This window comes from Camelus ferus, chromosome 21, assembly GCF_009834535.1.
Source record: "Camelus ferus isolate YT-003-E chromosome 21, BCGSAC_Cfer_1.0, whole genome shotgun sequence".
Lineage (NCBI taxonomy): Eukaryota > Metazoa > Chordata > Mammalia > Artiodactyla > Camelidae > Camelus > Camelus ferus.
The window spans coordinates 21,408,713-21,477,594 of NC_045716.1; the positions used below are offsets into that span (position 1 = coordinate 21,408,713).

The following is a 68,882-nucleotide window of genomic DNA, read 5'->3' on the forward strand; positions in this document are numbered from 1 at the left end:
GTGGAGGGTGTGTTCAAAGGGGGCCAGATGTGGCCCGTGTGATGTGGGCTGCTGCTGGCACGGGCACCGTGGGGACAGGACATGCAACCCCTGCCAGGAAGGATTAGTCAGAAGTAGGGCGGGGTCAGGGGAGAGGGACAGCTAGTCCAAGACCCCCAAGGCAGCAAATAGGAGCTTTTAGGGAGGGTATAAGGGCTCAGGGCCTGCAAGGGCGGGTTAGCTAGGGGCATGAGCTGCCCTCCCCACCACCGCCCCCACCCCCCTCCAGGTTCCCATCCATTTCCCTTTCTATATGCACAACGGAGATCCTGACACCCCTTCCCAGGGCACAAGATGTGCTGAGGGCTCAGCACACCAGAGGGGTTCTCTTCCTTACCCACCTCCTCCTGGTGAGGTCTCTGCTCTGCAGGGCTTCTCCCTGGGGGTCGGTGGGTTCTCACCCTTGGCCACAGGCCCTCTGGAAATTGGGGTGCAGAAATGGGAGGGAAGGGCACAAAGAAGAAGCTGCTGGGGCAGAGAGGAGGTTCCCAGAGCCCAGGCTCCCTGGTGCTGATGGAGGTTCTTGAGGGTCGAAGGGTTGGCCAGAGTGGCTGGAGGCCCCATGGGTCCACCCTGAAATGGAGGTAGATGGAGGGCCATCACTGGGAAATGACACTGGAGGCGAGCCTGAAGCCCCAGCCCAGAAGGCAGGAGCCGGCCCAGAGGGAGAAGCGGTAGGAGATCCTAGGAAACAGCAGACCTGAAGGGTGGGCCAGGGCGCAGCCCTGTAGAAACAGACCGAGGGACCCTTGGAGAACCAGGTCCAAGCTGGCAACGGAAAGAGTGTTTGTTGCTTTCCAAACTCCCATTGGAAAGTTTGAAAAATACACATGGAAACATGACTCACTACCCCCTCCCCATGGCCCCCCTTTCCTGGTTTTTGTGATTTTTCTCCCAAGAGTTAATTCAAATCACATTCTCACAGAGACCAAGTTTAATGAGGGAGGGCAAGGAGCAGGCTGAAGGAGGCAGAGAGGCGCCACAGGAGGGGTCTGGAAATAGACATGAGTGCTGGGGCCGGGGCTGGGGCAGACAAGAGCGTGGTGATTCGTCCACCGTGGAGTACGCGGAGTAGGGAGAATTCAGCTTAGATGCTCAAGTGAAAGCTGGAAGCAGAATTCATTCACACTACCACCCCAGAAACCGCTCTATGGCCTGTTGCCCTGTGTAGCCCAAGCCCAGAGCGCATGCCTTCCGGCTTCCTCCTGGACTCCGTTCCCAGGGCTGCAACTGAGACCAGAGTCCTGTGGTGCTAGGAGTGGAGGCAGAGCTCCCTGAACTCAGTGCCTCTGCTGCTCTCTTCCCCAAAACGTGTGTCCCTGGAGCTGGCACGTGGGCACCCCTCTCCCTTCAGGCTGGGAGGATCCAGACAGGCCTCCACCAACAGTGTCTCTAGGCCAGCAATTCCCAGCCTGTCCACAAGAGGCCAGGGAAAGGGGAAGCCTGGCTCTGGGCCAAAGGTGAGGGGCCCTGCCACTCCTGAGAGTTCTTGGAAAGGCCTCCAAGGATTCCCAGGTCAGGGGTGATTCCTGAGCTTCCATACTTGTCATCCTTTCTTGGATGTTCCAGCTGGAGTTCATGTCTCCCCAACACCCCAGCCCCACTCTGCTCCTCCTTCCTCAGCCCTACCTGCTCTGTCTCTCCTGACCAAGTCCTGTAGATCCAGAATCTCTTCACTCTGCGCACTGCCTCCAGCTCCCTGGTTCTGATCACCATCAGCCTCCCCTGAGTAGTGGCAGGAGCCTCTGGGCTAGTCTCCTTGCTTCCACCTTTGCCTCTGATCCAATCTTTTCTCCTTCCTAAACCACAGCCATCTTTCCAAACTGTAAACTTCGGCGTGTTTCCGCAAGACCTCAAACTAACAGTGCATCCTCACTGTATTCAGGATGAAGTTCAAATTCTTTGAGCTGCCGTGTAAAGCCCTCTGATCCCGCCTCTACTTGTACCCCCAGCCTCATGGCTGGCCCTCTAGACTCCAGCAATCTCGATCTCTCGTTTCTTCTAAGCTAACCTTCCTGGACTTGGCACATGCTCTGCCCTCTGACCAACACTTCCTCTTCCTCCAGGCTCAGCTAAAAGTGTCACTAGATCTAGTTAAGTGTCCTGCTAAGCCCCCAACATCTCTTGTCACATGAAATTGACACTGTCTGCCTTCCCCAATTAGGGGAACTCCTTGAGGGAAGAGGCTGGATGGAGCACCCAGCACCCAGCATAGAGCTTGGGACAGAGAAGGTTCTCTATGCATATGTGAGCTGAGCATCTCAGCAGACCTCCCTTGGGAACCAGCACTCTCAAAAGGCTCAACTCCTCTTTTTCCCCCACACACCCCCCGCTCTTCACCAATGAATTCTAGCCTCACTTTCCTCCCACGTGCACCTCGCTGCCTCCCTCCACTGGTGCTCTACACTCTACATGTGCTCTGCTACCAGGCCTCTCTCCACACCCAGCCCCGGGGACGTAGTCACAATACCAGTAGTAACAACAGCTACTGTTTACAGAGCGTTCGCTATGAGGCAGGGCCTGTTCAAGGTTCTTTCCATTCATTGGCTCATTTGATTCCCAGCAGGAGCTAAAATAGATTGGCCGAAGAACCTACTTGTCTGCTGGTTCAGGCCCAATCTCTCTAGGAGCTTATAACTGTCGTCACCGTGTGTAAAGGAGATGGGTTATATGCTGGGCCCCTGAGAAATGTTTATTGAGGGAAGGAACAATAGAATTGCCCACTTTTAGAGCAGGTCCCACCCCTAGTGAAACATTATCTCCAGGCAGCCCTGGGAGGTGAGCAGGGCAAAGTCATTATTCTCATTTTATAGAAGAGGACTTAGTTCAAGTGAGTGGGGAGAGACCTGCTTCTGGCTGCACAAGTGGGAACAGGCTCTCATCCAAAAGGCAGCAGTCTGGGGCCATGCAGGGGGTCCAGGGGTGGGGGTGGGGTTTATTTGAGAGCTTTCAGGGGTCATGGCTGGGGGGAACCCTTGGATACCACAGATCCAGTGGTCTCAACCCTCACTGGGCATCAAAATCGCTTGGGGGAAGATTTCAAAACTGCCAAGGCCCCAGATCTTGGATTTTTTTAAATTATTCTTTTTTATTTTATTTATTTTTATATTTTGATTCAATAATTCATCTGCAGGGGGACCCTGGCAGTTTTCAGTAACCACTGTTTCAACCTATCATTTCATATGAAGAAGCTGAGGTTTAGAGTAAGAATTACAATACCAGCGAACGCTGAGTGTTCACAATGCCAGGCACTGTTCTCAATGGAGCAGGTGCGTCATTCACCCCATTCTCACCATGACCCTGCACGGGAGGGACTGTTATTTTCAGCTCATTTTATAGGTGAGAAAATGAAGCACGATGGGTCCAGGGCCACACAACCAACAAGTGGTGGAGCTGGGATTCAAATCCCAGAGAACTGGCTTCGAAGCCCACACTCTCAACCCCAAAGCTGCATAGGAGCCAGTGGTGGAGCCAGGCCCTGCCAGATGGCACACCACCTCTGGAAAGAAAGGAAGGTTGGAAAGCCAGCAAAGAGTGGGTAAATTGAGGTCAGAGAAGCCACAGTCCAGGTGGGAGGCCTGGAAGCTCGTGGCTCCCTCTCTCTCAGGGGCAGAAGGGGCTGCTGGTGAGGAGCTGGGCAGTGGGGCAACTTCCCCTGGGGGCCACCCTTCCACCTGCCTGCCTCCCTCCCCTCCTGATGGGGATCCCTGACCAGCCCCAGCTAAGCTGTCACCCTCCCTGTGCTAATTAATGGAGCCTCCTAATTGCTGATCACAAGGAGGCAATTAAGTCCAATTAGGGAGCAAGAGCTAATTAGTGCTCAGCTTCCCAGGCTCTGGGCACCCTGGGGTCTGCAGGAACCTGCTGCCCACCTCCTCCTACCCCCAGGGAAGAGAACCGCTGCTTGTAGTGAGCATGTCAAAAGTTGTATGGATTCCTTTCTCTCCTAAGGATCAAGGGTCAGGCACCTCCACTTATCCCCTACCTCTGTGCTCTGGGGCAGCTCTGTGTGCAGACCCACTAGATATGACTTGCCTTCCCTGACAACCAAGAACATTCATGTCACCTCATAATTCATAAGGATTTGCCCAGCATCCCATCCATCATCCCCGAAACCCTGGATGTAGGGGCTCATGTTATTCCTGGGGCTCAGAGAGGGTAAGTGATTTGCCTGAACTCACACAGTCCACTTTAACCCCAGCTCCTGTACCCCCTGACTTCCACGTGTGGTAAATCTTTCTGATGATCTCACCTCATCATTCCTAATGTAACACGGTAGACAGGTGGGGCTTGAATTGTGCACCTTCTTTCCATGTGCTGTACTATGTTAGATTATCACATTTAATCTGCTGTCCTCCCCCTGTTCCTCTGCCTGACTCTAATCCAAGAACCCAGTCCCAACTTCAGGAAGGTTCTTTCTGGGATCCCAGAACTTAGAGTCAGAAGACAGAGGCTCTAGCTCTCTCTTCCACTAATTCACTCTCTGACCTTGGAAACATTGCTTTCCTTCTATGGACCTTGGTTTCCTCATCTGCAAAACAACTGGACTGGACTGGAAGATTTCCAAGGCCCTTCCAACCTCCATCCCTTCTGTTGCAGGGGAAGAGATGGTGAAGAGCTAGGCTTCCTTCTTGCATGTCATCAGGGCCCAGGGATGGGACAGGAATACCCCTTTCACACTGAAATTCTGGGGTCCCCAGCACTAAACAAGAATAAAACTGTCCTGATAGCGACTGGAGGAGGCTGGGAATTCTCAGGCTCTAGCAAGGGCTGGGAGTGGGGAGTGTGGGAGGGTGGAAAACATGATGATCTCTCTCTCTAACACACACACACATGCTTCTGCCCCCAGGATCAGATACAGGGACAATGGTAGGGGATGTTGGATGGACAGTTATTAGGGCCTGCTTCCTGGGGTCTGGAGGACAGTGAGAAGCAGGCTGGATGCACAATGTCTGGCCCATTATCAGACCATATATTTGGCCAGCTTCCCTCCCTATCAGGGCTGAATTCACACAGGGCAGGGCAGGCAGGGAGGTTGGGGGAGATGGAGGGGTCCCTTCCCGTCTCCTCCTGGATCTTAGCTACACTCTTAACTTCCATGACCCTGTTCTTCTTTTTCTGCTTTCTGGGTCTTCACAAGGATGGTTAGAGTCAGACTTGCCTGGGTTCTAATCCTGGCTCCGCCACACATGTCCTACCTGTGTCACCCCTGGCCAGGGTAAAGTTTTCATCTTCTATAAAATGGGGTAACACTAAGTCCAGAGAGCCATTGTGAGCAATAAGCGAGATGTGCATGTACAGTGAGGAGCAGAGGGCTCATCTCCCCTCCTAGGATCTGAAAGAGCACAGGCCCAGGGGCTGTGGTTGGAGGAGCAGATGCTGAACACCAAGAAGGAGCCGTAGTGCATCCGGTCCCCAGCACCCAGGCCCTTTGCAGCTTTCCCTTTCCTGTGGTGAATCACTGTTCACGAGCTCTGGGGACCCAGGAGTCCCCAGCTTGCCACAAACACTACCATTGTCATAGAAACCAGGCCTCCCCTTCCTCTCTCGCTGATTGATTTCGCCACATTGTCCCCCACGCTGTGTCTGGTTCCTAGATCTCAGCTTTTGACTCACTGATTGAACTTCCTCTCATTTCAGGTCCCCAAGATACCATCAGCCTCCTCCCCATTTTATGGTCTGTGCCCACAGCCCCCCAGCCAGGCCCTTTTCCCCAGTGGCCTCCACTCCTTTCTCTGCTAAGTTAGACTAGAAAAACGTCTATCCAGGAGAGTCGATTAAGTGCCAGCCCCAACTGCCCTCATCAGTCCTCAGGACCCCGCCTCTCCCGCCCCGTTCAAACTCCTTGGCGCAGGGTTGTGAAACCAGCAAGGGCAAGGGAGGTGGCCACGGGCAGAGACTGACGGGCGCTGGCGCCACCTGCTGGCCCGGTGGGGACCGGCCCCACCTTCTCCTTATGGGTGGGCGTGTCCAGGCTAATCCTGAGTGGCAGGAGGCCCCCGCTGTGTCCTCTGGATGGTGACCGTCATCCAAATCGTTCGTGCATTCATTCATTCACAGATATTTACCATCTGTGTGCCCCAAATAACTCTTGTCCTCGTGGAACATGCAATAAAATTGCCTCAAAAGGCACAGCTCAGGATGCCAGGGGGCAGAGAACCAGGCACCTAACCCAGGCTGTGGCTTCCCTGAGGAAGAGGTGACTAAGCTAAGTCCTGAATGATAATCGCAAACACTTATTAAGGACTTTCTGCATACTAGACACTATGTTAGTACTTTACACACTGACTAGTCACTAATCACACTACAATCCCATGTGGTAATTGCTACCATTATCTTCATTTTATAGTTGGGGAAAACAGGTTCAGAGACATTAAGTAATTTGCATAGGGCTCACAGGTAGGTGGCAGCAGCACCTGCCCACCTGTAGCCCAGGTTTGGAGGACAGCCACCCTGTGGGCTCCTGCTTGAATAGCTGGGCAGAAAGGGAGAAGAAAGTATGTTCCAGGTGGAGGAAACTGCAGGCCTGGAAACCACTGGCCCCAGAGGAGGAGAGATGGGCAAAGGAGACTGAAAAGGAGTGCCCAGGGAGGTAGGAGAAAAGCCAGGGAGAAAATAGAGTTTGGAGAAGAAGGGAAGGACCAGCAGGGTCAGAGGTCAGAGGTCAAGCAAGGTAAAAATTGAGACTGGACTCAACCTCTGCTCTGAGGGAGCCCCAGTCAGTGTGGGAAGGTAGGGACCAGAAACACAGGGAGAGCAGGGTAGAGAGTCCTCTGCCCAGGTCTGACGTCAGGGCTTGGGCCAACCAACAGGCCTGAAGGAGTCTGGGAAGGCTGCCTGGGAGAGACATGTCTAGTTACCCACCTGGAAGGGTGTGGAAGTGCCTCTAGAAAACTGGCACTAAGGGGCACCAGGCAGCCTGGGTGTAGTATCCAAGTTCTGGAACTGGATTCAGCTGGGGAGCAGCCTGACCTCCCTCAGGCTCCTGAGAAGGGGCCTTGTGCAAGGATGCTGGAACCAGAAGGTATCCTGAAGGCCCTCTGGCCCAAGCCACCCCATTCTGTAGTCCTGAGCTGGAGGTGGCTTGTACCTGCTGGCCAGAGCTCATTGTTCACATTGAAATCAGCCACGGTGAGAGAATTTATACCATGGAAATTGGCAATTGCCATAAACAGGGCTCCACCCCACACCAAGTTATTAAATATGGGCAAGCACATCACTGTTCTAACCTCTCCTGCCCCCACTTTACAGAAGAGGAAACTGAGGCTCAAAGATAGAGAATGACTCATTCAGTATCACACGGTAATTTTCTTCCTCTCATTCATTCAGTTAATCATTTATGTAACAAATTTTTATTGAGCGTCTCCTCTGCCAGGCTTTGGGGAGACATCCCCTGTTTTGGGGGAGCTTGTGGTCTGGGGTAGCAGGCAGAACATGTACACTGGCTTTGATGGCACTATGGGCTAAGTACCAACAAAGGGGTAGGTCCCAGTGCCACAGCAGTCTCGGGAAGAGTACCAGAGTACATCAGCATGATCAGGAAGACCCCCCAGAAGACATGAGTCCTGAGCTCAGCTCTGAAGGATGAGTGGGAGACAGCCAAGGTGATGGAGGAGAGAGGGTCTGAGGCAGACAGAACAGCACCTGCAAAGGCCTAGGGGATGGAGAGGGCCTGGCAGGAGCACACGACCCATGTATACTTCTTTGCACTCTTAAGGTCCCAAGACTCCTTTTAGCAGCAATGACTGAGGGGAGGGATTTACATGCTTAGAGATCCCTTCTGAGCCATCAGTCAGAAGTCCTATCAGTGAATTAGCATCATTATTGAGTTCCTGCTGTGTAAGAGTTCCAGACTAGGTGCTTGAGAGGAGGAACCCAGTGGTAGTATATGCCAAGCATCATGCAAACAGCAGCCCCTTGGAGGGATGATGAGGGATGGCTGTGAGAGAGGGATCGGGGTGTGAAGAGGAGGGGAGAGGTGAAGCTGGGTGTGGAGGGTGGGAGATATGATGGAAAAGCAGAGGGAGAAGTTGAATACTGGGGGAGGGGTGGGGGTCAGGGGAAGAGTCTATTCAAGAGGGAATGGGTATGCCCAGCTTCCAAACCGCAAACACTGATTGAGCACCTACTGTGTGCCAGGCATAGGTGTGGGAATGCAGGAGTGGACTAGCTTCAGTCTCGGTGCTCAAGGAGCTCCCAAGGTACCAGGGAGACAGAAACATAAACAGACAGTTACAACATAGTGTGATGAATGGGAAGGGATCCCCTCCCAAATGACCAGGTGAGATTTCTCAAGGAAAGTGACATCAAATTCGAGTCCTGCAAGATGAACCAGCATTAGCCAGGGTGAGGGTGAGGGAATAGCAGATGGGACAGCACAGGGCAAAGCTGGGTGATGGGCAGAACATGGTGTGCACAAAGCCCTGAAAGAGGGCCCATGTGGCTGGAGTAGTGAGTGAGAGGGCAAAATCAGCTGGACTGGTGGGCAGGAGCCAGAATGTAAACCACACCAAGGAGTTTGATCTTGAATCTAACAATGATAGGGAGCCAATACAGGGTTTTAAGAAGGAGACTTTCATGATCAGATTTTTTTTTTAAATGATCTCTCTGGCCACCATGAGGAGAATGGATTAGAAAGGGCAGGGGAGACAAGAGTGAAGGACGGAGACCAGTTAGAGGCTACTCCAGGCAGGAGATGATGATGGCTCAGATCAGGAGGGTACTAGTAGAGGGAAGTTGATGGGTTTGGGAAATGTTTTGAGGTGTAGTTGATAGAACTGATTGATGGACTAGATGTGAGGGAGTTAGGGAAAAGGCAAGAATCACAGCCCGCTCCAGATTTCTGGCTTGAGCAATCAGGTGGAGGGTGATAATTTACCAGAAGTCGGGGGAGGAGGTTGGAACCATCATAGCAGAGCCAGGACTAAAAACTCAGGACATCTGGTTCCAAGCCAGCACCTGTTTTCCCTGTGAAGGCTGTTGGGAGAAGGCAGGGAGAATGTGGGACGGACAAAGGGGGACGTGGGGATGGAGAGGGCCAGAAGCAAAGGGAACAAAATAACAGTAGCAATCACTAATGCAATGCCAGGCGCTGGGCTTTATGTATGTTCGGGTAAATTCTCACAACGTGATCATTCTCTCTAAATTAACCATCTCACACCTTTCTACCCCCATATCTTGCTTTGCTTTTCTTCACAATTATGACCACTACCAGAAATGACATCTACTTGTTTATTGTCTGCCTCCCCTCCCCCAGAGAATATCAGCTCCCTGAGAGTAAGGACTTTGTCTTGTTCAATGATGCATCTCCAATGCCTAGAACAGTGCCTGATACAGCAAGTGTTTAATATATATTTATTGGTTGAAAACTTTTAACTCCTTGTCAGGTAGGTTTTATTATTATTCCCCTTCAGACCCAGGTTGGTTGTAATCAAATGCCTGTTTGGTTAGCCTGTCCCCTGAACAGTGTCTCCTCGGGACTCAAAGGACGACTGGACATGAAGCCAATCTTAAGCAGCTGAAGGGGGCTCAGGATGACAGGGGGAGATGGTCAGACCAGGGGGATGCCCATGTCTTAGCCACCGGGGTTTTTGTCCTGAGTCAGGACTAGAATGGTAGCCTCGTTTTCTCCCACGTATTGAATGCCCTGCCAGAAAAGGGCAAAGTGGAAGCTTGAGATGACACCTGAGGAGGCAGGACTGGACATGGAGCATTGCTTGTAGGTAGAAAACATCTGGGCCTTAGTGTCCGAGCAGTGTCCACTCCCAGTAGCTGGCCTGCAGCGCCACCTCGTGGTCAAAGTTCAAAGATGTTTTTCCTCCACCTGTCCCCTGCCACTCAGGATCCAAGGAAGCTGGCCACCTACCCAAACAGCAAACCTCCTGGGCACCTGTGGAGTCAACCTCCAGTCATCCCTCCAGTCCTCTCCTTTCAAATGAACCTCACTCATCCTTCAGGGCCTTCAGATCCACTTCAACCAGGAAGCCTCTTCAAACTGGTTCAGTTTCACTGATTACTTTCTCCTTGGCCTCCAGACACTCACTGGGTATCACTGTTTACCTCTGGTGTCCTAGGCTCCAGAGTAAGACAGATCCGGCTTTGAAAAGTAGAGTGTCCACTTACCAGCTTTGTGACTTGAGCAAGTTACTTAACCTCTCTGAGCTCAGGTCTTTGATGTTATACAGAGACAGCAATTCTAAGTTGTGAAGAGCATTAAATGAGATCAAGTCTGTAAATGCCAAGAAGAGAGCCTAGCAACAAGGAAACTCAGGAAATGGCAAGTCCCTTCCCACCCCTCTCTCTGACTTCCGCTTCCCTTTCCTGATGGGAAAAAAAGGCACAAGAGAGTCACAGGACCTGGGTTCTCTGGGCCTCAATCTCCCTCTCCCCAAAACAAGGCCATTAGGTAACTGATGAACCTATTCATTCATTCAATTTCTATTCCACCTATGACATTCTATATAGTGAATGTCTTTTATATCCATTAATTCACCTGTGCCAGGTTGTGTCTTATGCTTCAGTATCCCCTGTTAGTATCTACCTCAGAAAGGGCACTAGAAAAATCCCTCCCCAATAACCTACTACCAAGGGCATGTTTACTGCCTCCCCCACCCTGCCCCAAGAGAACACCCAGCCCTGGCTGGTACCAGGTGCCCCTCCTCTTCCCTTGCCTCAGCCAAGAAACCAGAGCTGGCGCCACTGGGTGAGGAATCTGGGGACCAACTGTCACAGCTCTGGTATCACCCGCCTCCTGGACGCCTGGGTCAGGCGCTGAATCCCAGAGAGGCCCTGTCAACCAGCTGTCCTGGGGGACCCCAGCTCTGCTCCTGCCCCTCTGAGCGGCTCTCCCTGGGGAAATCAGAGAGTGCAGGGGATCTGGTAGTGAGTAGTGCTGGAATGGTCCCAGGGGAGGAGCAGAGAGGTGTTTGTCCAGGTCCAGACCTCAAGCTGGGCTTCAAAGGCCTTGAGATTGGGTCCATAATAATGGAAGGACCATAGTGACTTGCTCTCTCCTCTAATCTCTGTAGCCTTAAGTCCCAAAGACTGTTTTGTCCTCACATTTAATCCTATTTGAGCATGTTCTCTGGGTCATGTAGGCTTGATTCTGTGTCTTGCTAAGGGCAGATATCAAGTCTGATATTTCTTTTCTGTGTCTTACAGAATTTTACTCAATATATTCTCACTGATTGAAATGAATGAGTTGAGTGTGTTTGAGAAACAGAGAGAAAACTGTCTGTGCTCTCAGCACGAAGGATGGTGTTTAGACAGCAAGGTGGGCTTCCCATGTAGGAGGGGTATTAAGAAAAGAAAATGAAAACCCCTTGAAGCATAGGAGAGGAGGCTCAGCTGACTAGGACAGATGGAGAAGGCATCCTGACAGGAGTAGGGAGATGGATGAGATAACCTCTATAAGGGCCAGCCAGCTTGGTAGGGCAACCTTGGTGGTAGCCTCCTGTATCTGCCTGCCTTCCTCCCTTGGGGCTCTAAGAATAGGGCAGGGGAGGGGCAGGTGTTAGGTGTGTGCCCCCATCACTTGGTACCTGGTACTTAGACAGCAATAACAGGTGCCCACTTTGGCTCGAAGGAGAGGAGGGACACAGCTCACATGCAGATGAGCAGTCTGGATCACCCATCCCACACCTGTCCTCCAGCCTCCATGCGAGCCCTGGGCCCCCCCACTCTTGATTAGGTCACCTTTCCTGCCTTGTAGTCAGACCTGTGTGTACACACACACAGACACACTTGCACATAGACACACGCTCATACAGCCAACTCAACAGCCCCACAGTGTCCTTTGTTCCTCAGGCCTGAGGCTGGGTATGTGTTAGAGATGTAGAGTTCGCCTGCATCTCAGTGCTCATCAGGAATTCTTTTGGGATTTATGTGCTGTTTGTTTGGGATGATCTTCTGTCTGCAAGTCCAGGTCTAGAACTGACTTCAAGGGACTCACAGTGGGTCAGGATCTCCTCAGTGCCTGGTACATCTTAAGAGCTCAATTGGAAGCAGTTCGCTTAATAAATGAATTAAAATTAATTCATGAAGACCACTAACAAAAGTTAATTGCCAGGGGAGAGCATCCAGGGCCAAAAACTGACATTGATTGAACACCTAAAATGAGCCAGGCACTGTGCTAGGAACTTGGCTTATTATTTCCATTTGAGATGAGGAAATTGAGGCTCAGCAGTAATTGACTGCTCAAGGGGCAGAACTAAGAAGCAGTACATTTGGCTCCAGAGGCCTGCTCCTTCCTCTTATGTAACAAAGCTTGGACCACGCACTTATGCTCACCACACCCTTATTGAGCTTTTTCTCTGGGCAGGGCCATGTGCTGGGCACTGGGGGACCAGGGTTGGGGACAGTGACAAAGATGAGACAAACACTCCTGTCCTCTGAGGTCCTGAAGGGGAGAAGTATGCCGCTTACACACCTTTCTGGTTATAGGCAGAGAGTGAGGGGTGGGGTGGGCACAGCTATCTATTTCCAAGCAAAATTATTTCAGTAAGGACTTCGGCCCTCATAGTCACAATTCTAGATTGGGAAGGTGGGAGTTGGGTGGGGGGGCGGGAGGAAGAACAGGAGGGCCCCTGGGCAGAAACCTAGCTTAGCCAACACAGTGTCAGTGGAGGAGGGGAGTCCCTTGGACAAAGGAGGCCACCAGCCTCTGGTAGTGAGGGACTCTTCAAACCCCTCCTGAGAACCTGGCCCTCAAGGTGCCCACTGTCGGGCTCCTCTGCCACTGGGCACCCTAGCAGGCCCTGCTGTGGGTGGACACACTCCACAGAATCTGCAGGCTCACACCCCTGCATGCACACCCATGCCCCACAACTAAGTGCACACACACACATACATCCTGCCCTCCAGGTGCCAGGTTCATGGTTGCCTCTCTGGCCTTGGATACTTGGAATCAGTGGGACCCTGAGGGTGGACACAGTGGTGCATGAACACACCTAGGGGATGGATTTGTCCTTGTTGGATCAGTGAGGGGGGTCCGGCAGGGACTGCCCCTTCCCCTACCCCACCCTTTAGTCTACCCCTTCCCATTCAGCAGCTGTCCCCTCCCCAGTCACACACAACTTGTTTCTGTCCTTTGTTTTCCTCCCTGGCCAAATTCCAAGTCTTCTTTGGTCATTAACCTCCTGCTTCAATTAGTTTAGTGGGGAGGAAAGTGGAAGGGGGCAAATTCAGGGGTAGGTGTCTAGGAGTCTCATTTCAGTAGGGACAGGGAGGTTCAGACCAGCTGGTGACAAAAATGCCTGGCAAAAAATCAGTCCTATGCAACTGCTTCCTATTTCTATTAATGTTAAAAACAGTTACCTGGTCCACAGAGTAAGACCCTTCTCCCGAGGAGAGAGAGGACCACAGTTCCCGGGACCACAGTTCCCCCAATCTAGGTTCATGGGGCAGAAGGATAGGGGACAAGTGCAGGGAAGAGCCCACTCTCACAGGGCCTTGTCTCTTCAATTCCTCCTTTCACACTCTTGCTTAGAGGCGGGAGCGCCCAATACCACAAGAAGGTTTGTTGTTAACTTTATGTTAAATCCTCGATCCGGAGAGCACCCCTCCCCAATTCTGGGGCCTTCTGGGTTTCTCAGTCATGACTCCCCTTCCTTGGATCTTCTGCTGGGCAAACAAGCAATAGCCCCTCAGTGTGCCAACCCCCACCCCCTCCCGAGATCTTCTACCCTGGCTCCCACTCTCCCATTGGTGTGCAAATTGACTCTTTCCAAGAATCAATTTAGGGAAATGGGCGTCGCAGCTCAGCCCTCATGGCCTCACAGTGCCTGGTCTATGAGGTCATCTCCTCCATTCCCCAGCCTCCAAGCAGAACTTTACCTCACAAACTAGTTTAGATTTTTGGTTTCCAAGGCGCTCCAGAAAAGGACACCTTACCACTGTAGCTCACCCACCCATTCTTATAAAACTCTTTGGGGAAGTTCTTAAAAGTCTGACCTCAAGCCCTCAAGCTGCAATGCTATCCTTTCTCCTACTGGGAAAGACCCAGACATAAAAAGGATGACAAAAGAAATGCTTAAGATATGGGGTGAGGGGAGAAGAAAAGATTACATTACACTCCAACTTCCACAAACTTCCCTAAGAGTACCCAACTGTCCAGTTCATGCCTTCAAAACTGATTTTGGCTTTCACCAAATTTCCAGAGTCACAGGAGCTGAATTAATGGGTTTTCAGTGGGGGAGAGGTGGGTGAGGCAAAGTGGAATAATGGTGAAGGCTAAAGAAAAGATCACCCCGAGCTATATGTATGGCCCAGACCTGATCCAAGTCTGGGTCCCCATTCCATCCCGTCTCTCTTTCCTCCTTCCGTCGCACCCGAAGCTCGTAGCTCTCACCCGATACTCTTAAGTCACACCATTCCTTTAATGTGGAATGTCTCCCCACTCTCTGTCCCCCACTTCTCTCCTCTCCCTCCACCCCTTCATCCTCCTCATCTCTTCACTCCACAGCCCTCCCAGCTCCCCTCCAGTGATCAGAAGGATGTGAACTAACTCACCTCCCAGTCGGTGCCTCTCAGATCTCCAGAGACTGGGGGGCAGGAGGGGATGAGGGGGGATGGCTTGCCGCTTGGGGATGAAGGGACCCCGTCTTTTGCCATGGGGTCCCACCCTCCAATCCGGCACCCCATCCCGGCCCCCACAGCGCGCAGAGGCGAGTTCTCCCCGCATCGCGGCTGCGGCTTTGTCTGCTCTGCGGAGAACCTCTCCCCGCGGCCCGGAGCCGGGATCGACTCTGGGAGAGCGGGAGGGGGAGCGGAGAGCTGGGAGGGAGCGCGGCAGGGAGGGGGGAGAGGGGAGAGAGAGAAAGAGAAAGCCGCAGTGACCCAGCCGGGACCGCTCCCCGCCCTCTCGCCCTCATTACCATAAGAAAGAGGGACCAGAGGCTGGCCAGGATCGAGAGGGAGCCGGTCTTGGGAGAGGGGCACGCTCCATTAGCCTTTTTTCAACCCGTTCCTTTTCTGTATTCAGACTCCTCTCCCCGTGCCGACCTTTTGGAAAAATTAGGGACCTCGACTTCCATCCCACACACCGCTTTGCCTCCGGGTCGGGGGTAAAGACCGAAGGCACATCCTTATCTTTCTCGGGTCAAGGAATTTGTCCCTGAGCCCCCGAGGGCGGGAAACTACAACTCCCGGCATGCCCCGGGCGCCCCCGGCGCGCCCCCCTCCCGTCAGTTCCATGCTGCTCCATCCAGTTCATTTAAAACAAAAGAGTTTGAGCGCTGGAAGGGGCTGGGCTCTATTGGGGGCCACTGAGCGCCGCTCTTGGACTGGGGCTCGGTGCGGGAGCCTAAGGGGGGCGTCTGGACGGCGGGGTCTAGAGACTCCTGGGTCCGAGGCGGGAGGGGTGGGGGCAGAGATCCCGCAGCCCCCCGCCCCCCGTCACCCCGGAGAGGAGACGAGATCTGCTTTCTTGGCTTTGCTTCTCTTTCCCCCCACCCCCACCCCGGGGGCTGGGGCGAGGGGAGTCGGGTTACAGGGTGTTTGGGGAGGGGGGCTTAGGGGGAGGGTCTATCTTTCTATCTCGCTTTCTTCCCCCCTCCCCAGTTCTTTGTTCCCCCCTCCCCACACACCCCCCTCCTCTCCTCTCCCCTCCCCTCCTCTCTCCTCTTTTCCCTTCCACCACCTCTCTCTCTCTCTCCCTCTCCCTCTCTCCCCCAGCTTTTGTTTCGCCATGCCTAGTCTAGTGGTATCTGGAATAATGGAAAGAAATGGGGGCTTTGGAGAACTAGGATGTTTCGGGGGAAGCGCTAAGGACCGAGGGCTGCTGGAAGACGAGCGCGCCCTTCAGCTGGCTCTCGATCAACTCTGCCTCCTGGGTTTGGGGGAGCCCCCCGCCCCCACGGCGGGCGAGGACGGGGGAGGTGGGGGGGGCGGCGCCCCCGCGCAGCCGGCCGCCCCCCCGCAGCCGGCTCCGCCGCCGCCGCCCGCGGCGCCCCCGGCCGCCCCGACGGCGGCCCCCGCAGCGCAGACGCCCCAGCCCCCCACCGCCCCCAAAGGGGCCAGCGACGCCAAGCTCTGCGCTCTCTACAAAGAGGCCGAGCTGCGCCTGAAGGGCAGCAGCAACACCACCGAGTGTGTACCCGTGCCCACCTCCGAGCACGTGGCCGAGATCGTGGGCAGGCAAGGTAAGCGGGCGCCGGGACCGCGGAGAGGGACTGGAGTGGGGGGCACCCCATCCCTAGTACGGAAAGTTCATTTCCTCCCTCCTTGCGCGCCTCCGGCTCTGTCCCTTCCCCACAAAGGGGGACTCACCCCCTCCCCTGATTCCAACTGCCACAAAGTTCCTTGCTATCCCCTAGTTGGTACTGTTCTCCAGATCCTTCCTCCCCTAGGCTCTGCCCTTAGACAAAGAAATATCCTCTCTTGGAGAGAGGGAAAAGGGAGGGGGCTCGGTCTCCCAATCCGGGGAGGCTGTCCGGAGGGGGTGTCCACTCCTAGCCAGAAAAACTGGCGGAATGTGCAAAGAGTTACTCAGAAGCCCCTACTCTGGCATCTGCTAGTGGGTTGGGGAGGGGGCACCCCTGAGACCCCCAGCTGCCTAGAGTTACAGACTTTGGGGGAGACCTGGCCCGGGAAGCCAGACTGAGTATCTGTCTCTTTGTTGGGCTGACTGTAGGAATGGAAGGGGGTGTGGCTCATGGGAGGGTCCCAGCCTGGGGAAGAGGTGGGGAGGGGGGCTGCTGGGAGGAGGGAGTCCTGTGGTCACCCACACACCAAAGTTGAATGGTCTATGGGGTTTTGGAAGGGATGCTTCCAACGAAGTGCCACGTCCTGGTGTGGACCTCTCCTCCTCTCTCTCAGGCTTTTGTTCTGGGCTGGCCACCGTAAGGAGCCAGAGGCCTGAAGAGGGGTCTCTGGTAGTGAGAGAGTAGGTCAGGGCGGGAGGGGGCATGCGGCGGGGGGGGTGGTAAGAAATCTTCACCTGGAGATTTGGTGAAGGGCAAGTGTCTGGGTGTGTTGTTGGGGTGGGGGGTGGGTGCAGAATTAATCCAGTGTAGTATGTCTGATACCACACCCTCCTCTGCTCCAGCATCCCTGGGCGGGTGGGGGTGGGAATGTTGGTGAGGGTCCAGATTGAACAGACGGGATCTTGGGGACCCTTCCCTCTCCCAGTTTCCCAAAGGGGAGTGGGGGGAGGTGGGATTTGGAAATTGCAAGGGGGCTGGGCTGGGGAGATGTGGGGTGGGGGAGGAGCAGGGGAGGAGCTGTCCCACAGTGGGGAACAATAGAGGAGCTGCATTCCGGCTGGGAGTGAGAGAGGAGGCCGGCTGGAGGCAGGAGAAGAGGGGAGGCAAGTGGGGGTGGGGGGTGGGGGGCTGGTTTACTCCATATCCCACCTAGTCTATGGAGTGCTGGGGGTTGGGGGGATTTTTCAGGGAGATCCAGAATGGAGGAGGGGAAGAGGCCACTCCCCTGCATAGCCCTCATCCCCCTGGGGCACTCCATCTCTCGAGATTTTTGGTTTAAAAAGTTGATTTCCTCTTGTTGCCAGAAACTAGGGACCCAGAGCCCTGGAATTGGGTGGGGACACTGATATCTTTTCTTGGGTGTGGGGGTGGTCTTGGGAGGCCCCGGAATTTCATGGAGTCATTCTTTCCTCTTCTGCCTCCGCATCAGATGGGCCTGTCTCTCATAAAAGTAGGGGGATTTCTCCTATTCAGAGAAGATATGCCTCCCCCTCATTCCTTAAGTATAGGGAAGTCCTCTCTCTTATCTAACCTCCCTCCTCCTGCTGCAGTGTCAGTGCTCCTTTATTTGACCTCTAGGAAGGTGAAGCCAAGTGGGTCTTCTCTTCAAGAGATGCTTCTTCAGGGTTTTGAAACCCAGAACAAGGTCCACCACCACCAGTTCCACACCTCCAGGCCTCTAGCTTTTCTCCTTACTCTTAGGCCCAGCTCGTCCTTCTCACCCCAACTCCAATCCCCAAAGACACTTAGCTCTCGTGTAAGTTTATGGACCCAAAACTTAGAGCCAGAACCCAGGTGCCTACCAGATGCCACGTGAGTAGAAGTTGTAAGAGTGGGGGCTTCACTGTTCTTTAACCCTCCATGCCTCACAAATAGAACAATCATTTACTGACATTAAAGCAGTAAGGATGTAGGCCTGACAACAGGTAGGACTTCTCAACTGCCAAGAGGTCTGAAGACAAAAAGGGAGGAGCAAATTCTCCTTCCTGAGGTCTCCTGAAGGTGAGGAGAGCTGCCCCCAACCCGCTCTCCTCCCACATGCCAATCTGGTAGGGTTGGAGAAGAAGCCATCTGGAGTAGAGGAAGGAGAGGGGGAAAAAAACGGGCTCACCTTAGGCCTGTGATTTGAGGGTTGGGGCAGAGTTAGAAAACTAGGACCACTGGACGTTGGTTTTGGGGGGATAGGTAGTGTGGCAGGGGAGTGAGAAGGGGAATGGCGAGTGTGAATTTGAAGAGGGGTGTGAACGTGTCTATATGTGAATGGGAGCAAAAGTTGTGGGCGTGTATAGGAATGTGCTGCTTCTGTGCTGGGCGTGATGGGGATGGAAGAGTGGGGTGGATTAAAGGTTGAAACAGGGAATCCGTGTGTGAGAGAGGAGGGGTGTGTGAAAGTGTGCATTCACTTGCACCACAAGTATTGTTTAGAAAAAGGCACAGGGCCTCACGGCTCCTAGGTCTGTGTGCGTGTGCAAACTCACACACATGTAGTATGTGTGCTTTGAGAAAGCATGTGAGTCTCCGTAAGTGAGGGGCAGGGAGAGGGAAGTGGGGAAGGAGGAGAGAGCCTTGTCTGGTCATCTGTCGAGGTCTGCCACCTTTATACTGCTGTGTGGTCATCCCAGCCTCCTTCACTTTTCTTTCCCCTTCTCCCTCTTTGTCTCTCTTTGTCTCCCTCTCTTCTTTCTTTTCTTGCCTCTCTCTCCAACCTCCCAGATTTAACCCACTCCTTCAGAGCAGGAGTACGGGTCCAGAACACCTTCCCCCACCTTAATCAGCCCCCAGCCCATCTTGGCTCTCCTGCCTCCAGAGGGTAGGGTGGCAGGAATGTCCATGGAGTCAGGTGCTGTCCCTCACACGTCATTAGCCTCCTTTCCCTCTTGAAACTCTGATCCTGAGACCCTTCCCAGTCTCTCACAGTCCACCAGTTGCTGAAAACTTGCTATGAATTTGGAGCCTACTGGGAGACACTAGTGGGTGGAGGGCATGGAATCAGATGGCGACCAGTTGTCTCAGGTCTCAGAGTAGACCGGAGGACACTTTTAATGAATGGAGATCAACTGAGGAGTAGATTGTGGGTTGCTGAGCGCATTGGGGTTCTGAGGAAAGATCAAGGTCAGTAACAGACTGGAGATTACAATTGTGGGCCAGGGTAGGGTGGGGTGATTAAGTGGTTTGGGAGTTTTTAAGTAGCCAGAAATCAGTAGAGAAATTGAGGGAACAGCTCCTGGTTGGGGAAGAGTTAGTAAGTAGATTTGAGGTTAGAAGCTTGTCTGGGAGGGTCAGTGATTATTTCCGGATTTCAAAGAGTGCATGAATTTAAAGGTCCTGAATGGAATCCCAGGGAAAGTTGGGACATTTTGTAGTCTGTGGTTGCTAGAGACGTCTCTTGGATCTGAGATATGACGAATGGATTTTTCCAATCAGGGTGGATTGAGGGGCGGGGTTCAAAGGGTGAGGGGCTGGGTATCTGAGTAGGAACAGGAGCTTATGGGTCCCAGCACAAACCTTCTTGCCCTGTGAGTTTCTTTATCTCTCCCCTTCCCTACCTAGGCTGCAAGATTAAGGCTCTGAGGGCCAAGACCAACACCTACATCAAGACGCCAGTGCGAGGAGAAGAGCCAGTGTTCATGGTGACCGGGCGGCGGGAGGACGTGGCCACAGCCCGACGAGAAATCATCTCAGCAGCGGAACACTTCTCCATGATCCGCGCCTCCCGCAACAAGTCCGGCGCCGCCTTTGGCGTGGCGCCTGCTCTCCCTGGCCAAGTGACCATTCGTGTGCGGGTGCCCTACCGCGTGGTGGGGCTGGTGGTGGGCCCCAAGGGGGCAACCATCAAACGCATCCAGCAGCAGACCAACACGTACATTATCACGCCAAGCCGGGACCGCGACCCGGTGTTCGAGATCACCGGTGCCCCTGGCAACGTGGAGCGTGCGCGCGAAGAGATCGAGACGCACATCGCAGTGCGCACAGGCAAGATCCTCGAGTACAACAATGAAAACGACTTCCTGGCCGGGAGCCCCGACGCCGCGCTTGATAGCCGCTACTCCGAGGCCTGGCGGGTGCACCCTCCCGGCTGCAAGCCTCTTTCCACCTTCCGGCAGAACAGCCTGGGCTGCATCGGCGAGTGCGGAGTGGACTCTGGCTTCGAGGCCCCGCGCCTGGGCGAACAAGGCGGGGACTTCGGCTACGGCGGGTACCTATTTCCGGGCTACGGCGTGGGCAAGCAGGACGTGTACTACGGCGTGGCTGAGACTAGCCCCCCGCTCTGGGCGGGCCAGGAGAACGCCACGCCCACCTCGGTGCTTTTCTCCTCCGCCTCCTCCTCCTCCTCCTCTTCCGCCAAGGCCCGCGCAGGGCCTCCGGGAGCGCATCGCTCTCCTGCCACCTCCGCGGGGCCGGAGCTGGCGGGACTCCCAAGACGTCCGCCGGGAGAGCCTCTCCAGGGCTTCTCTAAACTTGGCGGGGGCGGCCTGCGGAGCCCCGGCGGCGGGCGTGATTGCATGGTGTGCTTCGAGAGTGAGGTGACTGCCGCACTCGTGCCCTGTGGACACAACCTGTTCTGCATGGAGTGTGCGGTACGCATCTGCGAGAGGACGGACCCCGAGTGTCCCGTCTGCCACATCACAGCCACGCAAGCCATCCGAATATTTTCCTAAGCCCCCTGCCCCATGCCTCCTGGGGCCACTCCCCCGGGGCCTTCCCGGAGCTGTTTTCCGATAGCTCCTTTTGGAAATCAGTAATTTGAGGGGCAAGGTGCTTAGAGATACTCGATCGCTGGGGAGGGGGAAGGGGAGGCGATGGTGGCTGGAGGGTGGGCCACTTTCAGAGCCTCTGGTCACCCTGTCCTAGAAAGGTTGGGAGGGGGCCAGGCCGGAAATTTTGCTAGAGTTACAACTCTGATACCTCAACACACCCTTCAATCTGGAAGCAGCTAAGAGAAACTTTTGTTTTGCCAGAGGTGGCCCCTAAGGCATCCTGACCCCCTCTCCACCTCCCCGTCTGTGTGTCACACTACCCCTTCCTCTGTGGAGGGGTGGCGAAAGGGAGAGGGAGAATTACCATCTGTATCTAGAGGTGCTCTTCCAATCCTCAAGCCCTCTGGTCCCGACCTCTGACCTCCTAACTTGACCCTTTAGATTCTCCACCACCATATCCTGTTTGGGAATCTGTTTCTGGGTTTCCAGCAGTATAAGGTGGTTGGGGCCCTTTGAGAAGTCAGAATAGATTTTGGGGGGAGGGGGGATGGAGAGGAAGCATGTCAATCAATAAAGGGCTCAGAACTCATCTGTCCCCACAAAGCTGGGCTAGAGGAATCTGGAGAGGGATGCTGTTTTCTGCCCTCTTCAGTTTCTCCCTCCACTCCCTCCTCATCATCTTTCTTCTCTTTGGGTTTTCCTTTCTCCTTTGCTCTTCCCCCCAGCTTTTCTCTTTGCTTCCCTTTGCTGGCTGTCACAATCAGCCCTGTCTTGCTCTTTCTCTTCGTTTCTCCCCCCTTCCTCCTACCCCTTCCAGCCCAGCTTTGGGGACACCATCCCCTTGGGGAGAAGTAGGGGGAGAACGTTTTGATGGCCCCCCCCCAATTCCTCTTCTGGCATCTGGAGGCCCTCTCCCTACTCCTCCAAAGAAACACCTCAAATTCTTGATGGAATGTATCCCCGTTCTCAGTGAAAATTTGAGGAGGGGACTAATACTGGGGAACATAAAGGGTCAAGCCTCCACCTTTATCATCTTTGGGCATTACGTTTAGGGAGCAGTTCTTGGGCTGGATTTTCTAGTGGAGGGAGGGGCAGAGCCAGGGTAGTGTGGCTGCTGCTTCAAGGAGCAGGAGAGGGCCTGCGGCAGTAAGAGAGGCTGCTGGAGGGAGGGGCCACTCCTCCGCTGCAGTGCCCCACTCCCTGCGCCCCTCTCTGGACCTGACCCTGACCCGAACCATTATTAGCAAGTTAATCATGAAGTCTTTGTCTCACTCATTGTGGTTGAGGAGAGAGGCCAGGGCTTCAGAGAGGGGTCAGTTCAGAGCCAAGCAGGATTGGGGTGCAGCACGGCCTGTTGTGAGAATCTTGTATTATTACAGGCCTTGCACCCCCTTTGCTGCTTCCCTATTGCTCACTTGGGGTGGCCACCAGCCTCCCACCCTCCTGGTTCCGCTGGCCGGGCCAGGAGAGGATGGGGGATGGGAGTCCCTCGGGGGTCCTAGGAGATTCTTGTATATAGTAGGGTGGGACTGTTCTAGGTGATCTCTGAGCACTTAAGCTTGGGAGTCCCATTCTTCCTGGATGGAGAGGGGGTGCAGGGATGGGGGTACAGAGGGGATTTCCTCCTCTCCTTCCTCCTGTTGTGAATTAACTCACCTCTCCTCAGCCTTCCCCTCCAAACCACCAGCCAGGGAGGGGAGCGGAAGGAGGTCACAGCCGGGAAAACTGGCCTGTGACAACTTCCCTCCTTCCCGCCAATGTGAGCCATCCTGAGATGTCTGTACAATAGAAACCAAACCAAATGGGCACCCCTCGGTCGCCGAGGCGGGGCGGGGAGGGGGGTGGGAAGATGGGATGTCTGTCTGTGGATCCCCCTCCCCCTCTCCACTCTACCCACAAAGGCAGAAGACTGTTACACTAGGGGGCTCAGAAAATTCAATCCCACTCTTACTGATTGAGCCAAACCTAGAAACAAACGCAAAACACACACAGCGAGAGACAAAACAGAGGAGAGAAAGAGAGCGTGAGAGGGAGCGAGATAGACGACCAACACAGAGGAGAGAAAACAAAAATAGCAAAAAAAAAAAAAAAAAGCAGTTCTTTATAATTTAATATTCTATTTTAATAAAGGCGTTTATTACCATATAAATGTAGCAAAGAACCTGGGCTAATATGAAAAAAAAAGACTTTTTATTAGGTAATTTATTATATGAAAAGGATATTTTATTTTATGATAAAGTGATCCTTAAAAAAAATAAAAAAACTTTAGAAGGTTTAGAATATATGTAGGGAGAGAAGAAAAAAATACATTTGTATTCAGAGTTAAATCTTAAAAAAGTGTTTTTAATATATGTTCGGGTTTACGTTCCTTTTTTCCCCCACTTTTTTTTGGGGAGGAATGTCATTTGCTTTTCAGGGGGAGCATCCTAGGATGGATGGTGGAGACGGGGGGGGCCAGGGGAACCTGGTCCCTCTGGGGCCCTGCTAGTAGATTGGATTTCACCCCCTGGGCTCCCCCTCCCCTCTACCCCTCCCCCTCAGGGGAGCCGGCAGAGCCAAACAAAGAAAGGGAATTAACAAGAAAAGGAAGAAGCAGGAGGACTGAGGACTGAGGATCCTGGGGTGTGCCCCCCTTCCCCTGCCCTGTCCCAGGGCGAGTGAGGAGGGGAAGTCCAGAACTGAGGCCTAGCTGGCCTATGGGAACCCTCAGAGAGGTATGAGATTTAAGAGAAATAGTTTTTGTTGTTTTTTTTTTAACCAAAAATGAGAGAGAGAGAAGAAAAAGAAAGAAACCGAGGGGTTTAAAAGAAAAGAATACTACAAAATAATAATTATTAATAATAATAATAATTCAAATTTATTTCATATAATCCTAGAGAAAAAAAGAAAGAATTACTAGTTACTTAGTAGATGATATTCAGATAGCTTAAAGTTTAGTAGCATTGAGGGCCCCTGGGTCCAGTAGAATGTATAAAAGTCGTAACGAAAAGGAAAATAGAGGAGGGAAGTGGCTGAGTCCACCCTGAGCCCCCCTATCTTCAGATACCGGGGTGGGAGCAGGTTGCTAGATATGGTTGGGAGCTTCCTTCCAGTCTGCTGGGGTTGATTCTGAGAATCCTTGGATTTTAAAGTTGTAGGACAAATAGCTGAGGGGCTTGGTTCCCAGGGTCTTTGAAAGGATGGACCTTGATCTTTTCAGCCAGAGTGGGGCTGGGCTAGGAGCAGCAGAGGAGGGAGAGCACAATCGCCTGACCATCCCGGCCTTCCCTCTGTTGGGCCGCCCTTACTCTTAAGTGATGTGTCCTCTTGGGGCTCTGGGAGGACGGAGACTGCCCAGCTCCAACCCTCCTGAGCTAGCTTCTCCCAGGCCTAACTGAGGAAGTCCTTGAAATGTAACCTCAATCCACTCCACTGCTGATTGATTGGGTCTTTCCACCTGCAGACACACACACACACACACACACACACACACACACACACACACACACACACACACACCTTACTTTCTCACAGCTTCAGTGGGACTGAGGAGGGTCTTTCCACCCGCAGACACACACACACACACACCCCTTACTTTCTCACAGCTTCAGTGGGACTGAGGAGGGTCTGTCCCCCGTCCCTCTTCCCACCCAGTATCCCACTTAGCTTCTGACCTCCATGGCAGCAGTTGGAGTCACCATCTCAGTTCTCAGTTCTCCTTTAAAGCTGCCCGTGCTTTACATGTTTGCAGAGTGCATTATTGTCTCATAGAAGTTAGATTCCAAGAAGGATTTCCCACCCACTGGGGTAGAGTGGAGACATTGTCCTTGAAGGCCTGGGAGAACAGCCCCCAAGGGTACAAAGGCAGGGGGAGGGGACTTTGGGTGACCGTGACCCTAACCCTCTATTCCTCCATCTGTTAAGTGTTCAGGTTGGGGTCTTCCACTGTGTCCTGGCCCCTGGGCACCTCACTCTCCTCATAGAAAACAGGGGAGTCTGGCTTTTGCTTGTGAGAAATCAACTCATTTTTTTTTAAGCACTTGCCTTCTACCAACCCCAGCTTGCAATCAGGTCAGGCCCCTTCCTCCTAGCCAAGGGAGTGTGGAGGCCCCTGGGCTCCTGTTGGCCAGAAGAGCCTGCTCCATTTGACACCAATGACTGTCATGCCCCTCCCTGGCCCTAGAACCCAAACACATCTCCCTCTCCCCAATTTACTCTTCTCACCCCACCTAGGGACAGGTTTCCCCCTGCTCTTTTTGTCCTAGAAACCCCGCTAGTTTGGGGAGGTAGCGTCTGGGTTGGGGAGGGCTTCCCCTTACCCACTCGAGGGTGCGGGTGGGGTCGGGTGGGTGGGGGGAGACAGCCCTGGGGCAGGGGGGATGGTCTCTCCACTGTAGAAAGTAGAGTAGGATTGTGGTCAGACTTAATTTGAGGCATCTAGTGAAGACACGTACAAATCCACCAAGGAGAAACATTTCAAAAGCAAAATAAAGGCGGGAAACAAAATGAACCCATGAATAATCAAGTCAAAGTGATGTTGCACAAAATGCAGAGAAACCAAGAAGGGGGAGGGTTAATGTATTAAATGTGCTATTAAGAACTTAATTTTATTAAAAGTATTATTACTTAAGGCTCTGGCTTCTTTCTCTGCATGTGAGTCTGAACACCTTGGGGTGAGTGGGGTTTTCTGTGGTGTAATTCTGGGTAACCCTGCTCACCTTGCGGGAAGTGGATGGCTCCTGTCTGCTCTCCACAGCTCCCTACTCCAAGTCTCCAAGTGCTCAGTCCTCTTTTCTCCCCATTTACTACCTTCCATTCCTCGGGTGTGCAGTCAGACCCCCTTCCACCCTGTCCTACAGAACAAGGCAAGGCAGGGTGACCTGGACCCTGCCTGGATAACCAGCTCCTGGGCTCTATGGAGAAGGGGAAGAGAGCTGAGAGACAGACCCTCCCCACTCATCCCCACCAGGTTCAACCCATCCCTACACACCACACCCCCTCTTCTTCAGGGTCAGGCAGAGGGATGGAAGACTTGGACCTTCCACCTCCCAGGCTTAAAACCCCCTTCCCCAGCACATACAGACAGGGCTGGCCCTGACTTCCCCTTCTCTGTAACATCTCCCCCTGCCTCCTCCCCTCACCCCTGGCATTGGAGTGACCTCAGTTCTTGGCACCGGGGCCCTGGGCACCAGATGGTGCCCGCCGATGATTTCCTTTGTCTCGCCTTCCAGATACCCCCTCTCCACCATGCTGCCCTCCCTCCCCCACCTGCCCTGGGGGTTGGCAGAGGGAAGGGCAGGCACCTCCCACCCCCTTGGCACTGTCCCCAGACCACAGGACTCCAGAGGCAGCTGGCCCTGAGGGGGGCAGTAGGTCTGGTGGGGAGGATGGAGGGAGGGGGAGGGGGAACAGGGACTCAGAGGACAGGCCAGAGATGAAGAGGAGGCACCGGGAAGCAGCAGGATAGCCAGGCATTGATACAAAACACAGCTTTATTTGAGGGCTCTAGTCTGTGAGGAGGTAAACAGATAATAAGAGATATGTGGGTCGGGGGCATGAAGACCCTAGAGCTCTGCGGGGCTGTGAACAGCGAACCAGCCACTCTGACATCTGGAACCACAGGGCAGGGAAAGCTTCTGGAGCTGGGGGTGGCTGAGGTGGGGGGCGCGCCAGAAAGCTAGTGGGGACAGGGTCAGCGCTAGCTAAGGTTAGAGGCTGATGCAACAGGCCCTCTTCTCACCAGGGCCCAGCTCCTGCCCAGCCTGGGCACTGCCCAGAGTGACGGCACTGGTCCGGCTGCTGTTCTGGCTCTGCTTGGACACCTTTGCGAAGATCTCTGAGATGGCAGAGGGCAGTGATCGGGTCAGAGGAAGATTTAGAGCCCACCCTCCCCATACTCACACTGCAGCCCCTTTCCACCCCTTTCCGATCATGGGGGGTTTTGCTGGAAGGAAGAGGAGTTTGGGTACCTGGTTCCCTGTTACTTACCTAGGTGGAGAAAAACTAAGACTCAGCTCCCTGGGAAGTGTGGCCTTCTGGTTCCTTCCCTAAGCCCCACGCTGAGGGGGTGGGGCACACACTAGGGAGGCTCTGAGGAGCCTGGGGCCCACGGAGGGGCTGAGGAATCAGCTAGAGTGGGCGAGGGCTGGGTGTCTGCATTCCTACCACTGCCCACAGAAGTCTCAGGGGTGGACTAGGGGCGCTGAATGGAGGCAGGGGCTCTGACCTTTGAGGACGGTCTCAAATGCCAGCTCAACATTGGTGGAATCCAGGGCTGAGGTCTCCAGGAATAGCAGCCCATTGTTTTCTGACAGGAAAGGAAGCACGCCATCAGTTGTGGGGGCACAGGCAATAATAATAATATTTACTTCATGTTTACGATGTGCATTTGCTATGTGCTAAACCCTTGGCATGTGTAGCTCATTTAATCCTTAAAACAACCTGTGAGGTAGGTTTGAATACTATCACTTTCTTATAGAAGAGGAAATTGAAGCCTAGAAAGAGAGAATGAATTAAGAACTTGCTTGGTGTCCCACATCTAGTCACTGGCTGAGAGATGTGAGGCTGGGCTCTGGGAACCACTATATCCTACTGCTTCTAAACCCCAGAAGACTCTTGGGGAAAGTGTGACTAGAGATGGTCAAGGGGAGTTCACCTGCTACACTTAGGATCTCTGAGCATTGCAAGGTGGGCTGTCTTAAAACCAACTATGAACAATTGCCCAGAAAGACAACCTCAGGGCAGATGGTGGGACAAAATGAGGGACACAGGGTCACAGAGGGGAAGGGCTAAGAGACTCTGAGTGGAAGGTATGGAGGGAGGAGACCCTTTGGAGGAAGTCCAAGCCGGGGCCCTAGGAGGAGAGCAGTGCCCAGCAGGGCCTGGGGAGGCGGGAGCTCGGATTGCATTGGTGGGGTTGGAGGCGTCAGACTGGGTTGTGGTGGGCTCTCACCAGCGAACATGCGGGCCTCATCAGTGGGCACCTCCCGGGCCTGGCTGAGGTCACTCTTGTTACCCACGAGCATGACAACGATAGTGGCCTCGGCGTGGTCGTAGAGCTCCTTCAGCCAGCGCTCTACCACGGCGTAGGTCTGGTGCTTGGTTAGGTCAAACACCAGTAGGGCCCCCACCGCACCACGATAGTACCTGGGTTGGGGTAGAAGGGTGAACAGAGGCAAGGTCAGGGCCATCCGGCCCAACCTCAGAGCAGAGTCCTCTAGCCAAAAGCCAGAGATGAGTACCAGAGATGGGGAAATATGAAAACTGGGGTCCAGAGACCCAGAGCACAAAGGGCAGTCCAAAGTCCCATGTCCAGTGCTGAGCGCCCTCCTGGGATACTGGTCTTGGAGCCTCCGAAGACTCACCTCCCTTCTCCAAAATCACTGGCTCGCTCCTCCTGCCTAGCCTCTCTGCTTCCTTATGTCTTGTTCTGATCTTAGCCCCTGCTATCCACCAGTGCGTACCTGGGCTCTGGTCAAGTCGGCCACCTGGATGCCATGCCTCCAAGACCTTCCTCACACAGCTCCTTGACCCACAGTGCCTACTTCTTTCTCGTGGCCATCTTTCTAGGACCAGCTAAATGCCTCCCAGAGCAGCAGTTTCTGACTTGATCATCTGAGGCATCCTAGCAAGCCTCCAGCCTCACTCTTGGAGTTAGATGGAGCTTCTTCAGACTGGTGGTATCTAATTGTTCCCATTTTATTGTTGAGCCAACTGAGGCTCATAAGAGTCAGGTGACCAGTCCAAGAGTGACGAGTATGTATAAACAAAGCACCTGACTCCTGCTTCCTGTCCCCTGGCAGGTGCTGTTGCCCACCACACACACACAGACCACATTTGGCCTGACACTGACTGGGAGACACTCTGTGTCTGGTGTCAGGAGGCTGCTTCCTCTGTGTCCTCTGAGTCTGTAAAATGCAGCTGAAGGCATGGTCCAGCCCTTCACCCTGTGGTTAGACAGTTAAGGTTGCCAAGTGCAAAGCACTGTGCACAAGTGAGGGAGATCTCTCGATCCCAGAACCTGCCCCCATCCCAGCTCCACCCTGATTTCACCTGCTTGAATCTCAAACTTCTTGTATTTAAAGAGGGATTACTGTAGCCCCTTATTCTTGTGGTACTTTAAGGATTACACAAAATGCCCAATGCAAGGTGCCTTGTACCTTCCTGGGCACATAGCAAAGACATGAGTAAGTGGTGGCAATGACTCATTTTTAGTTCCAGCAGTCGATATCTCTACATCCTGTCTCAGGTTGTTTTGTAGTGATGGTACTTGTGTCTCCTCACCTGGGCCATGGCGTCCCGCAATCCTGTTCAAGGAGCACACCCCTGAGTGTCCTCGCCTCTTCCTCCTCCTCCCCACCCTCCTCTCCTCCAGAGCTATGCCCTGACTTTCCCAGCACCCTCGAACCCCAGCAGTCCCCCAGCCCTGGGCTCACGCCGAGGTGATGGCTCGGTACCGCTCCAAGCCAGCCGTGTCCCAGATCTGAGCCTTGACAGCGGCGGTGCCCAGCATGACAGTGCGGGTGGAGAACTCAACCCCGATGGTGGTGCGGCTGTCGTGGCTGAATTCATTGCGAGTGAATCGGGATAGCAGATTGGTCTTCCCCACGCCAGACTCACCGATCAGCACCACTGAAGGAGTGGAAAGATAAAGGCTGAGCTTGGAGCAGAGCAGCTCCAAGCCAGGCGGAGCTTGGAGGTTCTGCCTATCAGAAAGGGGGAGCTGAGCTCAGAAAACTGAGGAAGGAGCCAGGTCTCCTGGCAGAGACTAGAGTCTGTCTGCAACTCTACATGATGCTTCCATCCCGGGGCAGAAAGGATGAGATTCTGAAATGGGTGAAGGACTTTAAGGCTTCTGAGTCAGCCTGCATATCTGGTGATGGAGTCACGTCTGTGGGCTGCTTGTGGGTCTTGGTGTTCAGAGGTTGTGAGGTTAGCAGGGTGTGTACATGTGAATGACGAGGGTAGGGGGTCTTGGGGGAGGGTCACATCTCTGGGTCAGGGAGTATGAGAACGTTGTGCGTGTCTCTATGTATATGAGCTGGTAGGACAAGTAGGAGGTTTGTGCATGGGGAGCAGAGGTGTGACTAGAAGTGTGAGTGAGGAGAAAGTTTGGCAGGTGACACATCTGTGGGTGGGGGGAAGATGTGGAGGTGTGTGCAAGAAGTTAGGATCCACTTGTCCCCAGGAAGGGACAGCCTTGCATGGTTAAGACCATGGGACTGGGTGTGGGACCAGCTGTGTGTGTCCTTTAGCAAGTTATTTATCCTCTCAGACCTTCTTTTTCTCATGAAAAAATGGGAAGAACAACAGCACCTGTCTTATGGGTTACTGCAAGAGGTAAAGGAGATATTGCCCAGGATACAGTGAGTGTGCAAAACTGTGACTGTCATTACTGTTGTTGGTAGGCCAGTGCTTTTACCTTCAGGTTTTTCAGGGACAAGGATTCACCGGAGGGGCTATGAAGACCCTTTGGGCTGGAGGGCAGCGTCCAGGGCCCAGTCTTACCCACCGTGGGTGAGCTGGGGGCAGGGGTTAAAATGTGGGGCTGACATAAGCACAACTCACAGTCCAACTGGCCCCAAGCTGAACATCCAGGATTAGAGGTGGCCACCCAGGGTGGCTCTGGAGAGGCAGGCTGGCACCCCAGGACTGGGAGCCACATGTTCTGGGCTCTGGTCCCCACTCAGCCTCTGCCTAGTTATGCAACTCTGAATAAGTGGCTCACCTTTTCTGGGTCTCAGTTTCCTTGTTTATAAAATCTACAAAGGCATCCTAACTTTAAAAATTCCTTATTTGTATAAGGCAGGAAAGAGCTGGGAGCAATATGGGTGTGTGTACGTAAGAGGATGTGTGTATGTGTGTATGTGTGTGTGTATGTGTGTGTGTTCCTGCCTCTCCCCTACTGGGAACTTCATCCCCATCTCATCCCTCCCAGTGGGTGGGCCCTGAGCACTCCCCTCAGGCCCCAAACGGGCTCAGGACAAGGGTTTTAGAGTCAGACAGATTTGGGTTTCAGTAATGACTTTATGATCTTTTGAAAGCTACTTGCTCTGTCTCTCATCCTCATCTATGAAATGGAGATACTAATGGTTAAAGTTTTTTGAGTCCTACTATGTGCCAGGCATCATCTTAGGCTTTCCACATATTAACTCATTTGATCCTCACAATGATGCCATGAGGGAGGTACCATTACTAGTATCATCCCATTTTAACAGGGGAGTTAAGTGACTTGCACAAGATAACACAGCTAGTGTGGTAAACACAAGATGTGCTGCCCAGATGCACCTTTCAGGAAGGGAGTGCAGTCAGCACACAGCCTCCCGCCGTCAGCTCCTTCAGCATCTCCCTCTGATGCAGAGAGCAGCCTCACCTGTGGTCATAGCTTTCCTGGGTAGCCTGCGTCCAGTGCCCGAGCAAGGAGAGGGTAACCCAAAGCTCCCCACCCTTGGCCAAGGCTTTGCAATGTGACTTCTCCCGCTGCCCAATCCTTCATCCTCCCTCTTTCTTTCACTGCTGCTGACCCACAGTAAACATCTTCCATCTCAAACTTCTCAGTGTCTGCTTCTAGGGACCCCAACCTGCAATAACTAGTAAGTGGCAGGGCTGAGATCTGAACTCAGACTGGCTCCTGACTCTCAGGCTTTCAAAATGAAGGATAAAATTTGGGGGGTTGTTATGGTGATTAATGAACTAGTGGCTGGCACATAGCCCGGGCTCAATAAACAGTAGTTACTGCAAGTAGTATTGCCCTATAGTACCCTTACCCTATCTCTGGTTCCTGGGAAAGATTCCGGGAATACAGGTTCCCTAAGCCCTGGTTGGCTGAGAGTCCCAGCTCAAGTGAGGCAGGGTTGAGGCTGGGAGGGGCAGTGAGGTGGGGTGGCTGGACAGGGAATCGGAGCGCTACCAGTCCACCCTGCCCTGGAGGAGGTGTGGAGGTGGGGTGGGGTGGGGTGGGGTTGGGGGGTAGGGGGTGGGGAACACTAGACTGGCCAAACACAGGGGCAACATAAAGGAGCAGGAAAGATACATGCACACTTCCAGCCAAATTGTACCCAGTTCCTGGTATTTGGGCCCAAAGGGTCTGTCAAGGGACAGACAGACAAGGCCATGGTCCTCCAGATTCTGTTAGACCCCGCTTCCAATTCATTACATCTTCCCTATGTCTTCATCCAGCCCTATGATGGGATAGATCTCTCCTATCTCTCCTTTCCTGTACAGCTGCCCAGAAAGATGGCTTTCTTCCCCTTCAGTCTGCTGGTTTCTCCTTCTTCTCAGGAGGGAGTCCTCTCTGAAGCCTGACCTCCATCTCTTGTGCTGCAGTGGCTGACTAGTCCTAGGGGTTTCGGCTGTCATTAGGAACGGGACGGAGGAGACTAATTCGGCATTATTAAGGAGAGATCAAACTACTTACAGCACCAGAGCATTCTGGCAGCTCCGAGACATTTGCTCCAGTAAACAGACCCTCCCCTACTCCCTGCAGCTTTCTTTCTTATCAGAAGGAATGATGAGCCCTGGGAGGGGGTCCTGCTGAGTGGTAAAAAAAAAACAGGAGGGGGCCCTCTGGCTCTCTTGGTCTCCTGGGTCTCTCTCAGGGTTTCCTTTTTCTTTATAGACCCCAACTCACCCTTGAAGACAAAGTTATAATCTTCCTCGTTTCTGTTTCCCATCTTGGCTCCTCATGGAGGCCACAAGTGTCTTCGAGGGCAGAGGTGACAGGTCTATGCGTTGGCTCAATGCCCTCAGCCCTCGGTTCTCAAGAGACCTGGATCCACCCTTCCTCTCACTGAAGGTAGAGACTTCTGCAGCCGGAGGGATTGAGGGCCGATTTAAGGCTAGACAGGGCCTAGGGAGGCTCAGCCCTAGCAGGTGTCGGTGCCGTGAGGGAACAGAGAGGACGGAAGCTGTGAACAGGAAGCGAAACGACTGGAGACCTGAGGCCCGGGTGGGTGGAGAGACGATGACGTCAGACAGGTTAGACAGGTTGGGTGTCTGCTCTCAGCCTGCACTCCCACAAGCAGGTGAGCAGGCTCAACGGAGTGACAATGGGAGTAGCCGGAACTGGGACAGTCCCTTCAGAGAGCCAGCTGAGGACTGAATGCACATTGCTAGGCTCCTGGGACCTGTGGCCATGGGGGACCCAGCCACCAGTGAGAAATAGTCCCTCAGGGAGCAAGAAAAGTTCTTGGCCTCCTGCTTTCCTCAGAGCCTGGGTTGAGGGGTAACAGGGGCACCAGAGGCAGGGCTGGTGGGGGCAGGGGCTGGGATCACCCGGATGCAGTGCAGAGCTCTGGGAGTTGCATCTTGGATACAGCAACTTCGGCCCCTCCCTGACACCCCAGGGCCTGGGATGGGTAGTTTCTCACCCTGGGTGGAGCTGAACTTGCAACCTACCTGCTTCCCTGGGATGGGTCCCTTTTTATGTACAGCACTGGGAAAGGGGCTGGTAGCTCCCTGTCCAGCCTTGCTCTAAGGACACTGGATAGGGGGAGACCTGGGGCAGAAACAGCAGACAGGATGAGGGGTCTGAGTGTGGGGGCAGGGCTTCCAGTTTTCCTCTACTCCCTCCCCAGGACCCAAGGCTTCAGAGCAAAGCCATCCTGTCTGCAAAGGGCTTCCTGATCTGGAGTGTCTGTGTAAGCATGTGAATGCTTGGAGAAGAACAAAGAGGTAGCCCTTGTAGGCAGTTGCGGGCACCCTCCCAACCCCAAGAGTAGAAAAGTCACCCCCACTCCACCCCTCAGGTCAGGACTGAAGGGCATTAAATTCCCAGGGCCCTGTTTTCTCTTTGTCCAACATGACCTCTCCCAACTCCTTGTTCCTCTGAGTTCACTCCCAAGGTTTTGCCAACCAGGTGGGTAAGATTCTTCTCTGAGTGGCCAGGTGAGGTCACACCACCGGAGAGGCCAAGGGAGATGAGGCACCACTGCCGAAAACCATCTGGTGGTTGGCGGTCACGGTGAAGGAGTGAGTGGAAAGCCATCCTTGCAGAACAAAACAGCCTACAGCAATCCCTGCCCCTTCTTATCTCCTCTGACTCCTCCCATCTAAGAAAGTAGGCAAGACACAGACAGAAGTTGAAGTTTATTCGTGGGAAAAACAAAGTTCCACCCTCCCCCCACAGTCCAGGTAGGTTTCCTCAGGGGGCCCTGCCCCTTCAAATAGTCATCTGTCTTTTCTGACCCCTGCTTCCACCAATGCCCATTACGATGCCGCTACTTGGGTGAGAGGCTCCTCCAGGTACTGCACCAAGGCCTGGGCCTGTGAGAAAGGGAGTAGAAATCAGTCCCACACAAGAATTGCCACTAGAGGGATCTTAAACTCAGGTCTACTCCTAATGCTCAGCCCCCAGCCCCTAGCCCCCACCTCCTCCCGGGAGTTAGCCCACATTAGGCACAGACTGGGTGACATGAGAAAGACTCAAGGAAGGTGGTGGGGATGGAAGTGGACACAGTGATGGAGCATGAAGGCTGGGCCCAGTGTTGTACAGGGATGGGCACATACACACCTTGGCTTTGAGCATTCCGAAGCCAACAGTCTCCTTGGCATACATACACAGTAGAAGATTGGCCACTCGAGTGATGGCTACACGGCCCTCCTGGTAGGGGTAAGTATCATGAGATGTGATGTTCTGCTTGCACCTTTAGCCCCCTTCGTCACCAAGGGCTCCTCCAGAAAGACTGTATATGCCTTCCAAGCCCTGGGCACAGTAGGAGCTTCAGCTGGGGGACTTTGGCTATAGCCCTGCATGTGGGGTCCTGAGTCCATTCCAGCCTCAGCAGAGCCACCTGCTAACCAAGTTACACTGGGAAACCCAATCTCCCAGAAACTCAGTTTCTCTTTCTATAATCCCTACCTTACTCCAGCTGGTGCTTATACACAGGAAGGAGTTTGGCATCTGCAAAGGGCTGCCAAATGGGTGAGGTTATTATAACGGGTTCACCCCAAAGACACTGTAAGAAGACAGCAGTAACCCATCTTATAGTTCTCTTCATTTCCCAAGGGAATGTTTTTCAAACTGCAGGCTTGGCCCCAGGGTTAACTGACTCCAGATCAATCAAGGTTGATCAGCATTAAAAGAAAAAGAAGAGAAATGAAGTGTAGTGTATGTAGTAAGGGAAGCACTATTTCATGAAATGTCTGTTTTGGTGGGTGTATATGTGTACTGGACTCTGACATAAAATATATTTCTTATAGCTGGGTTGTGGCCAAAACATTTGAAAGCTATTGCCCTATAGCATCAGCTCTAGGCTAGGCACTCTAGGAATCATCAGTTAGGAGTCCTCAGTTGAACCAGCATGCTTGGTTAAGGAGGGCCTGAGGAAGAGGTAGGTGACTAAGTTAACAGCAGAAATCCTTCCTGAAGAGTTCACTCTTGGGGCCTTTTCAATTTGGCTTAGCAAATTTTCACTAAGTATCTAGTGTGTGCTAGGAACCACGTGCTGCACTCCCTGCCTCTCCCTCCTCAGCCACTAACCTCCCCCATCCTCCTTCTACTCCAGCCACTTCAACCTTGTTAATCCTTGACCTGGCATCATTCTGCCTCGGGGCCTCTGCATTTACTGTCCTCTCTGTCAGAAACGTTCTTGACCCAGAGAGCCACATGGCTTGCCAATTTCCTTTAGATCTTTGATGAGATGTCACCTTTTCGGTGAGATTGTCCCCAACACATGCATCTTCTGTCTTACTTCCTTGCTTTTTCTCCACATTTTCAATACCCAACATACTACTTTTTAAACTTACATACTTCTGTTACAAAACATATTTACTAACTTATTAAACAAACATACCTATTTTACTTATTTTAAGGCATATCTTAAGACTGTAAGCTTCATTAGGGCTGCAGCTTTTGTCTGTCCTGTTTGCTACTTTTCCCCCAGTCCTGAGAACACTGCAGCGACCTAAAAATTTGTCGACTGAACAGATAAAAAGGTGAATGAGACAGCTTCTGTTTCCAAGAAGTTCACAGTTTAATGGCCACTTCCCCTTTCTGGACTTCATCTCCTTTCTCTGTAAACAGAAGGGGTTGGACGAGGGTCTGGAGACGGCCATGCTCCTGTCTGTGAATCTCAGCTGACAACACTTTTGTCTGGATATCACTCTACAGTGTCTCTTACATTCAATCACAACAATTCTGTGCATGGTGTGGTGGTGGGGTTATCGTTTTCACCTTGGAGATGTGGTAAGAAAGCTCAGAGGTTAAAGTGACTTACCCAAGGTTCCACAAATGATATGTGGCTGGCTGAGACCAGAATCCCAGTCAGACCTCGAGTCCATAACTCCTTCCTCACCACCACTTGATGCATAGGGTCCTGCCTATTATAAATGCTGCTGCAGACCAACTCTTAGCAATTGTACAAAGATCCTGTCCCTGCCCCTCCAACCGTCCAGGATTAGGTCCAGGTCGCCCCCTGGGGACCCCCTTAGGGGACAGAGGAAGTGGCTCCCCTCTCCATACCATGCAGTCCATGAGGATGAATTTGAGATTGTCTTCATTAAACGCTTGGTTCCCATTCCGGTCGTAGGCCGCCCAGATGTTACTGGCAATGGCCGCCGTGACCCGGGCGTCCGTATCTCCATAACCAGAGTAGGCCAGCAGAGATCCCTCGTTATTCAGCAGCCTGGCGAAGAATCGGGAGGGATATCATCGTGCTTAGGAAGGGGAGTGATACGCATGGGTTCCCATCCCAACTCCCGTCACTGGCGCTTCTAGGAAGCAAGGGTCTGAGGGTGTCCTGGAACATGCCCTGAGCACCCGGCACGTCAGTTTCCCTTTTCGAGAGGGGCCCTACCGGCCGGTTCCCCCTAGTTGCTGCCCCCTCAGCCACCTCCTCCCTTCCCAGAGAGCCTTCCCACCCCTCCCTCGGAGAGTGGCGCGCTGCCCCACTCCAGTGCTCGCCGCTCGGGTCCTCGGTCCGCACTCACAGGGTGCTCTGGACACCTCCAGTGTTGGCTTGGCTTAGCACCTGGGTCAAAGCCTTGGGACGCAGCATGCCTGCGGCTCCTAACCCTGGGCTTTTGCACCCAGATCCCCGAGTTTCTACTGCCGGCCTCTGCCCGCCGCTTCCCGTAGTTCAGCTGCAATGCTTCTGAACGCCCTGGGAGTTGTAGTTTCCCGGCCTGGCTTTGGGGTTCTGACTCAACCCCGCCCCACCGCGGTGGGGCGCTGGGAGTTGTAGTTCTTTGAAGCCTCGCAAGGCACCCTGGGAGTTATAGTCGGCTTTTCCAGAGAAACCACGCGGTTATGGGGGAAAAGAGCGGGAGTAAAAGGACAGTGGCAGTACTAGGACATTTAACCCCCTCGGGCAGAGAAAGGTCATATCCGCTTGACGACCCACGATTCAGTAATTAAAATAAAACCCCTATATTTGTCGGGCACACATCTGGTTACTTTTCAAAGCAATTTTACACATAATGCACAATTCTGTGAGATGAGGTGAATACTACTGAGGCAACTAAGGCTCAGAAAGGCCATGCAGGGAAAATCCAGGTCTCTGGGGCTGTACTTAATAGACTTAACGCAGGCCACTACTCTCAAGTGAATAAAGTCAATCCTAGGATTTAGACGGACAGACATCCAGAAGTGGGAAAATTTAACCTTCAAGTCGGGAAGAGGCCTCAGGCCTGGAAAGGATTTGGGGTTCCCGAGAAAGACCAGTTATCACAGGCAACGGAGATAAAGCGGCGGCACAGAAAGTCCTTTGTCCCGGAGCGGGAGTTACCCGCGAAAGGGGCGGGGGCAGCTTTGGGCCCAGGGGGACACATCAGCTCGGCTCGGGCGGGTTACGACGGGCGGTGGGCTCTCACGGGGAGCTAGCCCCCGCCCCTGCAGTGATGGACACGCTCCGCCCCCGCCCCGAGCCCTTCCGGGGGCTCCAGCCCCGCAAAGCCCTGTCCAGGCTGCGAGACCCCGGGATCGGCCCTGGGCGGACCCCGCTGCAGTGGTCCCCCCAGTCCGCCCGGGGCGCTGTGGCTGCGACAGGTCCGGAGGGGGCGGCGAAGCCTTGGGGAGGGGAGGAGAGAGGGGAGTGTTGGAGGCGCCGGAGCCGAGCCCGGCCGGCCGGGCGGGCGGGGAGGAGGAGGAGTCGGGGCGGGCTGGCGGGCGGCCGGGTGGCGGCGGCGGCATGGCGGAGCCGAGCGGGGCCGAGACGAGGCCCCCCATTAGGGTCACCGTCAAGACCCCGAAGGACAAGGAGGAAATTGTGATCTGCGATCGAGCCTCGGTCAAGGAGGTAGTACGGGTGGCGGGGGTGTGAGGGAGCGCGGAGGAGGGGTCTGCAAAGAGGAGAGGTGGCTCTGAGACGGTCGGGTGTACGCGAGGGCCGGGGAGAGGAGGGCGGGGGCCCAGTGGGCACTCGGAGGAGCGAAAGGGAAGGAGAGGCGGGTAGGGGGCGTCCTGCGAGGGTGATCTGGGGGAGAGTGGCGAGTGTTGGGGAAGGGAGGCCGGGGTTTGCCTTGTGGCCTGGGCTGGGGGCGTGGTGGAGAGTGGGAAGAGGACACCTTGCACAGGGAAGGGGGAAGGACCCTGGGTTTGAGCGGAGTGTTGGCTCCGGTTACAGGTTGGGGTTCGAGGCGCTGAGGCAGAATGGGGGCCGGGCAAGGTGCTGAGCCAGGAGAGCCGGCGGGGGAGCCGGCGGAGAGCTCCGGGCACCTACTGGGCGCCTCAGAGAACCCCCAGCGTTCTGACGCCCGGCGGGTCCGGGGGAGGATTTCCCTCTGCCCTGATCTTTCCTGCTCTTTCAGATCAAGGTGGTTACATTTGATTCTCAGCCCCTCTGGGATTTACACGGTGTGCACTAGGTGCTCAATAAAAATGTGTTGATGAGTGAATGAGGGAATATTGCCTGTGTTTGCCACCCCTCTGTGGCAGCCCCAGAATTTCACAGAGGCGGGGCTTAAGATAGACCATCTGATTGGAAGGGAGGGATCTGGAAGCTGCCCTTGCTTAGCAAGTGCACTGTTTTTATCTAAGTGTTCGCTGGTTTGGGTTGGGTTGGGGGGGTTGCTGATAGATTTGGGGAGTCTAACTCTCCCCCAGCCTGCCTTTAGTGCCATCATTGCCCTTCCACCAACCTTTAAAATGACTACATTCCAGAGTTTAAATCATTTTTCCTGCAGAGCTGAATTTGAACTCAGCTCTAATTGAGAGGCCCCATATGTTTGGTTAAGAGCCTGGGCTTTGGCATCAAGACTTGAGTTCCAGTCTGCCCAGGACAAGTTACCTAACTGCTGTGATCCTCAGTTTTCTCATCTTTAAAATGGGGATAATAATTAACATGTATCTTACGGGATTGAGACTCTTAACTAGTGAATAGTTAGTGCTGTTATAAATAACTGGGATCCATTTGTTGTAGTTGTTACAGGAACTCTGGGAATAAAGAGAAGAGAGACTTGGGGTCCCAGAAGAGAAGGGAGACAGGGCCTAGTCCCAAGGCTGTTGAAGAAGCTGGAATGGAGAGAACTGCTCAGGCAGTACCCTCACTGGGAACTGGTACTGAAGAAGGAGTGGCAGATAGAAGCAAGGGCTTTCTAGGGTGGGAGACCCTGGGGTAGAGCCAAGAGGAGCTTCTCACCAGTCTAGCTCCTTGGCTAAGAAAGGAGCTGCTTATTGTAGCTGGAGGGGTGGAGTCAGGACTGCTAAAAGGACTTCCCACGACTAGAGGTGGGAGCAAGGGAATGCAGAGGCTCTTGAAGAAGAGGCAGTGTCCCTGGTTGGTGGAGCCCAGGCAGCCTCCACAGTGACCTTTGCTTCTTGATCACAGTTCAAGGAGGAAATCTCCCGGAGATTTAAGGCTCAGCAGGATCAGCTGGTCCTGATCTTCGCAGGCAAGATCCTCAAGGATGGGGACACACTGAACCAGCATGGGATCAAGGATGGGCTCACCGTCCATCTGGTCATCAAGACCCCTCAGAAGTAAGTTAAGGAGAAGAGCAGGTCCAGCTTCAAACTGGGCTTTTTTCCCCCATCTGTTACTTTCTTACTTGTCACTCAACTGTACCTGGAAGACCAATGCCAAGGCCTAGGAATGTGGTTCTTGGATGGATTGCCAGGAAGCCCTATGATCTCACCTGCAGGGGAAGGGAAGCTGACTTACCTCTCCCTGAATGCCCTGAAGACAGAGAACACTAGCTCCTCCCTCCCCTTGTCTGATTTACTGACTGACCACCAACATCACCCTGTCCCAGCCACAGGGCTGCTTAGGAGGTGCCTTGGGTTAGGGCTGTAGCTGCACAGCAAACATAGAAATCATTGTCTTCCCTTTTGTGTTCACTTCGACTAGAATTTTTCTTTGTCCCCAGGGCTCAAGATCCAGCTACTGCCACTGCTTCTTCCCCTTCCACTCCAGACCCAGCCTCGGCACCCTCCACCACGCCTGCTTCACCTGCCACCCCTGCCCAGCCCTCCACCTCTGGCAGTGCCACTTCAGATACTGGCAGTGGAAGCCGAAGGAGCAGTGGGGGGGGTCCCTCCCCAGGGACAGGGGAGGGACCTCCCAGTGCCACGGCATCTATACTCTGTAAGCCCTTAGGGAGAAGGACACTGTTCTCATTTGGGCTAGGGAGTTGGGGAGAGCCAAGAGGAGGGGAAGATATGGTCCCTGCTCCTGGTCTGATGGGGATGGGGACCCCTGGACAGAGGGTTCCAGACATTGGTACTTGAGACAAGCAGGGGAGGAAACCAGTCTGTGAGGGGAGCATGGTGAAATGTTAAGAGTGAGGGGAGCAGTGGGGCTGGGGATGTGGGGAACCCTGGGTGAGGATATTGGAATTTGGGAAGAAGGTGGGTCCAACAGTAGCCAGTTAGGGGATATTTATTTGCTCATTCAATAGGCCATCACCGGTTGCCCTCTGTGCTCAGTACTGTGCCTGGCTGTCAGCCTCTACCATCAAAGAGGTCTCAGTCTAGTAGGCTCACATCTCTTTGCCAGCTACGCTGGGGCTGTGGAAATGATTGGAAAAGGGAGATGTGAGAAGCAGAAGGGGCCCATCCTGGAGACCTGAATTCAGTGGCTCTGGCCAGGTAGGGGAAGAGTCTTGTGACAGACTGTGACCCTGCCCCCTCCCCACAGCTGGCTTTGGGGGCATCCTGGGCCTGGGCAGCCTGGGCCTGGGTTCTGCCAACTTTATGGAGCTGCAGCAGCAGATGCAGAGGCAGCTGATGTCCAATCCTGAGATGCTGTCACAGATCATGGAGAACCCTCTGGTCCAGGACATGATGTCTAACCCCGACCTGATGCGCCATATGATCATGGCCAATCCCCAGATGCAGCAGCTGATGGAGCGGAACCCCGAGATCAGCCATATGCTCAACAACCCCGAGCTCATGAGACAGGTGGGTCTAGAGAGAAGGCTGAGGTGTGGAGGTTACCGGGCACCCAGCCATGCCCTGCCTGGCCTCTTCTCACCTTTTCCTACCTTGACTTGTTCATTCATTCATTCATTCATTCATGCATTCAGCCATGTTTTGAACACTGGAGCACAGTGATAAAAAGACACAGACTTAGCTTTACAGGAACTTCTGGTCTCAAAGGGAAGTAGGACAAGTAAGCAGGCAGTTATAAGTGGTCTGTGCTATCACAGAGATAGTCAGAGGATCCCCTAGGTGCACACAGAAGGGTTCCTGACCCTACCCTGGGGCTCAGGGGAGGCCCTAAAGGAAGTGTCACCCAAGCTGAGACCAAAAGGAAGAAGACTGAACCAGAGGAAGAAAAAGAGAAGAGTGTTCATGGCCAAGGGACAGCAAGTGCAAAGGCCTGGGAATAAAAGATAATAGGGTGATTGGGGAGCATTTCAGCTGGGCAGGGCCAGGTGGGTAAGAGAGAGCCAGGGGAGGCAGTTTGGTGTTGGTCTTTGGGAGCTCTGTCTCATGGTCATCCACCAAGGGACTAGGCTAGACAGTCTCAGCAGAGCTGTGGACACTATTGCTGGACTCACCAGATAAGTTCCAGAAGGGTAAGGATTCACAAGTGCTTTATTCACTGCCTGGAACAGTGCCTGATATATAGTAATCACTCAACAGTTACTATTTTTTTGTATTTTTTTTATTATAAGTACTTATTGAATGAAGGAGTTGTGGGATAAGAGGTCAGTGTCCTGTTGTAGACATAAAGGTGTCTTGGGAAGAGGCACGTGTGGAGAAAATTTGGGAAGAAGGACAAGGAAGGGATTCCCAGCTGGGTGGGAACAAGAAGCAGCTATGTTCATTTTCTCTGCCATGCACTGCTGTCCCCTAGAGCTAACAGAAGCCACCCTTTCCTCATTGACAGTGAGCCATTGGCTCCCAAGAGAAAGCCCTCATTCTGTTTCTCAAGATTCAGTGAGGCCAAAGACCTGGCATGGGATCTGAAGGTGTTGCATTGTCTTAGCTTGAATCCTTTCCCTCCCTAACTTGTAGTCAGTTGCCAGAAACCATAGTACTGTCTTGGTTAGACAGACCAACCTGACCTTGAAACCTGGCTCTACCACTAACTGGCTGTGTGTCCCAGGCAGTGAGTCTCTGAGCCTGTTTTCTCATCTGCTAAATAGGGACAGAAATACCTACACGGATGGTTATCATGGCGATTGAATTCTGTTAATCATTTAGCCCAGTGCCTATATGTAGTAAGTGCTCAATAGATGTTTGTTTGCTTGCTTGTTTTTATTGATGTATAGTTGATTTACAGTGTCTCAGCTAACTGATTCAGTTAGACATACATATATGTATTCTTTTTCATAGCCTTTTCCATAATAGGTTGTTACAAGATATTGAATATAGTTCCCTAAATAGACGTTATTTTTCTCTTTTGCCTCCTCCCCTTTCTCATGTCCTTTCTTATTCAACTCCCTTGTGCTCCCTAATGCTTCTGTGGATCCTCTGAACCTGAGGGAGGGAAGCTGCTGCTCTCACCCCATCTGGGATCATTGTACCCCAAATAGGCAACGAGAATACCCACAGGGAGGTAGGGTTAGAGCCAAGATGACAGTAGAGGAAGGAAATCCAGTTCAGCCTACTCCCTGCCACTGTAGATCAGTTCCTGGGCCCTGGACCCTGGTCCTGGTGCTGGTCCTGATGTGGACTCTTTCCTCGGGGCCCATTCTCTGATCCCCTGGTTCCAGAGCCCATTCTCTCTCTTTCCTTTCTCCACTAGACAATGGAGCTTGCTCGGAATCCAGCCATGATGCAGGAGATGATGCGGAACCAGGACCGGGCCCTGAGCAATCTGGAGAGCATCCCTGGAGGGTATAATGCCCTCCGCCGCATGTACACAGACATCCAGGAACCCATGTTTAGTGCTGCCCGGGAACAGGTGGGGCCAGGGGCTGGGCCGTGGGAGGGCAGTCTGGGCTCGGGATTACCTACCCCCAGACCCAGGCAAGCCTGGAGTGCTGTCTGCTCCTCTTTCCTTCCCTAGCCCCCTGAGGGTGGGCCCTGGCTTGAAAGCGGTTCTCACAGTGCATAGCCAGGGATGGTCCAACTTGGCATGGGACTGAGGCACTAGGGCAGACGATAGCCGAGTTCCTTAGGGAAGTTGGGGAGGTGTAGGGTCCAAGGGATTTGACATTATACTGACAAACGTCTTGCACCAAGGTCTCAGAGGTTGTGGGGCAGGCCTGGGGTCAAACAGCCAACCCTAGCACAGTGTGTCTCAAGTGTGGTCCACAGATCACCTGCTTCAGAATCACCTGGGGAGCTTGTTAATCATGAGCTTCCTGGTCCCCACCTGTGAGCTACTTATTGTATCAATCTCTGGAATCAGGCCCTGAGAATATGCTTTTAAAAATGCTTTATGAATTCTTTCCAAATATACAAAAAGTACAGAGAAAAATATAGCATTCTCTTCTATCCTTGTTGCCCTAACATGTTGTCATATATAATTTCAATGCCTTTTGGGGTTCTTTTTAAAGTTTAATTTACACTAAATACATTATACATTTACCTGTTTCAAAAGTCAAAACAAACGAAACTCAAAAGTAAACAAAAGGGTATTAAAAAAGTATGGAAAATTATACGAGCGCAACAAAGGTATGCAAAAGGGATCCTTCTGTTTCCATCTTATAGCTACCTCTGTAACAAATGTTTTGTTTTTGTATGTTTTCCTAGACATATTTAATATTTATTTGCAAATAAGACATTACGGGATAGAATTGCAGCCTTCACGTACCCCTCCCCTATCTTATACCTCTCTTTCCCTCTCCGGAGCTAACTACCACCCTAAAGTTGGTGTTTGTCATTTCGATTATTTTATTACCTATGTATGTATCCATAAATAATCTATAGTATCATTTTGCATATTTTTCAGCTTTATAGAAGTGGTATCATGCTGTTCACATAATTTTAAATTTACTTTTTAAAAACATCTAAAAATGTTTTCTTGAAGAATAAAAATAGCTGCAAGAAAGGTGCATGTATCATAAGTGTACAGCTTGGTGGATTTTCACAAACTGAACACACCCTCCTTACCAGCACCCAGGTGGGAAGGTGGGACTTCATTTTACTTTTTCCTTGTGGAAAGGAAAAAGCACCATATGCTGAGTGGTCTGTGCTGTCCCAACGGATTCCTTGTTCATACTGTCTCTGCCCGACACCAAATGAGTGTGTGCCTTGCTGACTGTCCCTGCAATGATACCACATTGTCTTTAGGTTTATTTATTTACTTATTTATTTTAATGGAGGTAGTGGGGATTGAACCCAGGACCCTGTGCATGGTAAGCACATGCTCTACCACTGAGCTGTACCCTCCCCCCACACATTGTCCTATTAAGTCTGGGCATCAGGTAGGGTGAAACCCCCTCCTCCCACCCTACTAGCTTATTCCTCACCATCATCTTGGTTATTCTTAACCTTTGCTCTTTTAAATTTTAGAAAGTGCTTATAAGGGTCAACTGTGAGTTTTTAAAGGAATTTATTTGCTTATTTTTAAGTTTTATTTTATTTAAGTATTTAAAATGCATATCAAAGTAACACATGTACCTGGTTAAAAAGAAAATCAAGTAGTTGAGTGAGGCTTTTAACAAGCACCCAGCTAATTCTGATGTACTCTAATGTGTGAGAACCACTGGTTCAGCTAAAAGAACATAGCATTTGAAAAAAAAAAAAAAAAAGAAATAGCAATTTGGTATCAACAAACCTCAGTTCAAATACTACATCATTCTTTAATAGTGTGATTTTTAATTGAGTTATTTAATCTCCCTGAGTCTTCATGTCCTCCTTTTCAAAATGGAGACAATGTACTATAGTAGTATTCTCTATCATTTTGGCCTCTGGACCCCTTTATATGCTTAAAGATTATTGAGGACTCGAAAGAGCTTTGGTTTTTGTGGGTTAGGTCTATTGATACTCACTGTATCTGAAATTAAAACAGAATTTTAAAAAATTTATTAGCTTTTTCAAAAATAACAATAAATCTATTATACATTAGCATAAATAGCATGTTCTTTTGAAAAATAACTTTATTTCCCAAAACAAAACATTAGGGGAAAGAGTGGCCTTGTTTGACATTTGTGCAGATCTCTCGAATGTCTGGCTTACTACCAGACAGCTGGATTCTCACATCTGCTTCTGCATTCAGTCCGTTTCAATGTCACATGTAGCCTGTGGAAGACTCCACTGAATACTTACGAGAGAATGAGAGTGAAAAAGGCAAATTACATCTTAGGATTATAAAAACAATTTTTAAACCTTGCAGGGGTCCTAGGACCACACTTTGAGAACCAGTGTATTAGAGGGATATTGTAAACATTAGAATAAATGGATCAGGCACATAGTAGGTGCTCAATAAATGGCAGCTATTTTCACTTTAGAGAGTTCAGGTAAGAGATTCAGACTTTAGGATGTATCGGGAAGAGCAAAGCAGGACCCAGAACTAGGTGGGGTTGGGTGCTCACAAGTTACCAGAACAGGAAATCTGAAACATTGACAAGGACTGAAACTGTGGTGCATGAACCCTGGCCTGCAAGCCCTGTTATCTGAACAGGCATCTGGTAAGGTAAAGGAACCACAGCTCAGAGCAGAAGAGTCCTCGGTCAGCCCTGGTCCCCATGACCCACTTTGAGTAAATAGGAAAGTGGATATGAAACTCCATGGTGGGGAGGGGCTAAGGATGCTCAGGTGCCTCCTGCTTAGGTCAGGACCTCCCTGGGACTCCCTCAGCCAGGACACCCCTTGGACAGAGCTCTTTCCTGAGTGCCAGCGGGTCCAGAAGGAGGAGGTTTGGGTGCTACCCTGGGCAGCCCACTGAGGTGGGGTGTAGACCCTGAGACTATCCTAGGTAGACAGTGGGGGGCCTGGTGGTGAGGAGGACTGTTTAGCTAAAGCAGCCAGTCTGAGGAGATAGGCTGTCGGGAGGGAGGGGAAGGAGGAGATCGCATGGGAGAAGCAACAGAAGGAAAAGACCTAGGGAGGTTGCTTAGCCAGAGATGTGCCCTACTAAAGAGCTCTGTTGTGGTGTGCCTGGTTGGACAGAATGCCACATGGGGGACCCGGGGGGTGAGGGACAGGGTTCCAGGGAGTTAATCTTCAACCAAGGTGGCTAGAAAAGGGAAAGTTGCACCTGAAACTAGCACAATGTTATATGTCAATTACAGCTCAATCAAATTGGAGAAAATAATAATAAATAAATAAATAATTTAAATAAATAAATAAGGAAAAAAAAGGGTGGGAGGAGAGCTGGAGGCAGAGCAGGGTTGACTAGAGCGCCAGCTCCCATCAAGCCAATTGTTACTTATTGAGCACCTACTAGTGTCAGGAGCCAGGAGTGCAAATTGAATCTGACATTGTCTCGGCCCTTTAAGAGCTAAGGAAAACAAATATCTCTACACAACGGGAAAGGTGTGTGTAAAGTACTATGGGGCACCGAGGAGATTAGAAATCAAATATTTGGAGTCACCAGGGGAGATGGGAGGTTTCCAGTTATCTGAGGGGTCCAGTTATCCCATCGTTAGCATCAGCCAGCTCCAGCCCTGTAGGATAAGGGTGACGCTGCCCATTGTGGGGCCAGAAATTGAGCTGAGGACCTCCAAGATCTCTCTCCCGTTTCTGGGGAAGGGGAGGATATTAGGTGAGAGGAAAGAAAGGGCCCAGCCCTTATCCCTGATTTGTTTCAGTCCTTAACCCAAAACCTTTCCCTCCTCCCAGTTTGGCAACAATCCCTTCTCTTCCCTGGCCGGGAACTCCGACAGCTCATCCTCCCAGCCTCTGCGGACTGAGAATCGAGAGCCCCTCCCTAACCCCTGGAGCCCCTCGCCCCCCACCTCCCAGGCCCCCGGGTCCGGTGGGGAGGGCACCGGAGGATCGGGGACCAGCCAGGTGCACCCGACAGTCTCGAACCCCTTTGGGATCAATGCGGCTAGCCTGGGGTCAGGTATGTCCTAGGGTGGAAGGAGCTTAGTGGGGTCACCAGGGCAGTCCCTCTGCCCCGGGACTGAATGGGGTTCACTCTGCTCCAGAATATTGAAGACAGAGGTGAGACTGTATTGAAGCCACAGAGGGGGCTCTGCAGCCTGGAGTAATGGCCCCACCCCTCAGTGGGTGAGGGTTGGTTCTGGCCCTGTCATTATGTCCCTAGGAGTGACCTAAGTAGTGGCTCATGAGTAAACCAGACCCTACCTCCTAAGCTCTTTCAACACTGCTGGTGCTATTCAGTGTAAATGGGTCAGACTAAGGAGAGGGATGTGGGAGAGGAATCAGGGGACAGGCATATGTGAGGCTTGGGGATAGGGATGTGCAGAGCTGCCTTGTACAGAAGTGCAGGTTATGCACTGCACAACCCTGGGGGACGCCTCATTTATCTGGACTATGACTGTACATACGACCCTAGGGATATCTGGTAGATGCCCTGATTTCTCTATACTCTGGGACATCTTGATTGGGAAAGTCCCTTCCCCTCTATGTGCTCATTTTATAAATAAGGGACTTGAACCTTATCCATAGTCTTAAAATTGTACTTCTGAAACGTTGGGGGTCTGGACCATTTCCAGGGTGAGGGAGGACCAACTGGAAAATGCCCCAGGCCTCCTGCCCCAGCTCCAGCCAGACTACTGACATACTTGGTTTCTGAGTGAGATTTGATTTAAGGAAAGGGCCTCTGCTCCTAAGATAAGTTTGAACACTGTTGATCTAGGTGATCTTTAGTCAAATCCTTTCCAACTCTGATATTATGTGAGCCTGTGGCGGGAACAGTCTAGAGGGGCATGAATCAGACCCAGTTTCTAACTGGCTTGTTCTTAGCAGAGTAGATGGGGAAGGGGCCAGGCCAAAGCAGGGCAAGATGGCCTCAGAGTCAAGAGGGACTTGGACCCACACCCCAGTACTTGGGTGCCATTTTACTGTTGCCTTTCTAAGTTTTGTAACCACTGTGTCTGAAGTAAGGTAGACTGAAGTGAGGCATCTGGTTTCCATCTGGAACCCTTTTCTCTTGTTTTGTTTGTTTCCTCCTTGTCCTAGGGATGTTCAACAGCCCGGAAATGCAGGCCCTCCTCCAGCAGATCTCTGAGAACCCCCAGCTGATGCAGAACGTGATCTCAGCCCCCTACATGCGCAGCATGATGCAAACGCTCGCCCAGAACCCCGACTTTGCTGCTCAGGTATGGAACTTGCCCGAGGGGAGTGTGTTGGGCGCCATTACTTGTGATGATCAAAACACCCTGGAGCCAGGCTGCCGGGGTTTGCATATTGATCTCTTCCACTTCCTAGCTGTGTAAGCCACACAAGTTATTTAACCTCCCAGTTTCCTCATCTGTAAAATGGTAAAAAAGAAAATAGTTTCTGCCTCAGAGAGTTGTGAGGGTTCAATGAATTAATAGTATAAGTGCTTAGAGCACGGCATAGCACACAGTAAGCCCTGTGTACTTGGGGATGTTAGCTGTCATTGTCATTGTCATCAGAAGGGCTCCTGACTCTCATCCTCGTCCACAGTATAGTTCCATTTCCTCTCACTGTTCCACTCAGACCTGCAGGATACTGTGAGATCCTTGGAAAAGCTGGCCAGATTTCCTACAGTGGGGGGGGTGCCGAGGGAGACTGAGGCTGTGGGGGCATTTAGAGGGTGGGTAGGCCCAGGCCTCCCCCTATACCTTCACCCTGGCAGATGATGGTCAACGTGCCGCTCTTTGCGGGGAACCCTCAGCTGCAGGAGCAGCTCCGCCTGCAGCTCCCAGTCTTCCTGCAGCAGGTGAGTGAGGACCCTAGAGGGGCAGAGGTTGAGGGCTGGAGTGGACCCTGAGGCCCAGTGGGTGGAACTTAAGGGAGAGTCCAAGCTCAGCTCTGGACTCAGGGTCTAGGCTGCTTCCTGTCTCCTGCCACCTCCTCTTGCCTTTCTCTGCTGTTTCCCACCAGATGCAGAACCCGGAGTCACTCTCCATTCTCACCAATCCCCGCGCCATGCAGGCGCTGCTGCAGATCCAGCAGGGACTGCAGACCCTGCAGACTGAGGCCCCCGGGCTGGTGCCCAGGTGAGGGTGGGGGGCAGGTGGGCAGCAAGGTTCTGGCTATTTCTCCCCCTCAACTCCTTTCTCTGCCACTCTCTGAGCAGCCATTATGTCTCTCAGGGTCTGTTTTCCTGTTTCTTCCAACTGCTTTTCCTTCTGGATCTCATGGTCCCATCCCTTTCTGAGAGGCCATCTCCAACCTCTTGGTCTCTCCTGCCTGCAGCCTTGGCTCCTTTGGGATGTCCCGGACCCCAGCACCCTCGGCAGGCAGCAACACTGGCTCTGCACCCGAGGCCCCCACCTCCTCACCAGCCCTGCCAGCCACATCTTCTCCAACAGGGGCCTCCAGTGCTCAGCAGCAGCTCATGCAGCAGATGATCCAGCTTTTGGCTGGAAGTGGAAACTCACAGGTACATGGGCAGCGGGGCTGGTGCTGGGACCACCACTTCCATCCTGACAGTGTTAAGGGTAGCAGTAGAATGGAGACAGCAGAGCAGGCTTTGGAGTCAGCCAGACCTGGCTTTAAATACTGGTCTGCTGCTTCCTAGCCTTGGGCAATTTACCTCTTCCCCAAGTTCAGTTGCCACAGCTGTAAAACGGTGATGAGAATAGTAATAGTGCTTACCACTGCCTGGGTACTGTTCTGTGTGCCTTCTGTATAAGAGCTCATTTACTTTATTCCTCACAACAGCCTTGTGAGGAAGCTATTATTATTATTTTTATGTTGCAAAAGGGGGAAACTGAAGCCCAGAGAGGTTAAGTGGCTTGCTCAGAGTCACACAGCTAGTAAGTAATGGAGCCAAGATTCAAACGGAGGCATGCTAGCTCCAGAATTTACACTTTAACCACTGTGTTATACCACTTCTGCTTATATCAAAGGAGTCTTTTGAAAGCAGTCTCCATCTCTGAGGTGGGCGAAGAGGATTCTGGGGGGTGAGGTGACCAGAGCCCTGGGCCACATAGTCAAGGCCTGGGGTTTGGGGGATGGGTGGGGATGACCTCGAGTGAGCCCCTTAACCTTTCTCTGGCCTCCACGACTTATCTGGGAAAAGCCTTTCAACAGAAATGTAAGTGTGCCCAGCTCTGTGCCAGGCATTGAGAGGGCTGGACCAAGTGATGGCCAAGGCCCAGTCTAGCTTAAGTTGTGTGGACCGTGATGAAAGCAGCATAGAGCACTGGAAAGGGCTCTTGTACGGCATGTCGGGGGGCCTCTGTGACCTTCAGCAGGTCCTTTCGTCTCTGGATCACACCTTCCTCCCGTCAGTGGCCGGGTAGCCTGTGACTGCTGGGCTGCTCCCAGCTCTAAGCGTCTTCTGTTCATGAGTTAGGCTAGTGCTTCCTAAACATCCTTCAGGGAGAACATTTCCAGGAGATGTTTATAGGAGTGTCAAAAATGAAAAGCCTTCTCTTTTGTAAATAACTGTGTTTGTTGATTGGTTAAACAAAATTAAACAGGTTCTTGCTTTCCTGGGGCCCTTCTCTGACCTTTAATGTGGCCATGTGTGTGATGACTGCCGGGAGGGAGTTTGGAGGTGGTGTTTAGCGTGCATCTCATCAACCACAGAACCTTTGGCTTTTGGAACGCCTGTGGACATCTCCAGAGTGTGGATGAAAAGCAGGACTAAAGGCTTACTTAGGCCTATCTGTTACCTTAAAATTTTAAGAAAGATGCCCCTCACCTTATTATTATACAATTGTTTAGTGACTTGGGACACCAGCTCCTTGGCCCCTGACCCACTGGTTGACTTTGAGGGTGTTCAAAAAGACCTGCTTGTCTTCTTCTCTCCATTATAAACCCTTAGAATCAGATAGTCCCCCTGGGGTTGGTCCTGTACCTGCTTCACAAGGCTTGTCCCCTCCAGGTGCAGACACCAGAAGTGAGATTTCAGCAGCAGCTGGAGCAGCTCAACTCTATGGGCTTCATCAATCGTGAGGCCAACCTGCAGGCCCTGATTGCCACAGGAGGGGACATCAACGCAGCTATCGAGAGACTCCTGGGCTCTCAGCTCTCCTAATCCCTCAGCCCATGCCTCCTGCCTCTCCCTTCCCTCGGTGCCAGCATTTGGTTCCTCTGTCAACCCCGACCCTCTGCAGCTTGTCATTCCTTCTGTCTTCTCCCTTGTCCTCTCCAGACAGCAGGGTGACTTTAGAGGTGTGGGCCCCAACCCCTTAGCTCTGGGAATTCCAGTTTTATTTCTACGCCTCTTGCAGAACCTTCTCTCCTGGGCCTGCTTGAGCAGAGCTATTTAAACAGTTTTCACAGTTTTGTTGATTGGCCCCACCTCCTTGCCCCACAACCACCTCTTGCAATCTTCAAACTTCTCAGTGGCAGTGCAGAGTTGAAGGAGGAACCAACTCATTGGTTTACTGGAACAGGGTCTTCTGTCTGTGCCACGAGGGTTTTGCTGGTCTTGGGTTTACTTTCGATAACTCTTCCTTCTTTCTCTCCCCCCATCCCCTCCCACCTGCAGCCTAACCCATGCTAGACTTTCATACTCTGAAGGTGGGGCAGGTGAAACAGGATGTGATTTTCCTCCTCACCTCCCTGCTGGTCATTTCATCCAGCACTTTTTCATGCGGTCTGCTGGGACTTCCAGGGGGAGGTTCTCCTGGAGTTCTCCCTGTCTGAAGGGAGAGGTGAGACACAGCCCTCTGGAGAAGGAATTGGCAAGCCCTGGACCAGCCCAATGGAGAATGGTACAGGGGAGGAGGGAATGAGAGTTTCTGGAGGGAGGGAATGAGGGAAACAGGCTGAGTCAAAGGCTTGGAAGTTGGAATTGACAGTTAGGGAATGGAAGTGCTAATAGTTCTTTTAGGCCAGAGAGTCCAGGCTCAGGTCTGGCAGAGGAGACTTAGTAGAGATGCTAATGGAATTCGAGTTGAAGAAAAGGGCTCAATGAAGCTAAGCAATATGGCTCACAAGGGGTTATACTGGTTACATTTCCTCAAACACACATGCTTATATACATACACACACATTTCCATGAACCCAGGACCTGCCTGTGTCTCCAGATACCAGTGATTTGAGCCCTGCTCCAAAGACGTGAAGGGACTGGGGTCTGTCTCAGCAGTGGGTGTGTGTGTGGGTGGGTGGTGTATGTATGTATGCACACACACACATGTGCATGTGAATTGAATGGGAGGGTAGGTTCCTTGTTGATTTCTGGTTCAGAGTTCTCTCCGACCAGAGAGAAGTAGGCAAAAGAGCCAATTTAGGTCGGGAGTACTTACAGCCTGGAGAGCTGGGTCCTTTGGCCTTTGGATGCTGGGTTACCCAATGGGAATGTGGATCCCCCTTCTGAAACTGTCAGGACTGTGACCAGCACCCTTATTACCCTTCCCCTCATTGCTTTCCGGGAACAGTAGAGGGGTCTTTTCCTCAAGAACCCCTGGCTTTTGGTATCTTAACCCCTGCCCTTTGAGTTCTTCACTATTTCCCTCCAGGCCAGAGAGTTCTATTTGAGGAAGCAAAGGAGAGGGCAGCAATGATGCCTTTGAGCTGGAATTGGACATTGCTCTATTGGAGCACAGAGGAGGCTCATATCACCTCCTCTGTCTGCTACTTCGCCCAGCTGCTCAGAGGACCCGTTGCTGAGAATATGGAGGCAAGAGGAACAAAATTTTCACCAAGTGGGAAAGGGTCCCGAGCAATCCAGAGAGGATGTCTGTGTGGCTTTCCCTCCCTACCTCCCCCAACTCCCACACTGGCCTTTGTAAATAAATGGTGTGGTCTTTGTTGTGAGAGTGTCTTGGTGTTTGTTTTCTGGGCGAGAGGAGACTGGCTGAAGACAACTTCTTGGCTTTAGAGGGCTTTTGTAAAGTGGGATATAGAGGAATTTGAAGTTGGGTTCGGTTCAGAAACATTGATGGTAAGGGATAACTGATCATGGAGATATCTATCATCTATGGTTTAGGAATGGGAAGGATTGCTTTCTTACGTTCCCCATCACCAGACTGTAAGATACCAGATCCCACTCCCACAGCTCAGGGCTGGGAGAGGAATGTATGAAAGGTGCTGAGAATATGGCTAGGTCCTTCCTTCCATCCTCTGATCTTTTGGCAAGACTGCCCTCTCCTTTCCCCAGGTAAAAAGGTCAAAGCCAAACAAATCCTCACATCCAGATCTTATGCAAGTGGAGTTTTGTAGTTATTAATTAGTCTTGAGCTCTGAGACTAAACCTGGCTCTACCATGAATCGTGTGAACTTAAAGAAGTCTTTTTATAAATTTGAGGTTTTATCTTTTGCATAGTGAGGTTATGGATTCAAGTTCTGTGGTATCTGAATAAACCATGAGTGGGAGGGTTGACTTCTGATAGTGGTAGACTGGATGTTTCAGACCAGCATGCTCAGAAATCTTAAATGTAAAAAACATCTAAAAACTCAAAGGGTCAACAGGATTGGCTAGAAGTCCAGAGAGAAAAGAAGACCCTAAAGACTGCCTTTGCTCGGGGGGCTTTTGCCAATTGAGAAAAGGTTGCTGAAAAGTTGAGCTGTGTTTTTGTGTGTGTGGGGGGGGTGTTTTTGGTTTTTAAAATAATTTTTACTTATTATTTAAAAAAAATTTTTTTTGCACGTACTCTACCACTGAGCCATACCCTTCCTCCCACCAAGCTGTGATTTTGAGGGCCTCCAAGGATTGGGAGCTAGAGGAACAAAAAGTTGAAATCTGGGGACAGCTAAGGATAGGGATGCTGGTAAAGATTCACTTGACTAGGACCCCTAAGGATGATTCAGGAGTAAACCTGTCTTCATATTCTTCAGCCTAGCCTCTCACCAGTCTGGGTGGTCCAGAAATTCTCAAGCCTCAACTCAGAATAAGATGATCCCAGATTGCTAGCATCTCCAGATGCTTGGTAGAAGCAAGCAGAAATCTCAAGGAATGTAACACCAACCTAGACCTCAAAAGTACTGTAATAAATAATTTTTCAGATATAACATCAACCACAAGTAAGAATCAAGCACTTGAAGAGATAAGCCCAATGGAAGTGACACCAAACCGAAATGATAGACAGACAATTTCATATTTTGGAATTATACAAAAATGAAAACAACTGCTTAGTAGTTTAAGAAGATAAAAGAAGCTTGGAAATTTCAGCAGACCGGAAGCACACAAATAGACATAGCCCAAATGGAAAAGGACCAAATAGAAATTTTAACTAGAAAAATACAGTAAATGCAATTAAAATCTCAGTGGATGGGTTTAATCGCAGATCAGACATAGCTGAGGAGAGAATTGGTGGATTATAGAAACAGAATGAAACTTGGAAAAATAAGAGGATGGAAAATACAGGAGAGACAGTAATTTGAGCTAAGTTGTACTTAATTGGAGTCCCAGGAGAGGAGAGAAAGGAGGGGAAACAACCTGAAGAAATAATGTCAGAATTATCTATAATTGATGAAAACCATCAAGTCACAGATTCACGAACCCCAGTAAATTAAACTTGCACTCTGCAAAAAGGCAAAGGCCAAAAGAAAAAATTTTAAAGCAGCTAGGGAATAAAGATGGGTTTATCCTCAGAGGAGCAACAGACTATTGCCTCCATCCCAACAGCAAAACTGAAAGCCGGAAGAGCGGAGTGCCATCCTCCCTCTGCTTATAGAAGATAACTGCCAGTCTAGAATACAACGCCCAGCGAAAATATCTTTCAAAAATGAAAGTAAAATAAACGTATTTTCAGACACACAAAAACTGAGTCCGTCACCTGCAGTCTCACATTAAGGGAAATTCCAAAGGGTAATAATCTTTAGTCATAACATAAAAGAAAAAATAATAAAAGGAATGAAGAACAATGAAAGTGGTAAATATATGTGTAAATCTAAATAAACATTGACTATAAAACAAAAATGATAATGTCTCACGGTGTTAAAATGTATAGACAGGGAATTAAAATGTGTTACACAGCAGCACAGGAGTCAGAAAGACTGGTAAATGGAATTGGAGTATACTAAGGTCTTTGCATTGTGTTGGTAGGAAGCAAAGTGTCAGATAATGTTAGACATTGATGAGGCAAGGATAACTGTTTTGCTAAACCACTAAGTAGAAAACAATGTATAACTACCAAACTAATACAGGGGAGTATAAAATTAAAATTACCTTTCAAAAACAAGACAAGGGGAAAAAAACACGTCAAGAAGTACAAGAGGTTTTCTAGGATGGTGAGACTATTCTGTATAATACTATAATGATGGATACCCAACTATATGCATTTGACAAAACCCGTAGAACTTTACACACACAAAGGGTAACTCTTAATATATGTAAACTAAATATGTGTGTATACTTGTATGTATGTACATATATACGTATATGTGCACACACACACATATAATTTGGGAAGTCAGGGATCCCAGAACAGAATGAAGAATGTAACCAGAGAATCTAACTATACTACAAATGTATGAAATAACTTCACTAGAGGGGGGATATCATAGTTTACCTAAGTAACTGGAAATCAGTGGAATCTGTAAAGCTAAAGGCAAAAGAAACTGTACCTAGGCACTATACTTTGGTTGATACAGTTGATCATGTATCCAGTTGATACATGTCCTATGGATATACTGTTAATGATTCTGATACCACTATACATGTATACCAGAATTGAACATTTAAGTAGATGGTGGATGGTGGGAGCCAGGTTTCTCACTGTTGGAGTGAGAGTTTACAGATAAGCAAGGTGATAAGGCTAGAATTATTTATGTAGTAATGGCTTAAGAGGTGGAGACATCAGTATGAACTTATGTTTAGCTTAATACAGATATAGATATTTACAAATAAAAACATACAGATATTAGTGAGTTATTATATACAGGTATTTTCTTGTTCTGTCAGCTGAGAGGGCCTAGAACTAATGACACCTAATGGCAACAAGCACACCTAATACGCAGATCTTAGTTTCAGTAAAAGGAACCATGGCTTCTTGGGGAAATGGCTCGTTCTAGGCAGGGACAGGAAATAGACAAGAGGTGTCTGGTGCATCTTGCAGTGCCAGAAAGGAAGTGATTAAAAGAAAGAACCTACAATGATAGGGGCACGTCAAGGGGATATAAGAGCCAACTGAAAGAGCCCCCAGTGGCCAGACCTAGAACAATTTGAGCAACAAAATAAATAAAGTAGAATAGGATTGTAACCTAAAGTATAAAACAAGTGCCCTTGAATCTGTACTGATACAAAGAATAATTGAATAAATAAGTTGGTTAAGAATGACAAATCTGTGCAGAAAAATTACGAACAACTTACGTAAATGTTCTGCCCTCAAGGAGGTAGAACATTTCACCCCATTCCCCAAGTGTGGGCTGCACACTTCCAAAGAGCACAGTGTGGAAAGGGCAGGATTGGGAGTGACTCCAGGGTGGGGGAACACTACCTTACCCAGGAGATCAAGGTCAATGATAGATCATGTTGACAGTGTGTACTCTTGCATTTTACCTCTGTTCTCTTCCTTCCACAAACTCATAACATCAGTCTAATTTTGAGAAAAACACTACACAAATTCCAGTTGGGGCACTTTCTACAAAATACCTACCAGTACTTCTCAAAACTGCTAAGGTTATGAAAAACAAGGAAAGGCTGAAAAATTGTCACAGCCAAGAGGAGCCTTAGGAGAAATGACAGCGAAATGTAATGTAGCATCCTAGATGGGATCCTGGAACAGTAAAAGGATATTAAGTAAAAGCAAAAGGAATCTGAATACAGTATGTTTTAATTCATAATAATGTATCAGTAGTAGTTCATTAATTATAATAAATGTACTATACCAATGTAAGGTGTTAATGATGGGGGAAACTGGGTGTAAGATATGTAGGAACTCTTTTACTGTCTTCATAATTTTTCTGTAAATCTAAAATTGTTCAAAATAAAAAAGTTTAAGACAAAACAAGAGAGAAAATAAAATATACAGAACAAATAAAAAGTACACATAATAGGGTAGATTTAAACCTTAATATATAACTTTATTAAATGTAAATAGATTAAATGCTTCAATTAAAAGTTGAGGATTGTCAGGCTGAATTAATAAGAGAAAAATCTAACTACAAAGCCCTGGAGGTCCTGCAAATGGAGGTCCTGATGTGAGCGGACACATCCTGTGGCACAGCCCAATCCACACCCCAGCCTCAGGTCCCTCAGCACATCTACTGTGGACCATGAAGCCAGGTCCCAAGGCCCGGGTCCACTGGTGAGCTCCTCTGAAATGAGGTTAGGGCACTGAGCCCTGAGCAGGGGTCAAGACACGCCAGGGGTACTCACAGAGCCTGCGGTGGGTGGCTCCCAAGCTGACTCCCTTGTGGGAGGAGCAGCCTTTGGCCCCGGAGACCTTGCCACCTCCAGGGTCATAGCCCTGCCTGTAGAGCAATGGGGGAGGAGGGGTATGGCCCACCCTCAAAGAGAAACTGATGTCCCAGAGAGGCATGGCAAGGGGCTAGTTTTAATCACTCCCTTTTATTTTTCATTATTTTTTATTTAAAAATTTGTTTATTTATTTGACATATAGTTGGTTTACAATGTGTTAATTTCTGGTGTACAGCATAGTGATTCAGTCATACATATATACACATTCTTTTTTATTATAAGGTATTGAATATAGCTCCCTGTGCTGTACAGTAGGACCTTGTTGTTTATCTACTTGATGTATAGTAGATAGTATCTGCAAATTCTGAACTCCCAATTTATCCTTCCACCCCTGCTTTCCCCACTGGTAACCATAAGATCCATGCACTCCAATGTTCACAGCAGCACCGTTTACAATAACCAAGACATGGAAGCAACCTAAATGTCCATCTAGAGATGACTGGCTAAAGAAAATGTGGTATATATACAATGGAATACTACTTAGCCATAAAAAAGAATAAAATAATGCCATTTGCAGCAACATGGATGGACCTGGAGATTGTCATATTAAGTGAAACCAGCCAGAAAGAGAAATAAAAATACCATATGATATCATTTTTATGTAGAATCTTAAAAAATGACACAAATGAACTTATTTACAAAACAGAAGTGGACTCATGGACTTAATCACTCCCTTTTATTTATTATTTATTTATGTACTTATTTATTTTGGTGGGGGGAGATAATTATGTTTTTATTTATTTATCTTTAATGCAGGTACTGAAGATTGAACCCGGGACCTTGTGCATGCTAGGCACGCACGCTACCACTGAGCTATACCTTCCCCCCACTGAGTTATTCCCTTCCCCCAGTCACTCCCTTTTAAATGGAACATTCTGAATTCCTCAGCAGGTGAAACTGGGGAGTGAGGGCAACAATCAAACTATATGCTGACTACCTGACATTTATAGAACATAAGAAAACAGAAAGATTGAAAGTAAAAGTCTGGAAAAAAATAAACTGTACTAACACAAACCAGAAGAAAACTAGGAGAGCTGTATTAATAATAGATTGGATGGAATTTCAGGCAGAAAGTAACACTAAGAGATACAGAGGGTTAATTCATAATGATAAAACATAATCTTAACCAGAAAAAAATTTAATAATCCTAAATATTTATGCATCTAAAAAAATGGCCTCAATATATAACAAGAAAAAAATTGAGAGCACTGCAAAGAGAATTAGAAAACCCCTCAGTCATAGATTCGAATATACCTCTCTCTGTAATTGATAGAATAGGCAGGAAAAAATATCAATAGAGATTAACATATAACATTAATTCTAAGATACTATTAATTCTGAGATTTTTTTCACATTTTAACATGATAATAGCAAAATAAACCCAAAGAATGTACAAGGATGGAAAAATAAAGAGAAGGGCAAAAAGTTAATGAAATAAAAATTAACACAGCAAATCATACAGCTGATAAGGAATTAATATCCAGAATAAATAGAGAACTCCTACAGTTCAACAACAGTAAAACATACAATCCAATTCAAGATGGACAAAGGACTTGAATAGACATTTCTCCAAAACAGATGTACAAATGATTAACAAGCACATGAAAAAATGATGAATTACTAGGGAAATGCAAATTAAAACTACAATGAGATACCACCTCACATACATTAGAGTGGCTAGTATCAAAAATACAGAAAACAACAAGTGTTGGTAAAGATGTGGAGAAATTGGAACCCTGTGCACTACCGGTGGAAATGTGAAACTATGTAGCCACTGTGGAAAAGGGTATGGTGGTGGTTTCTCAAAAAATCAAAAGTAGAATTACCGGGGGGAGGGTATAGCTCAAATGGTAGAGCAAATGCTTAGCATGCATGAGGTCCTGGGGATTGAACCCCAGGAAAAAATAGAAAAAAAAAATAGAATTATCATATGATCCAACAATTTCACTTCTGCGTATGTACCCAAAAGAACTGAAAGAAGGATCATAAAGAGATATTTGTATACCTATGTTCATAGCAGCGTTATTCACCATAGCTAAAACGTGGAAGCAACCCAACTGTCCAGTGATGGATGAATGGATAAGCAAAGTGTTGTATATACATAAAATAGAATATTATTCAGCCTTAGAAAGGAAGGAAATTCTGCAATATACTATAACATGGATGAATCTTGAGAATATTACGCTAAGCGAAATAAGCCAGTCACAAGAAAAGACAAATATTGTATGATTGTATGAGGTACCTAGAGTAGTCAAAATCATAAAAACATAAAGTATAATGGTGGTTGCCAGGGCTGGGGGAGGGGAAAATGGATAATTACTGTTTAATGTGTATAGAGTTTCAATTTTACAAGACGAAAAGTGTTCTGGTGATGAACGGTAGTGATAGTTGTACAACAATATGAATGTATTTAATACTACTGAACTGTGCACTTAAAAATGGTTAAGATGGTAAATTTTTGAAAATTGTTTTATTTACTTTTGGGGGGGAGTTAATTAAGTTTGCGTATATAAATATATATATATATATTTTTTTTTTTTTTTGGAGAGGGTACTGGGGATTGAACCCAGGATCTTGCTAAGCATGTGCTCTACCACTTGAGATACACCCCCGACAAGATGGTAAATTTTATGTTGTTTATTTTACCACGATACAGTTTTTTGAGTTAATGAAATACAAAATAAACAGAACAAACAGGGAGACACAAAAGAATATATACTGTATGATTTCAGGTATATAAAATTCCAAAACAGGCAAAACTAAACTTGACTTTTTAAGGATGGTTACCTAAAAGGAAAGTCTGTAATGCAAAGCAAGGAAGTGATTACCATTAAAGTCACCATAGTGGTTACCTCTATGGGCAGTAAGAAGTTATGATTAGGACGGTAAACATGTGGGTAATTCAGGGGTGCTGATAATACCTTATTTCTTGACCTGAGCAGTGGCTGCTATAATTCCTTAAACTGAGCATTTATTTATTCTTTTGTTTTGAAATAATTTTTGACTTACAGAAAAGTTGAAGAAATCATACAGTTTCCGTATAGTCTTCACCCAGCTTCTCGTAAAGCTAGCATCTTGCCTAACCATAGTACCTTTTAATCATAGTATTTGATAATCAAAACGAATTAACATTGGTATGAGAACATAAGCTAAACCACAGACTTTATTTGAGTTTTACCACTTTGTCCAGGAATGGCCTTTTTCTGTTCCAGGATCAAATCCAGAACCTCACATTGAATTTAAGTGTCATGCCTCCTTAGTCTCCTTTAATACGTGACAGTTTCTCAGTCTTTCCAAAGTCTTTTGGAGCCTTGGCAATTTTGAAGAGTACTGATCAATCATTTTATACAATTTTACACCCTTTGGGTTTGTCTGATATTTCTCATACTTAGGCCGAGGTTATGCATTTTAAAATTTGGGGGGGGGGGATGGAGAGGTAATTAGATTTATTATTGACTTATTATTATTATTTTTTAATGGGGGTCCTGGGGATTGAATCCAGGACCTCATACATGCTAAGCAAGCAATCTACCACTGAGCTACACCCTCCCCACCCAGGTTATGCATTTTGACAAGTGTGCCACAGAAGTGATGTGCCTTCTAGCACATCATGTCAGAGGTACATAATGTCAATATGTTTTCTTATTGGTAACCTTAACCTTGACAACTTAGTTAAAAGGATGTGGGGTCTGCTGGGTTTCCCCCTGTAAAGTTATTATTTTTACCTCTGTAATTAATAAATATCTTGAGGGAGCTACTTTAAGACTATGCAAATATCCTGTTTCTCCTCATTTTTCACCCACTACTTTCACCCTCCATAGTTGGATCTTGCTGCAACAATTATGACTCTGGTGTTTTAATAGTGGTTTTCTATTTCCTGCATTTCTTCTCTATTTGTTAGTTGCAGTCCTTCTGTAAGGAAGAGCTGTCTTTTCTCCCCCGTTTTTATGTTAAACTTTATGTACTTTACCATAATACATTTTTCAAGCACACCTGGGACATTTATAGAAATTAAATATATACTGGGAAATACAATAAATCTCAATGAACTACAGTAGTTGCTGTCATGGTGACTGGCCCAGGTTCCCTTAAACAAGCTGTACACCCATTTCCAGCTGCTGTAGGGTTGACAGCTAACGCTCACAGCCCCTTCACCAAAGAGTCGCCCTCAGTCAACAGGGAGGCTGCCTTACTGGAGAACCTGGGGCAGCCCACAGTGACTGACTGATACAGGCTTATAAAAGGCTAACCCTTCGCCTCAAAAGTGCAACCAATTTTGTGGTGAAACTCATGCTTCAGAGCTCCCTGGGGTCAGGCAGAGGCTGACTTACCTGTGACCATGACCTTGCTCGGCTTTCTTCCTCTGCCCTGTCCTGCTTCCCTCACTCTTCCATCTGCTTTACTGAGCATCTCTCAATAAAATAGTCACACAAGAACCTCCATCTCAGGTTCAGCTTCTAGGGAACCTGACTTAAGACAGGTTTCTTGATCTCTAAGACTCCTTCTGAACTATTAGTTTGTATGTGGGGGGGGGAAGGGAGAGAGGGTTTAGGCTCTGGAGGGTAAGGGTCCCTTTCCTCCTTTACTCAAGCTGAGGAACAAAAAGTGAGATGACAGTAGAAATTTGGGAGCTAGCCTTAAACTTTGTTGCCGGGAAGAGTCACCACCTTAAAAATAGCTTTTAAGTTCCCTCTGGGCAGTTTTTATTCTTGTCTTCTTGTTGGCTACAATCAGAAGCTCAAAAGCTTTGCTGTATAGAGCTGAGCATTACTAGGAAGAAAATGAGACAACTCTGGGGTTGAAAACCTGAAAAATTAGGCCTTGAAACTGCCCTCATTAGTTATCTCAAGACTCTTACTCTTCAAGTTGTTTTTCGCCTCTTGGAGTTCCAGGCCTCAAGAGTTTCAAAAGCCTTCTCACACCCCTCAAGTTCTCACCCATCCATAGCTCGCTCCATGTCACTGACACAGAAATTCATGTAGAGTTAGAAAGGAGGAGAAGATGTTCAGAGAGATAAAAGGGGAGGGGGAGGAAGAAAGTGGATACCTCTACCCCAAAAAAAAAAAAAAAAAAAATTAAGATAAAAAGCTAGAATCATCAATCAGGCTCATACATGCCTTTAACAAAAATAAAATTTGCTTTGTTTACAAGCCGAAGGATTACACTCTGCTCTTCTGGCTTCTATCCAGACCTTCCCTTGGAGATCCCCCAGGATCCTCTTGCCTCCCTTGCTCATTAATGGAGCCGGTGACTCCCTTCTCATTTTTGTCTGGGTCTCTCCTTTCTTTGGAGTCCGATGCCTTATTTTCCTCCACTGGCTTCTCGTGGCAGCAGCTGCAAAGGTATTGACGGAACTCGGTCATACTCCAGCGGGATGACTTGATCTTGGAGGTGGGCGTGCTCAAGTTGCTTTCCAAAATACTCGTGTGCTCATTTCGCCTCAGTTGGCCGGTCTTTGAGTATGGGCGTGGCTTTCGTCTCACCCTAGGTGATCGCAAAGAAGTACTGGACCACTCTGCCTCGTCCTCCTCGTCATCCTCGTTTTCCTCCTTCACCTTTTTTCTCCTCATCCGGACAATGGCAACCTTGTTCGGCTTCTGAGTCTTGGATTGAGTAAGGTTGGGATCTTCTTCCTTTGGGAATCCGAGAGCAAGGAATGAAGCGTTCTCTCCACTGACCCATCGCATTACATATGGGATTTTGCGTCTGAGGGAGGGAAGTGAGGCAGAGAAGGACTGAGATCAGAGGGAAAGCTTAAGCCGACCACCCATCTGTGTGTGAGTACAGAGTGGGCAGCACAGATAATGAAAGACTGTCCTGCCTAGAGTAGACATACACTTAAAATTACCAAAGAGAAGTTACACAGCAGTATCAGCAAAGGATATGCAGGTATACTTGGAATGCATTAGGAGAGAACTCATTTTTTGGAAAGGATCTTAATGCAAATACTTTAGTTAAAGACTGATTTTAGAGGTCAGGTAATAATCCTCTGATTTGTCTGTTCTAGAAATCCTGGTTGTTTACATTTGGGGGTGATGGATATGTTTAGTACCTGATTGTGCTGGTGGTTTCACGAGTATATACATATGTCAAAACATCAAACATTTTCATTTTATTTTTCAAAGTTTTTTTAAGTGGGGAGGTAATTAGGTTTATTTATTTACTTACAAGGTACTGGGGATTGAACCCAGGACCTCGAGCATGCTAAGCAGGCACTCTACCAATTGAGCTATACCAGTCCCCCCAAATTGTACACTTTAAATATGTATGGTTTATTGTGTCAATTATAGCTCAATAACAAAAAACACAGCTAGTATTTAAACCCTACCCCAAATAAATAAGCAAATAAGTTTATATATCGAGTGTGTTTAATGGCATGTAAATGTTGAAAGGAGTCCCTAGAGGACTCATAAAAATGAGATAGCTAACTGGGAGGCAGTTCTGTGGCATGAGATCTTGAGTCAGACAAACTGAGCTCAAACTCTAGCATCTCTTCCTACTGATGTGATCTCGGGAGAATTATTTACTGCCTGTGTCTCCATTTTTTTCATCTGAAAAATGAAAATAATAATAGTATTGACCTTACAGGGTGTAAGGTCACCTTATGAGGTGTAGATGAGATAGAAATTCTTATAAAGTGGCATGGAGTTAAGTACCAGGTAGGTTGTGACTACTATTATTGTTGGTATTTTTTTCTGGGAAGAGTAAATTTGAGCCATGTTTAGTAAAGTTGTGAATTGCAAGGATGTAGAGAAGATATGAAAGGTTGCCCAGGACATTGTAGGGAGGTCAGTGAGCTAAAATGCCCAAATGGTGGTAGAACCAAGGGGTGGGAGACCCCAGAGGAAGGAGGGACACAAAGTGGCGTACTCACGCTAGTCAGGTCCTGGCTCCCTTGATAGCCTAGGTCATCAGTCAAGCTGTAGATGGACGTCAAGGATACACCGACATTGGTAAAGGAGGAATTTTCTGCTGCTGAGGATCCCCAAGCTCCTTTGGCCTCCTAAGGGGGAGAAGAAGGAGAAGCTAGGTGCAAGCGGGGCAGCTCACACTAAGCAGAACTTCAGGAGTCCCCCCGCCCTTGCTCCTGCCCGTGTCCCATCTTGCCCTCCTACTTTGAGATTCGGAGATAAAGACACATTATCTCTCTTCTTCATTATCATAAAGTTCTATGATCACTAATGTGATGAGACTCTGGTGTGTCCCCTCCCTCCCGAACCCTACACTCACAATTTTTCAGTCCCCATGTCCTCACAAAAGTGGTTGTCATAGTAATAGGAGGGTGGGGTCCCAGGCCCATGGGTTCAAGGAACGCTCCTCTAAGGCATGTGAGTGGGTGCCCCTGCACACATACACACACACACACACCCCTCCTTCTTCTTCACTTTCAACAAGAGGAGGCTGACTCTGCTCATCCCTCTCCCCCCAGCCCCCAACAGTGCTCATAGAAAGAAGACTGGGCTTAAGAAGAGATACTGTGACCAAATTCTGAAAATGGGACAAAACTACAAATGGCATCAAGATATTGGCAGATATAGATTCCAGAATCCACCTTGGAATCCACGTGTGCTGGAGAGAAATTTAGCAAGAAGCAGACAGTAGTCCATTACCAACTTCAGGTGGCTAGGACTATCTGCGATCTTCAAGGGCTCCAAGGACTTAGAAGGGACCTTTCAGTGCCTGTTTCAAGAGCCTGAGATCTGTCTGAGCCTTCTCTCCCCTTTCTCCTCCCATCCTCTCAGTCTAGAGAGGTAGTTACCAAGGTTCTATCTGCCATGCATTTCTCTTTTCTCTCCACACTCTCCCTGGGAGAAGCTCCTTTGGTTTAACCTGCACACATTTATTGGTCAAAAGCAATGCTGCAATGTATGATCATTGATAGGATCCTATATATTTTTTGAACATCTTAAAAAGCATTTGGGGAAAAATTAATTTGGATTCTATATCTGAAAATAGTATTTTATCGATGTCAAACTTCCTGGGAGTGACAATGATTTGGGGGTTATGGAAGAGAATGTTCTTGTTCTTGGGGGACACATGCTGATGTACACAGGGATGGAGTGTCATGATGTGCAACTGATTCTCAAATTGTTCCAAAAATGTATATGTGAATGTGTAGTATATATGTATATGTATAATATATATACATATATTAATTTACATATACAGAGAGATAAGGCAAATGGACAAAATGTTAGCAGCTGGTAAATCTAAGTGAAAGATATACAGCTATTAACTGAGCCCCATTCTTTCACGTTTCTATAGGTTTCAGGTTTTTCAAAATAAGCTTTTGGAGGAGGGCATACTAGACAATGTTCTTGGCTCTGTAATCTGGCCTTCTTTTCCAGCCTTTCCTCCATTTCCAACCAAACCTGACTACTACATGGTCAGCAGGAGTGCTTTGCTTTTCCTACCATCTCTCAGTTCTGTTCAACAGCTCCATTCAGCAAACTCAGGGTGTATCTAGATGCTCACAATCCAGGGAGGGAAGAGACTTGGTGACAACTCATGTTACTACAGTGTGGTGGGTGCAGTAGCTGAGTGGAAGCACAGAGCAGGAGCTCGCCAACACTGCCAGTAGCCCCTAGTGTCTGGAAGAATGAATGGGTGAGCACGGATCATTATCTGGAAGAAGACAGACCCATGAGTAGTTGGTCATTAACACATTCAGACTCCTGGCCTGAAAGGTGGGACATACATGGATTCCCTTTCTCCCAAAGGTTGCCTTCTAGTGTCAGCCTGGAGCAGATACTTGGAGGCCCTTTTTCACAAAGGACCCTTCCCCTTTCCTTATTTACTTTCAGTCCTTCCACTGGGGCCCTCCTTCTTCCTGTTACTGCCCCTTTGTGGCAAAGTGGGGGCATCACTGTTTGTAACTACTTCCTGGGGGGCCTCACAGTGAATCAAGTCATGTCTTCAGAGTGTGGCATCTGCAATTGTACCAAGCAACAAGCTGCTGTCTTGCTCATAGAGACAGTCTCTCAGAGCACAAGGATGATGTGCTCTCACAGCTAAAATAGCTCCTCATTACTAGAGACAGGGGTGGGGGGAGACAAAAGGGTGAAGGGGCTGAGGGAGACACAGGAGTCCCTATCACACTCTCCCTTGTGCTCTCTTGAGCCTCCAAAGGGAAGTTCAGTTTCCCTCCCCCTTAATGAGTTGGGAGCTGGGGGTGGAGGGGCAGGAAGGGGAGCACTCTGTGCTTTGTACACCCAGAAGCCTCTACCACAAGGAAAGTGTCTTCCCTGGGTTCGGATAGTCACAGAATCAGTCAAAATCTGGACATTTCTCAGGGACTCGCTGGGAGCTGTCCCATATGCTGTGCCTCAGACTGTGAGTTCTCCCAGTGATGGGGAGAGGTGTTGCTGCAGTAGAAAAGGCTTTCTGAGTATCAAAACCCTGACCTTTTGGACTTTAAAGCCAGAGGCCAGAGATATATCAGAATATATAAGAACTAGGCTGTCAATATACTAGCTACACGTGGCTATTGAAACATAAGTTGAAATTAGTTAAAATGAAATAAAACTAAAAAATTTCAGCTCTGCAGTCTGACCAGTCACATTTCAAATGTTCAATAGCCCATGGAGCTGGTGGCTAACATATTGGATAGTGAAGATATCATAGAACATTTCCATTTTCACCACAGTCTCTTGAACAGTGTCTCATTAGAAAGAAAGGCATGTCATTTTATTTGTTTTGAAGGACAGAGACTTTTGTCTGCTTTGCCCTAGGGCCTAGAACAGTGTCTGGCACTTTGACGGATGATCAGTAAATTTTTGTTGAAAGAATACTAGAGAAGTTAGAGCCGGTTTTCCATCACTTCTGTCCCTTCACCCGAACGATCTCAGCTAGATAGAATTTGTCCAAACTGGGGAGGAAGGGGAAAAAAGAGAGAACAGGAAAGAGGGGATCTTAGTCATCCATGGATAAATCCCTCTGAAGAGCTCTGAGGCTCTGCTGGCTCTGACATGACATAGTTTGGGATTTGGAGGCGGCAGTAAAGAAAAAACCCAAATAGGTTGGTGAATCCAAGAGCAGGAGGAGTCTTGTGCTTGCTCCCAGAGAGTGCACGTTGTGCCCAGGTAGGTGGTCTGGGATACCCTTCAACATTTCTGCTCACCCACGTCATGGCCTGGTTTGTGGAACTGAGGGATGACTGGGTAGCATGGAAGAGGTGAAGGGCCTTAGAGAGCCCAGCTGAGTTCCCTGTGGCTCCAGAGAGGCATGAAAAAGCAGAGGGAGGGAAAGGAAGACGGAGAGAGAGGACCACTGTGCCTGGGGAACGCTGGGATAAGGCTGAGGGGGATGCAGCTATGCTCTGGGTGAACTCACAGCCTAAGAGAAGACAGGATCAGGATGTCTCAGTGGACACCAGAGAGGAAAAGTACCGATGACCAAGCACCAGAAGTCTCTGATTCCCCCCACTCCTGGCACATTAGGAGCCCTCTAGAAAATTAGAGGCAACCTGGAGAAAATGGCTGGGGAGCCCCTGCATTAATTGAGATTTCAGTTCTTGCTACCTGATGGAAAAGGAGTAGCAAACAGAAATTGGGTTTAATTATAGAAAAGTAAGGAAGTTAACATTTCCTGGACATCTAAGTTTGCATCCTGGCATTTACACCCACCCAATATTTCAGTATTGTTTGATTTTTTAAAAAACAAAAATATAAGCTGTATTATTTGTGTAAATTAAAATTTATTTTTTGTATGATTCCATTTATATGGGGTACCTAGAGTAGTCAAATTCACAGAGACAGAAAGTAGACTGGTAATTGCCAGGGGCTTGGGACAGGAGAAAGGGGAGTTAGTGTTTAATGGCTGTGGAGTTTCAGTTTGGGAAGGTGAAAACGTTCTGGAGATGGATGGTATTGCTGGCTGCACAACAATGTGAAGGTACTAATGCCACTGAGCTGTACATTTTAAGTGGTTAAAATGGTAAATTTCACATTATGTATATTTACTGCAATAAAAGATGAATGTAACAGAAAAAAGAAAAACAACTGTTGCAAAGTGACTGTAATAGCTGTGATTCTGGATGTTTCTTGAAAACTGGCATGGTTCACATTCACTCCATTTCCTCTTACAGAGTGCCCTTCCAGCTAACTTATGCCGATCTGAGGCCCCTAGATTTGGCAGCAAGTCTCTGTTTCTGGGTGCCTGCCCAACCACCAGCCGAAAAGCACCTTGCCACTTCCTTCTCAGCTTAGTCA

At 49.8% G+C, this 68,882-nt stretch overlaps 4 protein-coding genes across 6 annotated transcripts; 2 read left to right on the forward strand and 2 right to left on the reverse strand.

The window, feature by feature from the left end:
* Positions 1–15,276: 15,276 nt before the first annotated feature.
* Positions 15,277–25,547, forward strand: MEX3A (mex-3 RNA binding family member A). Its single transcript, XM_006195800.3, has 2 exons — positions 15,277–16,178; positions 19,791–25,547. The coding sequence occupies exons 1-2, from the start codon at positions 15,725–15,727 to the stop codon at positions 20,897–20,899; spliced, it is 1,563 nt and encodes a 520-aa protein (XP_006195862.3). The 5' UTR covers positions 15,277–15,724; the 3' UTR covers positions 20,900–25,547.
* Positions 25,548–26,390: 843 nt separating this feature from the next.
* RAB25 (RAB25, member RAS oncogene family) lies at positions 26,391–32,834 on the reverse strand. Its single transcript, XM_006174563.3, has 5 exons — positions 32,547–32,834; positions 29,353–29,548; positions 27,870–28,063; positions 27,144–27,224; positions 26,391–26,753 (listed from the first exon to the last, which is right to left on the reverse strand). Exons 1-5 carry the CDS (start codon positions 32,587–32,589, stop codon positions 26,626–26,628), a joined length of 642 nt encoding a protein of 213 aa, XP_006174625.2. The 5' UTR covers positions 32,590–32,834; the 3' UTR covers positions 26,391–26,625.
* A 1,152-nt stretch (positions 32,835–33,986) lies between these two features.
* On the reverse strand, positions 33,987–37,116 carry LAMTOR2 (late endosomal/lysosomal adaptor, MAPK and MTOR activator 2). Its single transcript, XM_006174564.2, has 4 exons — positions 36,845–37,116; positions 36,378–36,540; positions 34,428–34,517; positions 33,987–34,180 (listed from the first exon to the last, which is right to left on the reverse strand). The coding sequence occupies exons 1-4, from the start codon at positions 36,910–36,912 to the stop codon at positions 34,124–34,126; spliced, it is 378 nt and encodes a 125-aa protein (XP_006174626.1). The 5' UTR covers positions 36,913–37,116; the 3' UTR covers positions 33,987–34,123.
* An 868-nt stretch (positions 37,117–37,984) lies between these two features.
* UBQLN4 (ubiquilin 4) lies at positions 37,985–53,066 on the forward strand. 3 transcript variants are annotated; one of them, XM_032464058.1, is made up of 11 exons: positions 37,987–38,151; positions 39,682–39,833; positions 40,220–40,437; positions 40,990–41,252; positions 43,048–43,206; positions 47,034–47,259; positions 48,342–48,481; positions 48,985–49,068; positions 49,233–49,348; positions 49,548–49,734; positions 51,187–53,066. In XM_032464058.1, the coding sequence occupies exons 1-11, from the start codon at positions 38,044–38,046 to the stop codon at positions 51,337–51,339; spliced, it is 1,806 nt and encodes a 601-aa protein (XP_032319949.1). In that variant the 5' UTR covers positions 37,987–38,043; the 3' UTR covers positions 51,340–53,066. The 3 variants fall into 3 exon arrangements, with proteins under 3 accessions (XP_032319951.1, XP_032319950.1, XP_032319949.1); XM_032464060.1 differs by lacking the exon at positions 49,233–49,348 and having other exon boundaries at positions 37,985–38,151; XM_032464059.1 differs by lacking the exon at positions 48,985–49,068 and having other exon boundaries at positions 37,986–38,151.
* The last annotated feature ends 15,816 nt before the right edge of the window (positions 53,067–68,882 follow it).

Bases quoted from the DNA above. Each gene is read 5' to 3' on its own strand.
- LAMTOR2 (XM_006174564.2), bottom strand. From the start codon at position 36,912: ATGCTGCGTCCCAAGGCTTTGACCCAGGTGCTAAGCCAAGCCAACACT. The intron at 36,541-36,844 runs GTGAGTGCGGAC...ATTCTTCGCCAG, and splicing joins GGAGGTGTCCAGAGCACCCT to GCTGCTGAATAACGAGGGAT. The intron at 34,181-34,427 runs GTGTGTATGTGC...CCTTTCTCACAG, and splicing joins TCGGAATGCTCAAAGCCAAG to GCCCAGGCCTTGGTGCAGTA.
- MEX3A (XM_006195800.3), top strand. From the start codon at position 15,725: ATGCCTAGTCTAGTGGTATCTGGAATAATGGAAAGAAATGGGGGCTTT. The intron at 16,179-19,790 runs GTAAGCGGGCGC...TTCCCTACCTAG, and splicing joins CGAGATCGTGGGCAGGCAAG to GCTGCAAGATTAAGGCTCTG.
- RAB25 (XM_006174563.3), bottom strand. From the start codon at position 32,589: ATGGGAAACAGAAACGAGGAAGATTATAACTTTGTCTTCAAGG. The intron at 29,549-32,546 runs GTGAGTTGGGGT...CCACTCCTTCAG, and splicing joins TTATAACTTTGTCTTCAAGG to TGGTGCTGATCGGTGAGTCT. The intron at 26,754-27,143 runs GTCAGAGCCCCT...CTGCCATCTCAG, and splicing joins ATTTGAGACCGTCCTCAAAG to AGATCTTCGCAAAGGTGTCC.
- UBQLN4 (XM_032464058.1), top strand. From the start codon at position 38,044: ATGGCGGAGCCGAGCGGGGCCGAGACGAGGCCCCCCATTAGGGTCACC. The intron at 39,834-40,219 runs GTAAGTTAAGGA...CTTTGTCCCCAG, and splicing joins GTCATCAAGACCCCTCAGAA to GGCTCAAGATCCAGCTACTG. The intron at 40,438-40,989 runs GTAAGCCCTTAG...CCCTCCCCACAG, and splicing joins TGCCACGGCATCTATACTCT to CTGGCTTTGGGGGCATCCTG.